We start from the raw sequence: 69,008 nt of genomic DNA, 5'->3' as shown, positions 1-69,008 counted from the left end.
GAGCACCGTCCAGCCACCTCACTTGCCCTTCCCGCTTCGAGGCCAGCCGCTGGCCCGGCTACCTTCTCGGACATCCTGGGGCGCCCCCCGCCCCAATCTCCTTCTTGCAGCCTGGCCCATCTCTGAGTCCCAGCCGAGGTTGGGTACCAAGGCCTCCAGCTTCCGGGCCCCGTGACAGCACCTCAGGGGTGCAGGCTGCTTCTACCTGCTGAAGCACTGGGCCCAGAGAGCCCCCTCAGAAAGGCTGTGGTGGCGTTGTGGGGGTCTGTCTCCAGGCGTGCTGAGGGGCTTTGCCGAGACCCTGTCTCCTGCCCTTGGGCCCCCCACACCCCCCAGGGAGACAGCCTTGGTCTGTCAGTGTCCCGGTTGTCGGAGTGACAGCGCTCGCTGACTCTCCTGAACAGGCCGAGGGAAGCCTGACTGGCCGATGGACAAGGCCGCACTTTTTCACCCAAGTGGACTGTGGGAAGGATTCCTGCGGCCCCTCCACGTGCCCGACCTGCAGGAGACTGTGGCACTATAGGGTAAGGGTGCCCTCTGGTGCTTGGCAGGTGCACGGACCCTCCCCCAAAGGCCTCCGCTCCACGCTTTTCTCTCCCCAGGGATCAGCAGGACCCAGGTTGTTCAGCTGCTTCCCCAGCAGCCCTTGAGCCGCCTGTTTGGAATTTTCCAGGACTGAGAGCAGCCCCAGGAGGGGGCAAGGAGGGGTCATCATCATGGCTGCAGATGCGCGCTGTGCCCACCCCCAACGCCCTGTCCCCAGTCCCAGGCTCCCCTGAGCGTGCCACCCTGCAGTCCCCAGATGGCTCATCCCGTTAAGCTAAACCCTCAGCCTTCCGGGCGGCTTTAGGAAGAAAAGCAGTTCCGGTCCGAGCCAGCTTGAGCTTGTTAGGTGAGGGAGGGGCAGCATCTCCAGCCGAGCTCGCTCGGGGAGCCTTGACTGGCCGCTGGGGAAGACGGGCAGGGTCTCAGGGCTCAGGCTGGGGGCGGGGCCTGGAGCTCAGGGAACCCCCCTTCCCAAGGTGACGAGGGTCCCCTGACTCCTCAGAAGCCCCGATCTGGAGCTCTGGCCCAGCCTCAGAGTGAAGCAGCTTGGGAGACAGACAACTGAGGAATATGGGACCCAAAGATGGCCTGAGGAAGCCAGGGGCCAATCAAGCACAGGCACCCCCAGACACGTTGGAGAGAGCAAGAGTATCTAAGCAAAGCAGGCAGAGGGGAAGGGGCAGAACGCCATTTGCAGGCCGGGTGGGGTGATGCCTCTGAGGGGAGGCGTCAGCTGTGGCGGGGACCTGGGTGACGTGACTGCTGGGACAAGTTCAGGAATGGTGAGGTCCTGGCTGGGGCAAGGAGCCTCCAGAATGTAACAACTTGCTTGTTCTGAGGAGGTTGGCAGGGAGAGGGATCGCAGGGCTGGAGGAGGATACAGTGAACTGCTGGCACTTTCTGAGGAGGACACAGTATGAAAAGAGCAGAGCCAAGAGTGGGGACCCCCTGTGACTTTGCCGGGAGGGCAGGGGACATGTGTCAAGGCCAGTGGCAGGATGGGAGGGAGCTGTCACCTGCCTCGATCATGGTGGGGTCAGAGGCTTCTCAGGGAGAGGTGACTGGGTCCCAGAGAACTCTCAAGGGTGAGCTGGCTGCGAAAAATGGCTCCAGCTCCTTCAGGGACCACCTCCAGCCACTCGGAGCTGGGGTGTCCGCATTCAGGGGCTGCAACAGGCTGGTTCCAGTGGTTCCTGACACCACCTCCCGCCTCCCGGGACCCCACGTGGACCCCTTCTGTGGCCCACACTTCTCTCAGTGGCACAAATCTGACCAGGCCCTCCCCACATGTCCTCTCCTGTGGTTTCCTTGCACCAAAGATCCACCTAACATTCATGGAGCTGGCCCACAGGCCACAACCCAGGGTGCTTCTTCCTTGCCTACCACCTTCTGGTCCTGCAGGGTTCAGGTCAGCTGCTATCTGGCCCAGGAAGCTGGAAAGGAGGCTGAGGGGGGCCTTGACCCACACCCACACCCACACAGCCTTCCACGTCCAACTGAGGTGAACTGGCCTTCGGAGACACATGGAGTTCATGGACTGGTCCTCTGGTGTGTGGACCCCAGCAGCCCATGGGAGTGCCCCAGTGGACAGGGAGGTCTCCAGTGTTTGAACACAGGCAGAGGGGTTTCCAACCCTCGGTGGGGTCTCAGGGCTTTGCCAGCACGTCCCTCTGCTGCAGCAGAACCTCAGCTGAAAGCCAGGAGGCTGTCCTCCACTGGGCTCAGGTATTGATGGCCCTTCCAGTCAGTTCAGTCACTCAGTCGTGTCCAACTTTTTGCGACCCCATGGACTGCAGCACACCAGGCCTCCCTGTCCTCCCTGTTCCCGGAGCCTGCTCAAACTCATGCTCATCAAGTCAGTGATGCCATCCAACCATCTCATCCTCTATCACCCCCTTCTCCACCTGCCTTCAATCTTTCCCAGCATCAAGGTCTTTTCCAGTGAGTCAGTTCTTCACATCAGGTGGCCAAAGTATTGGAGCTTCAGCTTCAGCATCAGTCTTTCCAATGAATATTCAGGACTACTTTCCTTTAAGATTGACTGGTTGGATCTCCTTTCAGTCCAAGGGGCTCTCAAAAGCCTTCTCCAACATCACAGTTTAAAAAGATCAGTTTTTCGGTGCTCAGTCTTCTTTGTGGTCCAACTCTCACATCCGTTTGTGACTACTGGAAAAACCATAGCTTTGACTAGACGGACCTTTGTTGGCGAAGTTATGTCTCTGCTTTTTAATATGCTCTCTAGGTTGGTCATAGCTTTTCTTCCAAGGAGCAAGTGTCTTTTCATTTCATGGCTGCAGTTACCATCTGCAGTGATTTTGGAGCTCCCCAAAATAAAGTCTCTCACTATTTCCATTGTTTCCCCATCTGTTTCCCATGAAGTGATGGGACTGGATGCCATGATCTTTGTTTTTTGAATGTTGAGTTTTAAGCCAGCTTTTTCACTCTCCTCTTTCACCTTCATCAAGAGGCTCTTTAGTTCTTCATCACTTTCTGCCATAAGGTTGGCCCTTCAAGGTGGGTTCCCAATCACTCCTCCCCTGTGAGATGCAAAGCATTCCCCAGGCAGAAGCCACAATTAGACTGTGGGTGAGAGGGAGGAGGTTAAGAGGAAGGGGAGGGGAGGAGGGGAGAACTGGAAAGAGGGAAGGCCAGCCCAGAGGGCTCCCATTGTCCAGGGAGGCCTTGGAATTCGGGCTGGGGATTGGACCCAGTGCTGGTTGCAACTGGGGTCTTCGGAGTAGTGGGTTGAGTGGGAGGGCACCCTGCCCTGGGGTAACTGGTTATACCAAGAGGGTCTCGCAGCTGGAGACAGGGTGGGGGCAGGTTGGGGGCTCCCCATCTTTGGAGGCTGGCAGGCACAGGAAGCTTTGGAGTTAGAATTAGCTGGGAACAAAGGAAAAACTGGAGTCTACCTTGAAGGGCTTTGTGCTTCCAGCCACTGGGAAGGGGAAGAAAGGTGCAGGCTGCCTGGTGGGCTGGGGGGAGGGCCACCCAAAAGGCTGGAAGCCTGCAGAGGCAGATGGTGGACAACCTACCCCTCCCCAGCCCGCACAGCACACTGGTTCAACAGCTGTGCTCATCCACACAGACCTCCCCCAACAGGATTTTTAAAATTGGTTACTGTGTTGTAAATGAACTGTCTTTTTATCAGAAGAGCTTTAGAGGCACAGACCAACAGCGGAGCTAATATTGAGAATTCCCACCCCCACTCCCAGCTTCCTCTGTTACTAACACTCTCCGTTGTGTGCTCCCATTGTTACAATAATCAACCAATGCTCTACATTGTCACCCACTGAGGTCCAGTTTTCCACCTTTGTCCTGGTGCCTGAAGCTGCCGGTACCGAAGACATGATGCCAAGAAACCCAGGGCCCTTTCCCTCTGCCTCTGTACGTTATGCAACCCGGGACCACATGCCCGATCCCTGCCAAGAAAGGGAAGGTTCCAGTCCACGGTCATATTCATATTTCCTCTTGTCTTTTTTCTGCCCCAGGATCCCATACTGCATTGGCGTCCCGTCTTCTTTGGTTCCTCTGGGCTGTGACAGTCCTCATTTTTGGTGTCCTGGAGGAGGTCCTGGAGGACTCCTTGGAGTTTTTCTGGTTTTCATGTCTTGAGATGACAGGGGGATGGTTATTGAGAGGAGGCCTGTGGAAGTAAAGTGCTGTTCTCATCACACCCCAGCAGGACACCATGTTTTCCACATGACTCCCACTGTCAGTGTTGACCTCGGTCACCTGGCTGAGGTCATGGTAGTTCAACAGATGTCCCTGTTTTCATCCTGTCCTCTTGGGAATGAAGTCACTGTGCATGGCCCACCCTTGATGAGTGGTGGTTATGCTCCCGAGATAGGAAGAAAGGGGCCAAGGCACAATCCTTACAGAATGACACACCCATTGAGAAAAGCAGGATATGACAGAAACTGGTTAAAACTGATTATGTCCAAGATGGTAGAAAATTCTACTTTCCGTAGACCTTGAGCCCCAATGTAATGCATTAACATACTAAATGACACACCCACAGGTGACAAGACAGTTCACAGGCTGACCATAAAAGGCCAAAAAGAGGGCGATGGCCTAGTTCTTGTCAGTCTCCACCCCTTCTCCAAAATAGTTGGGATAATCCTCCCCCTAGGTAGCCTATGAAGCTACCCATCCCCTAAAAACTAAGCACCTATATTTCAGGCCCACTGTCGCCTCTGAGACACACTGCATTCTGCCTTTCGAGTGTGTTGTTTGTTGCTTAGTCGCCAAGTTGTGCCCCAGGCTTTGCAACCCCAAGGACTGTAGCCCACCAGGCTCCTCTGTCCATGAGATTGTCCAGACAAGAATAGTGGAGTGGTTTGCCATTCCCTCCTCCAAGGGATCTTCCCAATCCAAGGATCGAACATAGTTTCCTGCATTGGCAGGTGGATTCTTTACCACTGAGCCACCAGGAAAGCTAAGGAGTATGTTTCTCTCTGTAAACCTGCTTTCACTTTACTCTGGCTCACTCTTGGATTCTTTCCTATACAGAGCCAAGGACCCTCACCTGAGAGCTGGGCATGACTATGCTCTTATGGCCCATTTTCCTGCACCATCTTTCCTGATGGTGGGACCTCAAAGGGCATAATCTCAGTCCATCTGTTGGGCTGTGGCTCTCCTCTGTGGAGGGTGGCTGGGACTCATCCCAAGCCAGGTAGATTCAAGTAGCCTCTCAGGTGGTGGCTGACACCACCTGTGGAATCTAGCAGAGACCGGTTCTCTGGCCATGAAGGAACCTGAGGCTTTTGTCCTTTCATCTTTATCATTCTCCCCTATTGCTCTATCTCTTAGGACTTGAAAAGATTCACCAAGAGAACCATGCAGACATCCTAATTACAGGGGCAAATAGGGGGTAAGCTAAAAAGTTCGTTCTTTTTTTCCCTAAGCTAGTTCTAGTAACAGTTGTCTTTAACTTCATTCAAAACGATGCTCTTAGATTCTTTGATGACAGCTGTCATATCAGTGAGCATTTTTTAAAAAGCATCAAAATTGGTAAACGGTTGTGTAACCATTTTAATATTGAAGATGGAAGAAAAACAGCAGAATTTTCAACATATTATGCTGTATTATTTCAACAAAGGTAAAAAGGCAACTGAAATGCAAAAAAAAAAAAAAGATTTGTGCTGTAACTGATTGAATGTGTGGAAAGTGGTTTGTGAAGTTTCATGCTGGAAATTTGTCACTGGACAATGCTCCTTGGTTGGGGAGACCAGCTGAAGTTGATAGTGATCAAACTGAGACCTTAACTGAGAACAATTAACTTTACATTATGCACGAGATAGACGACATATTCAAAATATCCAAATCAAGCATTGAAAATCACCTGCACCAACTTGGTTATGTTAGTCACTTTGATGTTTGGGTTTCACATAAATTAAGGGGGCAGGGGGTTGGGGGGGAACCAAACTGTGACAGGGAATGGAAAGTGGATACTATACAATATTGTGGAATGGAAGAGATTGTGGGCCCCGTGAAATGAACCACCACCAACCACACCAAAAGCTGGTGTTTATCCAGAGAAGATGATGTTGCATATATGGTGGGATTGGAAGGGAGTCCTCTATTATAAGCTCCTCCGGAAAACCAAACAATTAATTCCAAGTACTGCTCCCAATTAGACCAACTGAAGTCAACAGCAAACACAATCTTCCATCAGGAGACTACAAGATCACATGTTTCTTTGATGACCAGGCAAAAACTGTTACAGCCTGGCTGGGAAGTTCTGATTCATCCACTATATTCACCAGACAGCCCACCTTTGGATTTCCATTTATTTCGGTGTTTACAAAATTCTCTTCGTGGAAAATATTTCAATTCCCTGGAAGACTGTAAAAGGAACCAGAAATAGTTCTTTGCTCAAAAAGCCAAACTGTTTTGGCAAGATGGAATTATGAAAGTGCCTGAAAAATGGTGGCTCAGATGGTGAAGCGTCTGTTTACAATGTGGGAGACCCGGGTTCAATCCCTGGGTCAGGAAGATCCACTGGAGAAGGAAATGGTCACCCACTCCAGTATTCTTGGCTGGAAAATCCCATAGACAGAGGAGCCTGGTAGGCTACAGTCCACAGGGTTGCAAAGAGTCAGACACAACTGATTGACTTCACTTTTTCTTTCTTTATTGGGAAAAAATGGTGACTATATTGTTCAATAAAGTTCATGGTGAAAATGAAAAATATGTCTTTTATTTTGACTTTAAAGCCCAAGGAACTTTTTTTGGCCAACCCACTCACTGGTGACTCGGTTCCCCTCTATGGCTCCTTGGGCCTGACTCCAGCTCCATACTGGATAACAGTGTCAGTCTGGTTCTGAGATGCCAGAACTGTGGTGAAGAACAATTTGGGGGACTCTCTGAAGCTTCCTCAAGGTTTGCAGCTTGGCTCCCCATGAGGGCTGTTGGGACTAAGGCCCTCGTAGCCCCTCCAAGCAGAAGTTGCAGGTGAGCACCTCCTTCTTGAGGGTCATAGTCCCTTCCCACTCTAGGAAGTGCACCTTCCTAGTCCCACCCAATCTTCCTCTTGATTTCAACCCCCTCACTGATGGTGTCACCGAAATGAGGGCTGTGTTCCCCACTCACATCTCTTAAGGGAGCCCGGATACCCCTCAGCGGAAGCTGTGAGTGAGCACCTTCTCAGGGGGCTTAGGAATCTCTCCTGGGAATGGTCGTGGTTGGACACCTTCCCTCCTATCTTGGATATTGCTTATGTCCTCCTTGTCTCCTGACTTCTTGGCCTTTCTCCTGATCCTTGAACCTCTTAGCCAGCTTTCCCAGCAGATGGGTGTTGCCTCTTTTACTTCTGAGGAGAGGGAGGCTCTTCTCCATCTCAAGGTCCATATCCTGAGGGGAACTTCAGCCTTGAGTTGTTATCACTGCCTGGTGGGTACAAACCAGCCCTACCCTTCAATTCTATTTGTTTCTCTTTTGTGGCAGTGATAAAGATAATCTCTAGTTGACTCAGAGCCTAGGTCTCCCTCCTCCTTCTCTGAAGGACTTAGGCCCTGGGACTCTGGTGGGTTTCCCCCCCCACACTAATCCAAGAGGCCTCCTCAGGCTAACCAACCTGGAACATTTGGGGTGCTCAACAGGGAACCCATGGTTGCCTTTGCCAAACAGACCCTTTCTCTCATGGCTGGACAGCCACAATCCCAGTTTTCCATGCTTAATTAAACACCTTTTCTGCCAAATCCCCAGAGTCAGGGACTGTCAGGGATCAGGCCAATTATACTGTCCCCTAAATTGCCATCAATGAATAGCAAGGAGACATAAGAAGACCTTCTTAAATGAACAGTGCAAAGAAATAGAGGAAAACAACAGGATGGAAAAGACTAGAGATCTCTTCAAGAAAGTTTGAGATATCAGGGGAGTATTTCCTGCAATAGTGGATACGATAAGGACAGAAATGGCAAGGACCTAACAGAAACGGAAGAGATTAAGACAAAAAAAACCAAAAAGATTAAGAAGAGGTGGCAAGAATACAAAGAAAAGTGAAAGCGAAGTCGCTCAGTTGTGTCCAACTCCTTGAGACCCCACAGACTGTAGCCCTCCAGGCTCCTCTGTCCATGGGATTCTGCAGGCAAGAACACTGGAGTGGGTTGCCATTTCCTTCTCCAGGGGATCTTCCCGACCTAGGGATCAAACCCTGATCTCCAGCATTGCAGGTAGACTCTTTACCATCTGAACCACCAGGGAAGTCCACAGAAGAGCTATACAAAAAAGATCTTAATGACCTAGATAACCACAATGGTGTGGTCACTTACCTAGAGCCAGACATCTTGGAGTGAGAAGTCAAGTGGGCCTTAGGAAGCATTACTACCAACAAAGTTAGTGGAGGTGATGGAATCCCAGCTGAGCTATTTCAAATCTTAAAAGATGATGCTGTTAAAGTGCTGCACTCAATATGCCAGCCAATTTGGAAAACTCAGCAGTGACTACAGGACTGGAAAAGGTCAGCTTTCATTCCAAGCCCAAGGAAGGCAATGTCAAAGATTGTTCAAACTACAGTACGGTTGTGCTCATTTCACATGCTAGCAAGGTAATGCTCAAAATCCTTCAAGCTAGGCTTCAATAACACATGAACCAAGAACTTTCAGATGTACAAGCTGGATTTAGAAAAGGCAGAGAAACCACAGATTAAATTGGCAACATCCGTTGGATCATAGAGAAAGCAAAGCAATTCCAGAAAAACATCTTCTGCTTCATTGACCATGCTAAAGCTTTTGACTGTTTGAGTCACAACAAATTGTGGAAAATTCTTCAAGAAATGGGAATACCAGACCACTTTACCTGTCTCTTGAGAAATCTGTATGCAGGCCAAGAAGCAACAGTTAGAATTGGACATGGAACAATGGACTTTAGTTCAAAATTGGGAAAGGAATACGTCAAGGCTGTATATTGTCACCCTGCTTATTTAACTTATATGCAGAGTACACCACATGAAATGCTGTGGTGGCTGAAGCACAAGCTGGAATCAAGATTGCCTGGAGAAATATCAATAACTTCAGACATGCAGATGACACCACCCTAATGGCAAAAGGCAAAGAGGAACTAAAGAGCTTCTTGATGAAGGTGAAAAGTAGAGACATTACTTTGCCAAAAAAGGTCCGTCTAGTCAAGGCTATGGTTTTTCCTGTGGTCATGTACGGATGTGAGAGTTGGACTGTGAAGAAAGCTGAGCACCAAAGAACTGATGCTTTTAATTGTGGTGTTGGAGAAGACTCTTGAGAGTCCCTTGGACTGCAAGGAGATCCAACCAGTCCATTCTGAAGGAGATCAGCCCTGGGACTTCTTTGGAAGGAATGATGCTAAAGCTGAAACTCCAGTACTTTGGCCACCTGATGTGAAGAGTTGACTCATTGGAAAAGACTCTGATGCTGGGAGGGATTGGGGACAGGAGGAGAAGAGGACGACAGAGGATGAAATGGCTGGATGGCATCACTGACTTGATGGACGTGAGTCTGAGTGAACTCCGGGAGTTGGTGATGGACAGGGAGGCCTGGTGTGCTGCAATTCATGGGGTCGCCAAGAGTCGGACATGACTGAGCAACTGAACTGAACTGAACTGAACTGATGAAGGTGAAAGAGGAGAGTGAAAAAGCTGGCTTAAAACCCAACATTCCAGAAACTAAGATCATGGCAGCCAGTCCCATCACCTCAGGGCAAATAGAAGGGAAGAAAGTGGAAGCAATGACAGATTTAATTTTCTCAGTTCAGTTCAGTTCAGTCGCTCAGTCCTGTCCGACTCTTTGCGACCCCATGAACTGCAGGACACCAGGCTTCTCTGTCTACCACCAACTCCCAGAGCTTGCTCAAAATCATGACCATCAAGTCGGTGATGCCATCCAACCATCTCATCTTCTTTTTTTATTTTTTTTTTTCCATCTCATCTTCTGTCATCCCGTTCTTGGGCTCCAAAAATCACTGCAGACGGTGATTGCAGCCATGAAATTAAAGACCTTTGCTCCTTGGAAGGAAGCTATGACACACCTAGACAGTGTATTAAAAAGCAGAGATATCACTTTGCTGACAAAGGTCTGTCTAGTTAAAGCTATGGTTTTTCCAGTAGTCATGAGATCTGAGAATTGGACCGTAAAGAATGCTGAGCGCCGAAGAATTGATGCTTTCGAACTGTGGTGCTGGAGAAGAGTCTTTAGAGTCCCTTGGACAGCAATGAGATCAAACCGGTCCATCCTAAAGGAAATCAACACTGAATATTCATTGGTACGACTGATGCTAAAGCTGAAGCTCTAATACTTGGGCCACCTGATGTGAATAACTGACTCCTTGGAAAGGACCCTGGTGCTGGGAAAGATTTAAGGCAGGAGGAGAAGGATTCAACAGAAGATGATATGGTTGGATGGCATCAACGACTCGATGGACATGAGTTTGAGCAAATTCTGGGTGGTGGTGAAGGACAGGGAAGCCTGGTGTGCTACATTCCACAGGGTCACAAAGAGTTGGACATGACTTAGTGACTGAACAACAACAACAAAATTGCCATCAAGACTTATCTCTGAAACACTCTCTCGAGTGTTTAACGGGGTCCACCCATTTCACCCATTCAAATCCCTGGCAGCACACTCCCAGGCTTGTGGGATATCTATCAGGGACACTGGCAAAGTGCCAGGATATCTATCAGGGACACTGGCAAAGTGCAGGATGAATAACCAGGATCTGGTCAGAATCCATCAGACCCCTGTGTCATTGTGACACCCTAAACAAAATGGGAGCAACTGTAGACCCTCTGAAAGAGTCTTAGTTAGGATGCATATTAGCTAATTGGGGAAAATTTAGACAGTGTGTTTTAAGAAAAGAATTAATTTTCTTTTGTAATCCTGTATGGCTCCAATACAAACTAGAGGACCAAGAGATCTGGCCAGAAAATTGAGTCATTGAGTTACAACCCTATCTTGCAGCTGGACTTATTTTGTCAAAGGAAAGGGAAATGGAAGGGAGTCCCATATGTTCAAAGGTTCCTGTCCTTAATCTAAGATCCAGGTCTAAAGAACTCCTATCAGATGTGGCTGGCTTCTTCCCTGACAGGAGACTGATGTTTTGGAGATTCCCCTTATGAGTCCAGCTCTGGGAATTCCCACCTCCCCTGATTCTGAGAGGGGACAGTCTTCCAGATCATTCCCCCTAACTCCTCATCTGGGCATCTGGAGACCTCAGGTCCCCATGAATCAGCTCATGGACTTGGCCTTTGGAGTATTCAGTGATAGCGATAAGGTTGAAGAAGCAAACCAGATTCAGGGACAATAAGGATGAAAAGCACAATTACTGGGGGCAGCCCTGACCCCTGCACCACCTCAGAGTTACCCTCCCTCACAAAAGCCCATGGCATGGGCAGAGTTCAAAAAGACAGTATCAGAGCCACTGTCTTGCCAAGAAAGTATCGAAGTGTGGCCAAGAGGAACTTTGCAAGGATGAATGCCTTCTGTATGTGAAAAGCCCACTGGCTCCCTGCCTGATATGAAAACGAGGGCCCCTGGAAGTGGGATTGGCCAGGAACCTCCCTAGCTTGAAAAGGAAACCTGGTCATTTGTCTGGAGGAGCCTCAGGTAACACTTGACGTGGCAGGTAAGACAGTTATTTTCTTATCAGATATGAGGGCCACCTACTCTGTGCTAACTGATTTCCCTGGACCCTGGTCCTTCTGATCGTGTGTGATAATGGGGCTCAATGGATGGCCAAAGCTAAGCAATAAGCCCCCACCACACTCAGCTGCTTGCTAGGAAGTCGTACCTTCACATGTCAGTTTCTGCTCAGGCCTGAGCATGCCTTCCCCTTGCTGGGAAGGGACTTGCTCACTCAATTCGAGACAAGAGTCCAAGTTGGAGAACCTTATGAGGAAGCCACCCTCCAAGAAAAACGAGCGCTCTTGCACGTGTGAGCCTGCCTCAGTCTTAAGCCAGAGGGGGTCTCCCCTCCACCCCAGGTTGATTCTCAAGGGAACCCCACTGTGTGTGATGCTGAGATTTTTGGTGGAGCTACTGCTGTTAGGCTACTTTTAGAAACAGGACCATGTGAGGCTGCTGTTGGCCAGTCTCTTCAGATATGAGGCTGAACTGGGGGCCATCATCAGAGAATTTTTTTTAAACCCACGGAAGATCTTCAAATAAATAGTTTATAGACAAGTTACCAAAATGGGAGGCCACCTGTCTGATTAAACTAACCGTGTGTTAGTCGCTCTGTCGTGTCAGACTCTTTGCAACCCCATGGGCTGTAGCCCACTAGGCTCCTCTGTCCATGAGATTTTCCAGGTAAGAATACTAGAGTGAGTTGCCATTCCCTTCCAGGGGATCTTCCTGACCCAGAGATCGAATGCAGGTTTCCTGCACTGCGGGCAGACTCTTTACCATCCGAGCCACCAGGGAAGCCCTGTAACAACCATAGCTGGTAGGAATCCGCGGGGAGGCTTTCTCCCCTAAGCTAAATGAGGGAAACTGAAACAGGCCAACATATAGGTGAATGGGTGTGTCACTCCTTTAATGTCATTGAGGTGGCCACCCAATTGTTTGATGTTAAAAAAAAAAAAAAAAAACAATGATCTTCTTGTTTTGTAAATGTAGTCTTTACAGGACCAGAGGTGTGGCTCCAGAAATAATCATATGCAGGGGACATGAGTTGGCTCTATCGTCTGGGAAGATCCCACGTGCTGTGGAGCAACTAAGCCCATGTGCCACAACCACTGAGCCTGTGATCACAGAACCGGTGAGCTGCAATTACCGAGCCTACGCCCCCTAGAGCCTGTGCTCAGCAAGAGAAGCCACCGCAATGAGAAGCCTGCACACCGCAACTAGAGAGTAGCCTCCGTTTACTGCAACTACAGAAAAGCCAACACAGTAACAAAGACCCCCCTGCACAGCCAAAAAAAAAATAATAACAATAACATAAAAATGAAACAAAAATGCACATCTTGCAAAAGAGGGTAGGTAACTTGGACCTTAACTGGTCAAGGACAAATAGAAACTCTAAGTGGATCCTTCTAGCCCCTGCCCCTGCTTGTGTGTGTCTTCCCACTGGCTCCCAGCATTTGTCTTCCATGTATTTAATTGACTAATTCCAGCAGGCAGCTAGAGAGTGCTCAGAATTATTAACGTTTACCTTCAGGAGGAGCAATGTTGGCAACTACAGCCAAGGGCTTACATGTAGCTCCTTCTGCTTTTGCTTTTGACAGATGCCACTCATTTCCAAAGTGACGTAGATCAGCTCCTTTCCACCCCACCCCCATTCAGGGATGTGGTTTTGTACATTTCTAATACGTGTCGATTCCTTTTGTCATAGTCTGCATTCCTTCTGAGGCTGAAAGCTCAGCCTTTCTGTACACTGGAGCTGAATCGAGTCTGAGAGAGAGAATTTCATGTAAAGTAGAAAGAAAGGAAGAAAAGTGAAGTCACTCAGTCATGTCTGACTCTTTGTGACCCCATGGATTGTAGCCCACCAGGCTCCTCTATCCATGGAATTTTCTAGGCAAGGGTACTAGAGTGGGTTGCCATTTCTTTCTCCAGGGGATCTTCCCAACCCAGGGATCGAACCCGGCATTGTGGGCAGATGCTTTACCGTCTGAGCCACCAGGGAATCCCAAAGTACAAAAGTAGAAAAGGATAGCTTTATTGCTTTGCCAGGCAAAGGGGGACACAGTAGACTACTGCCCTCAAAATCGTGTGTCCCAGCTTGGAAAAGACAGTAAGGAATTTTATAGGAATTGTTCAAAGAGAGCAGGATCGGCTTGTGGACCTTCTGATGGTGGTGAGGTAAGTAAGCATCAAGATTATCAACCTTCAGGTCCAATTGACCTGGGGTCTACATTTTTTGTGGGCAGTATACCAGGGGGCATTTCCAGAATCTGCAGAACAGCTCAAAGATGTTGTTCTGTGTAGACAGGGAAACAAGACATTGCCCCCGCCTGCTCTGCACAGTTTATTTCTCCCTGGTGTGACATCCCCTCCCTTTCCTAAAGAACAACTGCTTGAATCTGCGCATTGGAACACAGGGAAGGTCACAGAGGCTGAATGAATGCTGTTTCCTGTAATCGAAGACACAGGCGCACAGAAAGGGTTTGGGCCTTGGAGGATCACTTCCTGGGATCTCCCAACCTCCTCCCTCTTTCTGCTGGACGGTTCTCTACAGGGTGTCATGTATCCACCGTGACAGCATCATCACACAGAGTATTTTCATGGCCCTAAACACACCCTGGGCTTCCCCTAGTCAAACCCTACTCCCCTTCTCAAACCCCTGGCAATCCCTGATCTATTACTGCCTGTAGCTTAGCTTTTTCTGAAATATCATATAAAAGTAATCATACAGTATGCAGCCTTTCCCAAACTGGCTTGTTTTGCTTATCAATGTGCATTTAAGATCTGTGCTTTTTTTTTCATGGCTGCATAGCTCTTTCCTCTTTATCACTGAATCATATTTCATTGACTGGATGGGCCACAGTGTGTTGATCCATTCACCTAAGAAAGTACATCTTGCCTGCTTCCAGTTTTTGCTGATTGTGAATACACCTGATGTGAACATTTGTCTGCTGGTTTTTCTGTGCCTGGTTTGTCTCTACTCCTTTGGGTAAAATACAAAGGGGTGTGGTTGCAGGATTGTATGGTATATTTAGTTTGGTAAGACACCACCAAACTGTCCTCCAAAATGGCTGCATCATTTTGCAATCCCTCCAGATTGCAAACTCCAGGAACCAGAGTTCCTATTGCTCTACAGCTTCTACATGCCACTATGGGTGTTGTCCATGGTCCAGATTTTGGCCATTATCATAGGTATGTAGTGGTGTCTTATCGTTTGAATTTGCAATGCATGAATGACCTATGTTAAACATCTTTTCATATGCTTATTTGCCCTCTGTATTTTTTTCCTTGATTAGGTATCTTTGGCCTATCTTTAAATTGGGTTGCTTATGTTCTGTTCAATTCTCAGAATTCCTTATCTATTTTGGTCCTTTCATGGATCACAACCTTTAGATGGTGAAGGGCTTGCATAACTCAATGAGAAAGCAAAGGAATTCCACAAAAACATCTATTTCTGCTTCATTGACTACAGGGAAGCCTTTGACTGTGTGGATCACAACAAACAGTGGAAAATTTTTCCAGGGATGGGAAAACCAGACCACCTAATCTGTCTCCTGAGAAACCTGTATGCAAGTCAAGAAGCAATAGTTAGAACCTTACATGGAACAACAGACTGGTTCCAAATCAAGAAAGGAATATGTCAAGGCTGTATATTGTCACCCTGCTTATTTAAGTTATATGCAGAGTTCATCATGTGAAATGCCTGACTGGATGAAGCACAAGCTGGAATCAAGATTGCTGGGAGAAATATCAACAGCCTCAGATATGCAGATGATACCACCCTTATGGCAGAAAGTGAAAAGGAACTGAAGAACCTCTTGATGAAAGTGAAAGAGGACAGTGAAAAAGCTGGCTTAAAGCTCAACATTCAAAAACGAAGATCAGGGCATCTGGTCCCATCACTTCCTGGGAAATAGATGGGGAAACAATGGAAACAGTGACAGGCTTTATTTTTATTTTCTTGGGCTCCAAAATAACTGCAAATGGTGATGGCAGCCATGAAATTAAAAGATGCTTGCTCCTTGAAGAAAAGCTATGACAAACCTAGACAGCGTATTAAAAAGCAGAGACATTACTTTGCCAACAAAGGTCCATCTAGTCAAAGCTATAGTTTTTACACTAGTCATGTACGGATGTGAGAGTTGGACTATAAAGAAAGCTGAGTGCTGAAGAATGGATGCTTTTGAACTGTGGTGTTGGAGAAGACTCCTGAGAGTCCCTTGGACTGACTGCAAGGAGATCAAACTAGTCAATCTTACAGGAAATCAGTCCTGAATATTCATTGGAAAGACTGATGCTGAAGCTGAAACTCCAATACTTTGGCCACCTGATGTGAAGAACTGACTCATTGGAAAAGACCCTGATGCTGGGAAAGTTTGAAGGCAGGAGGAGAAGGGGACGACAGAGGATGAGATGATTGGATGGCATCACTGACTCAATGGACATGAGTTTGAGCAAACTCCAGGAGATAGAGAAGGGCAAGGAAGCCTGATGTGCTGCAACCCACGGGGACCCAAAGAGTTGAACATGACTTAATGACTGAACAGCAACATCTATTCTGGATAGCAGTCCTATATCAGATATACCTTTTGCAAAGATTTCCCCCCAGGCTGCGGCTTGTCTTCTCCCTCTCTCTTTTTTTTCTCATTGTCTTAACAGTGTTGTCTACAGAGCAAACATGTCACATTTTGATACAGTGCAATGTATCATTTTCTCTTTCATGGACCATGCTTTCCATATTGTATCCCCAAACTCATCATCAAACCCAATGTAAGACAGATTTTTCTCCTATGTTTTCTTCTAGATATTTGCCATTTTACATTTAGGTCTGTAATCCACTTTGGGTTCATTTTTCTGTAAGGGGTCCCCTGAAAAGATTTTGAAAAGCTCTTTACCCACCACCATATAACACACACACGTGTATTGTGAAGTTGACATCTACAGTATTTCAACGGATGTTCCAACAGTCATGAAGGGTATAATTTCCAGTGTATTGTAAATAGTAGATTTCAAACAAAAACTGTGAGATCACTTTTTCCACTTCCACAGGTGATGTTCATGCCACAGGCTCTTTGGAGGTGGTTCTTTTTCTTCCTGCCTCCCCTTTCCATCCGCTGCCCCTCCTTTGCTGTCCTTCTCGCGGGCCATCTTTTATTATTCACACATCCTCGTACTTCTCCAAAACACCAATTATATTTCTTGTTAGGACCTGTGACCACGGGGGCAGTGGATTAGACATGTGGATGTATAATTATGTAACAAGCAAGTAAGACGTGGTTTCTGTGTCAATTAGTCCAAGTGTTCAAGAACAAATAGTACTTCCTGCCAGTATGAGATGGAGTTCACTGTTGGCTCCATTCCTCATTTTTTGCTCTTTTAGGTGGAGACTCTAGGAAACCCTGTGCACAGTCAGAGTAGTTGGGAGGGGAACCCAGGCTGCCAAGTGCTGAGGCCCCTGGAGCCTTCCTAAGGGAACTGAGAGAGGCGGTTGAGAAAGTGAAACTGAGAGGGCATTCCCTGACCCCTAGTTTTTAAAAAGTAGTTTGAATTGGAGGATAATTACTTTACCATATTGTGTGGGTTTCTGCCATATATCAACATGAATCAGCCATAGGTATACATATGTCCCCCTACCTCTTGAACCTCCCTCCCACCTCCCATCCCAGCTTACCCCCTCAGTTGTCACAGAGCACCGAGACCCCCTGATTTCGAACAAAGGATGTGCAGGTGTTGAGGCATGGAGAGACGATTTTGATTTTTTAATTTTATCTTTTGGCCTGCATGGTGTGTGGGATCTTTGTCCCCTGACCAGGGATCGAACCCATGCCCCTGCACTGGAAGAATGGAGTCTTAACCACTGGACCACCAGGAGTCTTGAGAGAGAGTTTTAAAAACCTTTGCCTGCCTCGTAGACCCTCTTGAACACTCTGTGTTAGACTGGGGGCCTACAGACCCCCTAGAGGACAGATTCAGTGGGATACTCACAGACCCTGAGATTCCTTGAAGACCCCACAACACTGGCCTGTGTGGGTACCCTCCTGTCAGCAGCCAGGACACCTGTCGTCCCCATCCTTGGTGGGACCTGGACCCCCTGGGAGGAGTGCCAGAACTGAGATGAGACTGGATGGGCTGAATCCACTTATTGTCAGATGAAGGATTGAATTCAGTCACCCAGCACTTAACTTCCTAAGCGATTCTCCTGGGCCAGGTCGGCAGAGACACTCTCTGGGAATGGATGTTTTGCTGAGACGTATGTTCTTCAGACAAGGCAGGCAAGGTGACGTTCTATAGAACGTGTTGGAGGGGGACAGCTGAGGCCAGTCAGAGGAGGCAACATTCTAGTTGAGACATGATGGAATAAGGTAGCCAGCCAAGCAGATACCTGAGTGAAGAGTATTCCAGGTGTGAGGCTGGCAAGGGCCAGTGCAGAAGCCCTAGGGCACGTGCCTGGGTGGCATGTTTGAGGACCAGTTAAGAAGCTGGTGTGGCTGAAGCTGGCCGCAGCTGCTAGAGCAAGGGGCAGAGTGTGTAGAGAGCGGCCAGAGCATTGATGGGGGAGAGGGACCCATCCTGCAGAACCCTGGGCCTCCCTAAGGATTTCTGCTTTGGTTTGCTGTGACACAGAGTGCCACGGCAGGGTTTGGAACTCAGGGTTGGCCAGATCTCAAGGAAAGGCTTGCTCCAGAGGCTCGAGGTTGGGGGTGGGGGGGAAAAGGGGGCCAGTCGGAGAGGGTAAGGGTGTAATCAGAGGGCAGGGGAGCCCAGCGAGGAGGCTGGTGCTGCTGTCCCCACCTGAGTGCCCAGGTAGGTGGGCTCAGGCCAGGGCTGCCAGAAGCAGCAGTAGCAAGGCTGGGGCAAAGGCGGGAAGCTGTTTTTGGCCAAGCAGCCTGACGGTCTGTTGGCAGAGAGGACAGTAGAGCGGGAGACCTGAAGGCAGGCGGAGAGCCAAGGGCAACATGTAGGTGAAGAAACTTCTGCATGGCTGCCGCCGGTGGTGGTGCAAAGGCCCTGGGGTTGACCCCGTCAGGTTGCCGGCGGGGCCGGGGGAGGTGGTGGTTGCTGGAGCCTGCGGGAACCCGCACAAATGACCAAGGAAGGAGGCGGGGGCGGCCGGCACGGGCCGATTGCCTTACAAGGCGCCCTACAGGGCCGCGGCCGCATGCTCGGCCGCCAGCGGGCCGCGGGGCCAGGCGCGGAGGGGGCGGGACTGCCGGGGCGCGGGCGGGGGGCTCGGCGCGGCGGCCACTGCCCAGGGGCGACGCTGCGGCTTCGCCGGGGCTCCAGGTCCGCAATGGGTGCGCGCGCAGGCGGGGTCGCGCGTAGGCGAGGGGGCACGCGCAGGCGGGGCGCGCGCAGGGGATCGGGCCGTGTCCGGCGCCGCGCACACCTGTCACTCCCAGCGCGCCCCCGGCCGGCACGCGCGCGGCCCACGCAGCTCCGGACTCGGGAGGCCCTGGCTGCGGAGTCCCTCCCGCCGCGAGGCGCCACGGGGCTGGGCTGCGCTGGGCGGCCGCGTGGGTGGCCGTGGCGGGCCGCTGTGCGCGGGGGTCGCAGGTGCATCTCGGGCGGGTCGGAGCCCTCGGGGGAGGGGGGCCGTGGGTGGCAGGTCTAGGCCTGGGGGTGAGCGGGAGCGGTGGTGAGGCGGGAGGCCCGGGGCAGGGGAAGGGGCATGGAGCCTTCTAGAAGGCGGCCGATCACGGCTGACTAGGGGGTGCGGGGGCGGAGAGGGGGTGTCTGGGGGCTAATCGCGTCGGGGGCTGGTCGTGCGCGGGAGCGGGGAAGAAGGTGGGCGTCCAACTGGGAGTGCGGACCCGGACGGTGGGGGAGGGGCAGGCCGGGCCGGGCCGGGGTGGGGGAGGGTGTGCGGGACCGGGGTTCCGGACTGAGGCTGTCTCTGAGGGCGCCCTGGGGTCACCGCTGAGTCTGGGATTGGGGGCCGGGGCTGCCCCTCGCCCCAGGGAGCCTCTCCCCACCTCTCCCTGCACCCCCAGACATGCTGCTGCTCAAGAAACAGACGGAGGATATCAGCAGCGTCTATGAGATCCGCGAGAAGCTCGGCTCGTGAGTGTGTGTGTGTGTCTAAGGGAATTTGTGTGTCTGCGTGGGAGGGGAGGGGGTGCTATGGGACCGAGAGGGCATCCCCATCTCCTTCAGCTCAGGGGATCCTTTCTTGTCCTCTCCCTTCCTGCCTGCCTGCTTCTCTGCCTCAGGGGCGCTTTCTCCGAGGTGGTCCTGGCCCAGGAGCGCGGCTCCTCACACCTTGTCGCTCTCAAGTGCATCCCCAAGAAGGCTCTTCGAGGCAAGGAGGCCTTGGTGGAAAATGAGATCGCGGTGCTCCGTAGGTGTGTGCCCCGCCAGGGCCGGGGAGTATTCTGGGCTGGAGTGCCCCTCCCCCTGCCCAAGAAAGGCCTGGCCTGGGGCTCTGCCTGGCTGGACTGGGCTGGGCTGGGAGGAAGTAAAGAGGCTGTTGGGCTTCCCAGTGGTGGCCCACAGGGGGCTTCTTTGTGCTGTTGCAGGGTCAGCCACCCCAACATTGTGGCTCTGGAAGATGTCCACGAGAGCCCTTCCCACCTCTATCTGGCCATGGAGCTGTGAGGATGGCAGGGTCAGGCGGGGTGGGGTGGGGGGCACTGGGTTTGGGTGGTAAGCTGGGGCTGGCGGGGGGCCTGGGTCCACTGAGTCGCTGCTCTCCTCAGGGTGACAGGGGGTGAGCTGTTCGATCGAATCATGGAGCGTGGCTCCTACACGGAGAAGGATGCTAGCCACCTGGTGGCCCAGGTCCTTGGCGCTGTCTCCTACCTGCACAGCCTGGGCATCGTGCACCGAGACCTCAAGGTGCCTGACCACCTGGGGCTTACCCGATGTCCCTGTGCCAGGGATCTGGGGAACCTGAGGACACCCAGCTCCCAGAAGGTCGCTGGGGCTGACCTGCCGTTCTTTCTGCTATCTGTGCGTCACAGCCTGAAAACCTCCTCTACGCCACCCCCTTCGAGGACTCCAAGATCATGGTCTCTGACTTCGGCCTCTCCAAAATCCAGGCTGGCAACATGCTAGGCACCGCCTGTGGGACCCCAGGCTATGTCGGTGAGTGAGGGGGTGCCCCCAGGCTCCACGGGGAGCCAGGGGAGGGGGCAGGAGAACCTGTGGGCGCTGTGGTGCCAGGGGCAGGGCAGGCGGTGGGTCCATTAGGCCGCACTGAAGGCGCGGTGTGCGTGTGCACGGGTGTGCGTCTGTCTGTCTCTGGCCTCCAGCCCCTGAGCTCTTGGAGCAGAAACCCTACGGGAAGGCCGTAGATGTGTGGGCCCTGGGTGTCATCTCCTACATCCTGTGAGTGACCACTGGGAAGGTTCTTCTTCTGCCTGCCTGCCCCCGGCTGGGTTGGGGAGGTTCGGACAGCTGGCTGATTGATCTGTGGGTGCCAGGCTGTGTGGGTACCCCCCCTTCTACGACGAGAGCGACCCTGAACTCTTCAGCCAGATCCTGAGGGCCAGCTACGAGTTTGACTCTCCCTTTTGGGATGACATCTCAGAATCAGGTGAACTTGAGGCTGATCCAGAGCTCAGGGAGGTGGGTAGGGATGAGGGCCCATGGGGACGTGGGGGGCTGACCCTGGCCTGACGTGGCTTCCCGGCTTCAGCCAAAGACTTCATCCGGCACCTTCTGGAGCGAGACCCTCAGAAGAGATTCACCTGCCAGCAGGCCTTACAGCATCTTTGGTGAGTGGGACCTCTGCTGAACTGTCCAGGGGGAACCTTCAGAACCCCCACTGCCACTGACCTCAGGCCGCCCTCTAGGATCTCTGGGGATACAGCCTTTGACAAGGACATCCTGGGCTCCGTCAGTGAGCAGATCCAGAAGAATTTTGCTCGAAATCACTGGAAGGTTAGTGTGGACAGGGACCTGGGGGAATCAGCTCAAGGCTGGCTGCTCCTTCCGTCAGCCTCAGGAGGATGGTCTGGGTGGCCAGTGACCTTTGTGGGCCTCCAGTCTTGGGCCTGCAAGTCTTGGAGGACCTCTTTATGGGCCTCCAAGTCTTGGGCCTGAGATGTGGTGGCCTGACGCCCCTCTCTCCTGGCAGCGTGCGTTCAATGCTACCTCCTTCCTCCGCCACATCCGCAAGCTGGGGCAGAGCCTGGAGGGTGAGGAGGCCTCTGGACGGAGGGTGATGAGCCGCAGCCACCCGGGCCTCCCGACCGGCCAGCCCCCCGAGTGGTGACAGCCAGGTGCATGCTGGGAGATGGCTCCTTGGCGAACTCCAGAAGTGGCAGGCCGCGGGTGGCCTAGAGCTCAGTGGGCTGACGGCAGAGAGTGCAGACAGGGGCGGCAGGGGAGCCGGGGTCTGCCGAGAAGGGGATGAGAGAGAGGTGGGGGGGCAGGCCATGCTACTGGCCTGGATTCTTGAGGGGCCCAGTGCCAGGCCCCAGTGGGCACCTCTGCTGAGAGCCTAGGCTGGGGGCCGGGGGCACAGGGCATGACATGGGGTGGGGGCTCCTGAGTGTCCGCTTTCCTGTACTTCTCTCTTTCTCTCTCCTCCAGGCAGATGCCCAGGCTGAGCACATGGACCCTCATAATCCCCAGCCCCACACACCCCACCCAGCCAGCCCAGGGCGGGTTGCCATGGGGAGAGTTTGAGTCCTGTTGGGTGGGGTGCATGATGCTGGGGTGGGGCATTTGCAGACTTCCCCTCCCCTGTTGCCACCACACCCCGGCTATGAGCCAAGAGGCCCCAGGGATGTCTGGCCCGCGCATGTTCTGTGCTTCGCTGTGGGTGGTCCTGCTTGTGTCGTGGCCCTCCGGATCCCCCACCCACCCCAGTCTCCCTCAAATCAATAAAGACAGACAGAGCAGTGGGCAGTGGTGAGCTGGAAGGAGGGATGAGGGGTGGCAGGGCAAGGGTGGAAGGGGCTGGGTGTCTTCCATGGGAAGGAAATCAAGGAGGCAGGTCCATGGCCGCGAGACTTGGCCCATCACCGCCCAAACTTCCGCACACAAGCACCCGGCAGGCCAAGGACTTCTTGTCCCCACTCTCCAAAATGCCAGCAAGAGTCAGCCCAGCAGGCCAGCAGGGCCACCACTTGGGGTCGGCCTGCATGTGGCTCTGGGGCCCTGGGAGGGAGAATGGGCGCATCTCCTGCTGGCAGTGGGGGTGGGAGGCAGGGAGGGCTGTCTCCAGGCCTCCAGGGATGGGCTGGGTCGTGCTCAGGGGCAACTAGAGTCCTGGGCGGTTTTCTGCTCTCTCTCCGTTCGTTCCCCTGCTTCCTGGGGCCCTGGATGGACAGTACACGCCCTGTGTTTGCAGGCAAAGGCTCTCCAGCCTCCGTATCCAAGGCTGAGGGAGGAGCCCCTGGCCAGTAGAGGGCGCCACTGGGGCACCCACCGTGTGCTGGGTCGTGGCTTTGGTGCACCTGGGATCCAGGCTCCACAGGGCCTTTGCCCTGTTTGTGCTCCTCACGGGAAGACCCTGAGGACCTTGGCCCCATCCGGGCCAGAGGGAGCACCCTGAGTTCTGGGCGAGCGGGCCACCCCTTCGCCCCACCGGCCCGTGCCAGCCTGAATCGCCCTGAGCAGCACGAGGAAAGGCTCTGGACCCATCAAGGCCGGGCTCTGGAGCTCCGCCCCGTCCAGCCACCGCAGAACCTGATGAAGACGCTTCTCCGTGTTGACATTTGGGCCCTGAAGGGAGGCAGCGAGAAAGCCCAGAACAGGGCTGGCCTGGGGCTCAGGGGTGGGGCTGGAACAGGGCATGCCTGCCTGCTGCTTCCCAAACCCTAAGTGCCTTCTCTGGCTTTCTCCTCTCCCCACTCACTACCTTCCATATACATCTGCCTACCGGCCCCTGAGCCCCAGGGCAAGTCCTGTGGGGGGAGGCAGCTTTGTCCTCTGTCACCATGGGTACTTTTAGGCTGTCGTTTGCTCCAGGCTTCAGGGTCAAACGGAGTCAAACAGTGAGGTCCCACCACACCAGCTGCCAACAGTCCAAGGGACCGTGGCCAGATCTCCAGAGCTTGGCCTCTTAACCTCCAACAACCTGGCCTGCCTGTCACTTGGGGCCTTGTCAAGAACTGTCCTGCCCCCTCGGACGTCCACTTCACTGGCTCTCCTTCCCTCACTTCAGTTGTTCACACTGTCTCCCCAGCACACCCACGCTGTCTCATTTTGCCGTCCAAATTGATGGGGCCTTTAGTGTGTGCCAAGCGCTGGGCCCACGGGTCAAGGGTGCCATACCCTTATGCAGAAGGCCCTGCAGCGGAGGAGTTGGGCTTCCTCGGACACAGGAAAGAGTAGCCGCTGGCTGCTCCTGGAGGCTTGAGCCGGCACACCAGAGCCACCCTTCCAGAAGGAATGGCGCTCCTTCAGAGACACCCAGCCCAGGTTGCCCCCTGGTCCTCACTGAGGAGTCGGAGCCCTGGCTCCGGCCGCAGGGAAGTGAAGTGAAGTCACTCAGTCATGTCCGACTCTTTGTGACCCCATGGACTGTAGCTTACCAGGCTTCTCTGTCCATGGGATTTTCGAGGCAAGAATACTGGAATAGGTTGCCATTTCCTTCTCCAGGAGATCTTCCCGACCCAGGGATTGAAACCAGGTCTCCTGCATTGTAGGCAGACACTTTACCGTCTGAGTCACCAGGGAAGTCAGGCCGCAGGGAGATACAGTGCAATTTGACCTTCAGCCAGCAGGTGGCGGCAAGGTCACGTGTTTGCCCCCACCTCCCTGTTGATCCTTCAGCACCTGGGGCAGCTGCTCAGAACCACGTCTCCCCCAAATCCTGCCTTCTTCCGAGTCAGGCAGAGGTGGCATCTTTCCCTTCATCCCTCCAAGCCCTTCCCATTTGAGGGGCAGTTTGTGAAAAGAAAGCTTTGGGTCACCCAGGCCGTGGGAGCATTTCTGGGTTCAGGCACTGGGGCTGCTACTGGAGGGACCTGTCAGACTGGAGCCTGGCTGGGGGAGTCTCTGGCCAGTGATAAGCCAGCGTTGGGGTGGGAGCCAGACAGCACCATTGTCCACGCTGGGCAGGTGCTGACTTCTGTGAGTTGGGAGTCGGGATCAAAGGACTGGCCAGTCCATCCTAAAAGAAATCAGTCCTGAAAATTCATTGGAAGGACTGATGCTGAAGCTGAAACTCCAATACTTTGGCACCTGATGTGAATAACTGACTCATTGGAAAAGACCCTGATGCTGGGAAAGACTGAAGGCAGGAGGAGAAGGGGACGACAGAGGATGAGATGCTTGGATGGCATCACTGACTTGATGGACATGAGTCTGAACAAGCCCTTGAAGTTGGTGATGGACAGGGGAGCCCCTGTGGGTGAGATGAGATGAAGCTGTCTCCCTTGTTCTGGGCCACCCAGGGTGGGTCTCATGCTCTGTCCTGGAGCAAACCCCTGGGTGTCATAAGTTTCAGGGGTGCTCAACCTGGGGGTCCTCCCTGGGGATCTGGAGACTAGGGCGCTGGTCCTGGGAGCTCTTTAGAAGTCAGTGATGGGTTGAGGGTGGGGAATGAAGGAGAGGAGGTCTGGGGTGGCCCATGGAACCATTCACCAAGAAGGGTTCAGCTGGGGTGGGTTTGGGGGAAAGACAGCGAGATTGGCTTTGAACATGGTGGTTTGGCGCTGCCTGAAGGGACATAGAATTAGAACATAAGAGACATGTTCCTCACCCTTCTCTAATCAGAAGAGTTAGCTCAGTGATGAGTCTTTATTGAGCACTTACTGTGTGCCAGGCACCTGGATTAACTCCAGCCTCAACTATGAGGTAGTCATTCTCATGAGCATCACCCCTACTTTGAATACAGGTGGACCAACACATCAGTTCAGTTCAGTCGCTCAGTCATGTCCAACTCTTTTCGACCCTGTGGACTGCAGCACGCCAGGCCTCCCTGTCCATCAACAACTCCTGGAGCTTGCTCAAACTCATGTCCGTCGAGTCAGTGATGCCATCCAACCAACTCATCCTCTGTTGTTCCCTTCTCCTCCTGCCTTCAATCTTTCCCAGCATCAGGGTCTTTTCCAATGAGTTAGTTCTTCACATCAGGTGGCCAAAGTATTGGAGTGTCAGCTTCAGCATCAGTCCTTCCAATGAATATTCAGGGTTGATTTCCTCTAGGATGGACTGGTTTGATCTCCTTTCAGTCCAAGGGGCTCTCAAAAGCCTTCTCCAACATCACAGTTTAAAAAGATCAGTTTTTCGGTGCTCAGTCTTCTTTGTGGTCCAACTCTCACATCCGTTTGTGACTACTGGAAAAACCATAGCTTTGACTAGACGGACCTTTGTTGGCGAAGTTATGTCTCTGCTTTTTAATATGCTCTCTAGGTTGGTCATAGCTTTTCTTCCAAGGAGCAAGCGTCTTTTCATTTCATGGCTGCAGTCACCATCTGCAGTGATTTTGGAGCCCCCAAATAAAGTCTCTCACTATTTCCATTGTTTCCCCATCTATTTTCTATGAAGTGATGGGACCGGATGCCAGGATTATCATTTTTTGAATGTTGAGTTTTAAGCCAGCTTTTTCACTCTCCTCTTTCACCTTCATCAAGAGGCTCTTTAGCTCTTTTTCGCTTTCTGCCATAAGGGTCGTGTCATCTGCGTATCTGAGGTTATTGATATTTCTACCGGCAATCTTGATTCCAGCTTGTGCTTCATCCAGCCTGGCATTTCACAAGATATACTCTGTATATAAGTTAAATAAGCAGGGTAACAATATACAGCCTTGACGTACTCCTTTCCCAATTTGGACCCAGTCTGTCGTTCCATGTCCATTTCTAACTGTTGCTTCTCGACTGAGGCATAGAGGCCATAAAACTGAGCTAAGATCACACAACCTCGTGCTCGACCTCCTGCTGGCCTCTGGGCAAGGAGGATGGCTCCCTGGGAATAGGAAGGCCATATGGGGACTGAGAAGAAGACGGTGGAGCTCTTCTCTACCTTTCCTTTGGTGAGCTCAAATTGTTGGTGTGAGGACAGAGGAAGAACACTGGGCTAGGGGGGCATCCTGGATCGGAGTCTCAGCCTTGCAAGTGGTTCTCTTGCCTTTAACATCCCTTGGGCCTCTATTTCACTGAGTTAATTCCTTGTGAAATAGAAACCTGGGTAGTGGGGTCAACCCCTGGGGTTCACTGTGAGGGGCTACTGGGAAGTGGGGCAGGGCTGATACTTCTGGGGGACCGTGTCAGCAGGGGAAAGCAAGAAATGGAGGGAGCCTGTGTCAAGGCACCTGAAGAAGGACAGGAAAGATGGAGGTTGGCAGTGGTGGACGGAACAGGGCTCTGTGAGGGAGACTAGGAGAGAAGCAGACCAGTTGAGGAGATGAAGGGGGCAAGCCAGGCCCTCTGTCAGGACTCGAAGCCTAGCTCTTTTCTGTCAGCCACTGGGTGGGCCTATGGCAGCTGTGTTCTCTACCCAACCCCAGCTCTGCCCAGGTATCCTTGTCTCCATCCCTGTCTCCTCAGGTGGGCAAGACATGGAGTATGGAGTGTTTCAGGAAGAAGCAAATAACCTGGTTTGATTTCTTGAAGGTGGTTGTGAAAAGTGGTTCAGAGATTGGCCAGAAAAAGTGAACTTGCTCCAGAGGGCACTGTGGAGCCACTGGAGGGCTGTAGGTAGGATAGTGACAAGATTAGATTTTTGCTTGAAGAGAGTTTTCAGTATTTTTCGACCCTATCTGGACCCTCTTGATAAATATAAAAATCTTATCTCTAGATTCCACCCCCCCCCCACCCAGGCCCCATTGAGAGTTCTATAGTTCCCCTCATGCCAGGGAGCCAAGCTTGCCTCACGTGATGTTCTGAGTAGAGGCCCAGTTGCTTTTTCTTCAGTTGAGGCTTGTTGTTCAGTCGCTCAGTCGTGCCCAACTCTGTGACCCCATGGACTGCAGTGCTCCTGGTTTCCCTATCCTTCACCATCTCCTGGAACTTGCTCGAACTCATATCCATCGAGTCAGTGATGCCATCCAACCATCTCATCCTCTGTTGTCCCTGTCTCCTCCTGCCTTCAATCTTTCCCAGCATCAGGGTCTTTTCAAATGAGTCAGTTCTTCGCATCAGGTGGCCAAAGTATTGGAGTTTCAGCTTCAGCATTAGTTCTTCCAATGAATATTCAGGGTTGATTTCCTTTAAGATTGACTGATTGGATCTCCTTTCAGTCCAAGGGACTCTTAAGAGTCTTCTCCAACACCACAGTTCAAAAACATCAATTGTTCAGCATTCAGCCTTCTTTATGGTCCAGCTCTCACATCCGTACACAACTACTGGAAAAACCATAGCTTTGACTAAACAGGCCTTTTCTCGGCAAAGTAACATCTCTGCTTTTTAATATGTTGTCTAGGTTGGTCATAGCTTTTCTTCCAAAGAGCAAGTGTCTTTTAATTTCGTGGATGCAGTCACCATCTGCAGTGATTTTGGAGCCCAGGCAAATAAAGTCTGTCACTGTTTCCATTGTTTCTCCATCTATTTGCCATGAAGTGATGGGACCGGATGCCATGATCTTTGTTTTTTGAATGTTAAGTTTTAAGCCAGGTTTTTCACTCTCCTCTTTCACTTTTATCAAGAGGTTCTTTAGTTCTTCTTCACTTTCAGACATAAGGGTTGTGTCATACGCATATCTGAGGTTATTGATATTTCTCCCAGCAATCTTGATTCCAGTTTGTGCTTCATCTAGTCAGGCATTTTGCATGATGTACTCTGCATATAAGTTAAATAAGCAGGGTGACAATATGTAGCCTTGACATACTCTTTTCCCAATTTGGAACCAGTCCATTGTTCCACGTCTGATTCTAACTGTTGCTTCTTGACCTGCATACAGTTTTCTCAAGAGGCAGGTCAGGTGGTCTGGTATTCCCATCTCTTGAAGAATTTTCCACAGTTTATTGTGATCCACACAGTCAAAGGCTTTAACGTAGTCAATGAAGCAGAAGTAGATATTTTTCTGGAATTCTCTTGCTTTTTCTATGATCCAATGGATGTTGGCAATTTAACCTCTGGTTCTTCTGCCTTTTCTAAATCCAGCTTGAACATCTGGAAGTTCTCATTTCATGTACTGTTGAAGCCTGGCTTGGAGAATTTTGAGCATTACTTTGCTAACATGTGAGATGAGTTCAACTGTGCAGTAGTTTGAACATTCTTTGGCATTGCCCTTCTTTGGCATTGGACTGAAAATTGACCTTTTCCAGTCCTGTGGCCGCTGGTGAGTTTCCCATATTTGCTGGCATATTGAGTGTAGCACTTTAGCAGCAGCATCTTTTAGGATTTGAAATAGCTCAGCTGGAGGTCTATCACCTCCACTAGCTGTGTTCGTAGTGATGCTTCCTAAGGCCCACTTGACTTCACACTCCAGGATGTCTGGTTCTAGGTGAGTGATCACACCATCATGGTTATCTGGGTCATTAAGACCTTTTTTGTACAGTTCTGTGTGTTCTTGCCACTTCTTCTTAATATCGTCTGCTTCTGTTGTTAGGCCCATACTCTTTCTGTCCTTTTTTCTGCCCATCTTTACATGAAATGTTTCCTTGGTATCTCTGATTTTCTTGGAGAGATCTCTAGTCTTTTCCATTATATTGTTTTCCTCTATTTCTTTTCATTGTTCACTTATACATGAACAGGTATACGTGTACATATAGCCACTCATTTGTAGATTTCCCTCCTGTTTAGTTCACCACAGAGCACTGAGTAGAATTCCCCATGCTATACAGTAGGTTCTCATTAGTCACCTATTTTATACATGGTGGTGTCTCTATGTCAACCCTAGTCTCCCAATTTGTCCCACCTACGCCTTCCCCCCTTAGTGTCTTCTCTCCATCTGTGTGCTTGTGCTTTATAGTCGACTTATACAGTGATAGTAACATAGCAACTGTATCTTTCTTTTGGTGAATACTTGTCTGGCATATCTTGTTCAGTTCTTTTTCTTTCAAACTTAATTTTTTTTTACTGAGATATAATTCACATACCACAAAATCCACCCTTTAAAATGTACAATTTATTGTTTTTTTAGTATACAGATGGTCCCTGACTTAAAATGGTTTGACTTAACGATTTTTTGACTTTTACGCTGGTGCGAAAGCAATACACATTTAGTAGAAACCATGCTTTGAATTTTCAATTTTGATGTTTTTCCAGGCTAGCAATATGTGGTGCAATCCCCTCTCATGATGCTGGGCCATGGCAGTAATCTGAAGCTCCCACTCAGCTACTTGATCATGAGGGTAAACAACCGATAATGCTCATCAAAATTCTGTACCCAGATAGCCATTCTGTTTTTCACTTTCAGTTCAGTATTCACTTATATGAGATATTCAGCACTTTATTATAAAATGAGCTTTGTGTTAGATGACTTTGTCAAATTGTAGGCTAATATTAGTGTTCTGAGCACGTCGAAGCTAAGCTATGATGTTTGGTAGGTTAGGTGTATTAAATGCATTTTTGACTTAGGATATTTTCAGCTTATGATGAGTTTATTGGGATGTAACCCCATTGGAAATTGAGGAAGATCTGTATTTACAGTTTACATCATCTCAATCTAATTCCAGAACATTTTCATCATCCCAGAGGAAAATGCTGTACCCGTTAGTGGTAACTCTCCACTTTCCCTTCCCCAGCCCCTGGCAACAACTGATTTACTTTCTATCCTTTCTGTCTCTGTGGATTTGCTTGCTCAGATATTTTACATAAATGGAATCCTAACATGTGGCTCTTTGTGTCTGGCTTATTTCACTAAGCATAACGATTTCAAAGTTCATCCAGGTTGCAACATGTATCAGTACTTCATTTATTTTTATAGGTGAACAATGTTCCATTGTATGGATAGATCATGTTCTTTTTTTTTTTTTTTGATCATGTTCTATTTATCCATGGGTCCACTGATGGACATTTGAGTTGTTTACACCTTTTAGCTATTGTGAATAATGCTGCTATGATCATTTCTGTGCAAGCTTTTGTGTGGACATACATTTTCAGGTGCCTTATTCGATAGATTTCACCAGTGAAGACTTCTGGAGTTGGATTTTCTTTGTGGGAAGAGTTTCAATATTTCAACTTATTTGCTTGTCATAAGCCTATTGAGATTTTCCATTTCATTTAAAGTCAGTTTTGGTCATTTGTGTCTTTGTCCATTTCATCTGAACTGTCTTAATTTGTTGGCACAACGTTTGCCTTATAATTGTTAACATTTTTTAGTTCAGTAGTAATGTCCCTCTTTTCATTCTAGACCTTTGTAACCTATTTTTTTTTTTTGCTCACTGCGTGGTCTAGGTTCCCCAACCAGGGACTGAACCTGAGCCTATGGCAGTGAAAGCACCGAGTCCTAACCACTGGACTACCAGGGAATTCCGAGGTAATCTTTTTTTCTTGATCAGTCTAGGTAAGATCAACTGTGTTGGTCTTTTTATAAAACCAATTTTTGTTTTCACTGATTTTCTGTAGTTTTCCTATTTTCTAATTCATTTCTGTACTTATCTTACCTCTGCTTGTTTCAGATTTAGTTTGCTTTTTTTTTCTAGTTTATTAAGATTTATCATTTGGCCATTGATTTGAGACTTTTTGTTGTGGTTGGTATAGGCATTTAAAGCTCTAAATTTCTCTTGTAAACAATATATATTCAATAGTTGAATCTTGTTTTTTTGAATCTCTGATTTTTGATTGGGTTGTTTAGACTATGAATATTTAATGTAGTGATTGATATGGCTGAATTTACATTTGCCATTTTGCTATTGGTTTCTCTGTATCTTCTGTCTTTTTGTTGCTCTCTTCCTCCTAGACTGCCTTCGTTTGTGTTAAATGTTTTTTAGTGTACCTTTTTTCTTCTGTTGATTTTTAACTATATGCTTTTGAATTGCAGTTGCAGTACAATATATATCTTAAGTAATTACAATCTACTTCATATTAATACTCATTTAATTTTGGTGAAATGTATAGACTTTTCTCTAACGTAGCTCCATTCCTGCCTTCCTCTTTTGTGTTATTAATGTCATATATATATTACATCTATATAGATTATCATAGAAACTCAACATGACAGTGTTATAGCTATTGCTTTATATCAATACAATCTTACTTTTTTTGAAGAAGTTAGGAGAAGAAATGAGGAAAAAGAAGAGAGACATTTGTATTAACCCAGATATTAATCATTTTGGCTCCTCTTCATTTCTTCTTGTGAATTCAACTTACTAACTGGTGTCAGCCTGAAGGACTTTTTTTAGTATTTCTTGTAAAGAAGTATAGTAGCAATGAATTCTCCCAGTCTTTGTTTATCAGGAAATGTCTTTTTTTAACCTTCAATTTTTTAAGGGATCGTTTTGCTAGATACAGAATTTTTGATGGATACTCTTCTTTCAACTCTTTGATTATGTCAGTTCACTGTCTTTTAGCCTCCATTATTTTTGATGAGTAGTTAACTGTTAATTTTATTATGGTTTTCTTCTACATGGGTCATTTTTCTCCTATTCCTTTCAAAATTGTCTTGGCTTTCAACAGTTTGACTGTAAAGTGTCTATGACTATCTCTTTATATTATTTGGGGTCCATTGAACTTCTTGGATCTGATGAACATTTCTCATAAAATTTTGGAAGTTTTGGTCTTGTTTCTTCAAATACTTATTCTGATCCTGTTCTTCAAAACCCCCCAATACACATATTTTAGAATGTTTGATATTGTTCCAGAGGTGTCTGAAGTGCTATCATTTTTCTCTCCATTCTCCAGATTGTATAGTGTATATTAATATTGTTGATCTATTTTCAAGGTCAGTAGTAATTTCTTATGACATCTTGAACCTACTCTTGAATACTTCTAAAGAAGTTGTCATTTCAGTTATTGCACTCTTTGAAGCTATTTTCATTTAGTTATCATTTCTTAATTTGTGTATCCATATTGAGAATCTCTATTTGTTGATTTGTTGTCGTCATCATACTTTCCTTTAACTCTTTAACCGTGGCTTCTTTTAGTACTTTGAACCTATGTATAATATGTGCTTTGAAGTTTTCATCTGCTAATTCTAACATTTGGAAACACTCAGAGACAGTTTCTGTTGACTTCTTTCCCTAATGTGGATCATACTTTATTGTTTCTTTGCATGTTATACAATTCTTTTGTTGAAAATTGAACTTTTTAACAAATATTTATTTCTTTGGCTGTGCTGGGTCTTAATTGTGGCATGTGGGATCTTTAGTTGTGTGATGTAGTTCTCTGACTAGGGATGGAGCCTGAGACCCCAGCATTGGGAGTGTGGAGACTCAGCCACTGGACAACAAGGGAAGTCCCCCCAAATTGAACATTTTAGACAATAGTTTCCATCAACTCTGGATTATGATATTCCCTTTAGCCCTAGAATTAGTTTCCAGTGTGTGTGTGTGAACTTGTTTCTTTGTTGTGTAGCTTTTTTGCACTGAGTCTGTGAAACTGTACTGTCTCCCACCCCCACCTGCAGTGTGCAGTCAGTGGTGTCTCTGTTGAGTTTAAAAAAAAAAAAACGGTTTAAAATGTAAGCCTGGTTTTCTAGGGCCTGCCGCATATCTGTCCAGCTTAGTGGCCAGTCAATGATTAGTCAGAAACTATGTTGAAAGATCTCAGGCCACTAAGGCTTGTGTGCTTTGATGAATCTGTGTGTGGGAAGGGGAGTTCTTTCAACGTTCAGGTTATTTTCAGGCCTTCCCAGGGTTTTCTTTCCCCTGACGCCTTTGAATCTCCTCCATACATGTGTATAGCCTCAGTGTAGTCAGAAAAGCATGATTAGATCGGGACCTCTCCATTCTCCAACTAGTCAGGAACACACTTGCCCCAACCACATTCACAACCCATCTAGTAGAGCTTTGTTACCCTTCCCTGTTGGTCTGCCCCTGAGAAGTTTATTTCCATTGACAGTGTCCCTGGGTGTGGATATTCCCCACCAAATTGACTTAGCCCCCTTCAAACCTAGGCAGAGAAGCTGCCGGTTTTCATGAGCTGCCTTGTACTGGTAGAACCTCCATGACAAACTGAGCTGGGAAGGATAGGAGCAGCTCTAGGCCAGAATGCCACAGATTCCCAAAGTTCAACTTCTCATTTTACTATATACCTTTGGTTGAGTTCTAGATCATAAAGGTATTTGTCAGCTTTGTCCAGCTTTATTTTTTTTTTTTTGAGGTTATTTGTTGATATCCTCCTTTGGCCATAGCTAGAAGTCCTGACTTTTCAATCTTTTCCTTTTCTGTCCTATCATTTAGATGTACCAGTTTTTTAATTTTTATTTTTGTGTATTCTTCTTCTTATTATTTTTTTTGGCTGGGCTGCATGGCATGGGGGATCTTAGTTCCCCATCCAGGAATTGAGCCTATGCCCCCTGCAGTGGAAGCATGGAGTCTCCACCACTGCACCACCATGGAAGTCTCTAGATGTCCCTCCTACAAACTGCTTATGGGTGGATTTTTAAAAATCTTGTCTTCAATTGAAGAATTTAGTCAATTTTGTTTAGTGATGTTTGGCCTAATTTCTAAAATCTTATTTTATGCTTTCTACTTATTCCAATGTTTCTATTTCTTTATTTTCCTCTTTTGACTTTTGAATTGAGATTTTTCTCCTTGTTATTATATGACATTTTCCTCTACTAGTTTGAAAATAGTATACTCTATTTATATTCTTTTAGTAATTACTCTAGAAAACCTAGCATGCATATTTGTCTTAACGAAGCTTAAAGTTAATACTCATATGGCCATGAAGGAATAACATGGTCCAGAATTTCCCTCCCTCCATACATGACTAGAAAACTTGGTAGATATATGAATCAACCATTTTAAGGTGGTGAAGACCTGGTGGTACCAGAGAGAAAGGAAACAAATGAGGTGAACTCCACCACCAAGACTTTCTGACTGAGAGAGAAGAAGCATAAAAATGTAATCTGTAATGATAAAGAATCAGCCAATCAAAACAGACCCAGGGAATTTCCAGTCTCTTATCTGGCATGTGAGGAGCCTGGGAGTCATCACTTGATGCCAACAACAAGAAAATGTTGAACAAACTGAAAAACCAACAACTGTTTTTAGATCCATTAGAAAACAGAGGTCAAATGGCAAAGTATTGCTCACAAAACTGAAGAAACAGATAGGTGGATACAGAAAATCACAATTTACCAGAGCAGAAACTTGTGAGTGGGTACAGTGTTGGGTTAGGAAAACCTGAGCTTTAACTAATGATTTGCTGGAGGCTAGTGTGGAGAAATCCCATGGAAAATCCCATGGACGCAGGAGCCTGGTGGGCTGCAGTCCATGGGGTCACTAAGAGTTGGACACGACTGAGCGACTTCACTTTCACTTTTCACTTTTCACTTTCATGCATTGGAGAAGGAAATGGCAACTCACTCCAGTGTTCTTGCCCGGAGAATCCCAGGGACAGGGGAGCCTGGTGGGCTGCTGTCTATGGGGTCGCACAGAGTTGGATACGACTGAAGCGACTTAGCAGCAGCAGCAGCAGCAGTGTGGAGAAGTATGAGAGTTAAAAACTGCAGGGAGCCTATTCTTAGGGAGGCTCTCACCTCCTACACTTCTGTGAGTTTTACCTCTAGGAGCCCCATCAGATTCTCACAGTGAATACTGGAGAACAATCTCATGTTTCTGGTTGGGGGAGGGGGGAAAGTTGACACTTTGAAATACAGCATAGCATTTTGTTCTTAACAAAGCCTGCTCTGAAGACAAACCATTATACCAGAATCTGACCTATTGGGGTTTTATTAGAGTCTAAGGGACTTGGGGGAAGGGAAATATCCAACTTCAGCCCCCTCTAGCCATCCTAGCCCACCTTGGAGAGGGGGGAACTGATAAGCACTTGCGAAGGTCACAAACCAGAAGCACAGGCTCACCAAAAGACTGAGAGCTAACCACTGGACTACAGAACGCTTCCCCTCCCACCATACTTTACCACTAGTAAGTAAAGACCTCCTTACTGCAGCTCCTTTACCCAGTACATCATGCCTGACTTTCAACCAAAAAATTGCAAGGCACACTAACGGGCAAAACCCTCCACAGTTTGAAGAGATAGAGCAAGCATCAGAACCAGACTCAGATATGGCAGGGATGTTGGAATTACCAGACCAGTCATTTCAAATACTATGATAAATATGCTAAGGGCTCTGATGGTGAAGCAGATATCATGGAAGAACTTGGGCATAATTAGCTACAAGGGAGGATGGGAGTTTAAGTTTCCGGTTGGGAACCACGATTCCCCATGAACCTTTGGAGATTTACTTCTAAAAGGGGGAAGGTCAGAAATCCAACATAGATTTCACTGAGCTAAAATTGAGGTGTGGGCAGAGTTGCATTCCTTGAAGAGTCTCAAGGAAAGAATCAGTTGTCTTGCCTTTTCCACCTTCTAGAGACCACCCACATTCCTTGCCTGGGGGCCCCTTCATCTTTCTTCAAAGCCAGCAGTGTCGTATCTTGGAATCTCTCTGACTCTGACCTCTTTTCTATCATCGCATCTCATCTCACTCTCCTGTGGCCCTCTTTCCCTTATAAAGATGCATTTAGGGCCAACCTGGGTAATCCAGGACAATCTCCCCATCTCAAGATCCGTGACTTAATCACATCTGCAGAGTCCCTTTTTGCCATATGCACAGGATTCCAGGATTCTTATGAGGCCATCTTGGGGTGGGGGGCAGGATACTGTGCTGAAGACACCTGTTGAGAGCACAGCACCGCCCTTCAAAAGTCCTGGCTTTATGTGTGGGCCCAGGAGGTATCTCCCATCTCATGACTGGTGTCTGGCAGGCCATGGAAAGGTGTCCCAGGAGAAAGGATGGGCTCTGGCTCTTGGGTGTAGATGCCCCTGAGTCAGGTGCTGGCCCCAGAGCTGACTCACTTCTCTGGACTCAAGTATCATTCCTGATCTTGGAGGCTTTCTCTTATTTCCCTACCAGCTCAGCCATTCATGCAAACAGGTTTTTAGGTTCATTCTACATTTTAGAGGTTCTGGACCAGGAGGGTGGCTCTGGACATGTAGGCCACATTGCCCATAAAGTGTCCAGTGCCTTCTCACACTGTGCTTGTTTCTGCCCACCCTCCAGCTCCCTTCCACTTCCTGCCGTGTCTCTGTCACCGGGAATTGTGACTTTAGAATGGGTGCTCCAGCTCCAGTGTGCAGAAGGCCCTGGAGGAGGCCAGAGAGGAGCAAGGCCCTGCTGTTGCTTCAGGTGATCCAGTGGCCTCCACATGCTCCCCCGGCCCCCAGCCCCGGCCTCTGGAGTCCCAACTCCACCCTGTGTCAGCCAAAGGGCTGCACGCTGGGACGGGCAGTCTTCTCACATCCCTCATCAGCTTGGGTCTTCCTGTGGCTCCATCTCCTTGCCCTGGGGGCTTGGGTTTGACTCTGCACTGAGTCTCGGGGCTCAAGTGCCCACCCCTCACGGTCACACCTGGGTCCTTGCTCCCCCCGTCTGTTTGCCACCCCGGGGACCTGACGTCATTTGCTGCATCACCAGATCTCAGTGCCTCCCTCCCACTCTGGGAAGCTGACTGTGAGCAGGAGGCCTCTGAGTTGCAGCTGCATGCTAGTCTGCAGCCTGTGTCCTAGTCCCAAGCCACGGGGCACGGAGTTGGAGTTCAATGACTTGTGAGTACAGGAGGGGTTCAGCCAGAGGCTGGGCAGTGTGGGTGCTGGATGGCACATGACAGTGGTGATGGGGTATGGTGAGAGTCCCCCGTGCACTCCCTTCCCCAGGCCTCCCTCCCCACCTTCCCCCCCAGACTCTCCAAGGTGCTCAGGATCTCAACAGAAACCATTTATTGAGGACCAATTAAAGAAAGCAACCGCGCTGTGGATTCCCCAGGGTGAGATGGCCTTGCCACGGGGACTGCTGGTCCTGGGCTGGGTCTGTGGGCCAGGAGAGTGTGTGCGTGCAAGTGTTGATACATGGACACACAGACATACATGCACACAGGCTGCTCATCAGGGAGTTGTACTGCAATGAATGACCGTGTGTGTGTGTGTGTGTGTGTGTGTGTGTGTGTGTGTGAAGCTTGGCCCTTTCCCCACCCCCCAATGCAAACAGGGCCGCGTGGGACCCACAGCAGCAAATTCCAGGCTGTCTTCTCCCCTTCCCCCACCCAGCTCTTGCTTAAACCCCATCTCCTCTGGCGGCAGTCTGACCACCCTCAGTCACAAAGAGCCCCAGTGATCCTGTCAAGACATCTGGGGGAAGAGGGGAAAAAAAAAAGCATCTTTTCAAATGTCAAGTGGATAAACAGTCAGGGCGCCAGATGTGAGGCTGGGAACCTGCCCAACGGCTCCTGGCGAGGAGCGCACCCAGACGCAGATGGTCCCCGTGGCTGTGGGGTGGCTGCTGAGTCTCCAAGGTCATGTCCCCTGGGTGTTCCCCCACCCGATGCCCCCATCCCAAGAGGCCTCAGGCCCCTGTGGAAGAGCGGCAGGTGACTATGCTGGTGGTGGTGGTGGCCCAGCTGTGTGGCAACAGGGATGGGGCTGGGAGCAGGTCCCTGTGGCCATAAGAGGCCCATGCCCTTCCTGAACGGGAGACCCCAGGGAGGCTCGGGAGTTGGCCGAGCACACATCTCCTGGGCTCTGGGAACTGGCAGCCACCTGGAATCATCCCTCGGAATGGGAATCCACCCCCTAAATCCAACCACCCCCCACAAAAGAAAAGTAACAGTCGTAGAACAGGCAGGTTCTGGAGCGGGCTTCCGCCCCAAAGCGGCACGGGTCAGGCCGGTGGCCCTAGGCCTGGCCCGTAGGCACGTTTAATAGGATTCCTCGTGGATGTTTCCAGTGGGTAGGACAGGGCTGTCCCCACCGCCACCCTGAAGGGGGTCCCCAGCCTCTGCCTCGTCCCACAGCCCCGAATGAGGTATTGTGCTCTCCCCCCACCTCCCCCCCCACCCCCGCTTAGGCCAAGCCCCCTCTGCCCTCCTCCCCAGCACGTGGGTGGCTGGGCTGGGCACACCCGCTGGAGGGTGCCCTGGGGCCCTATGTGCCGTCCAGCTCGAAGACGCCATCGCTGGTCGGGGTGGTGAAGAAAGAGGGGGGATCGGAGGCGGCCGACTCCTGCCCCCCGCTGCCCCTCTCCCGGGCACGGTGCTCTTCCAGCTGCAGGGTGCGCTCGAAATCCAGCAGCTGCCCCATGAAGCTGAAGTTGGGCGAGATGTTGGACTTCTTCCTCTTGACCAGATCGTAGGCATCGTTGAGCGAGAGGTGCAGCTTCTGCATGAGGTAGGCCACGGTGACAGTGACGGACCGGCTGACACCCGCCAGACAGTGAACGAGCACCCCGCAGTTCTGCGACAAGGCCTCGTCTAGTGGGGGCAGATGGGGGCCCCGTGTGAGATGGCCCATCGCAGGGATCGCATCCTCGGAGCCGCCCGGCCCCAACAGGGCCATCCTGGGCTGGGTCCAGGGGGAAGGCCGGCCTGGAGTGGGGCTGAGGAAGGAGTGGGGAGGGCGGAGTGGACTCACCAATGAACGCGATGGCCTCCGGAAAGAATTGGGACAAGTTCTGGCTCCAGTGGTCTGAGATGGGGATCTGCTTGTAGTGAAAGTCGCCATTCTTCTCAAAGAGGTTGGGGAGGTTGGGGGTGACATTGAGGATGTAGCGGATGCCCAGCTTGGCCAAGCTCTCCACGTTCGCTGAATCACGGGCGCTGCCCAGGTAGAGGTTGGGCAAGATCTGGACGGGGAAGGATGGCAGCAGCCCCGCTGGGGGGGGCGTGCTGCCCTCCAACTCCAGGCCGCAGCTCATGGCATCACGGTCAGGCTCGGAATCCGCATCAGAGCAGTCGGAGCCCAGGCACAGGCCCCCCAGCCCCACCACTGGGCTGGGCAGTGGGGCCATGCTCGGGCCCCCCCGGCGGTCGAGGCTGGTCTCACAGAGGTGAGGGCACTCGGCCTGAAATCTGCTGAAGCCACCTGGGAGAGGGGATGAGACGAGGGGCCCATTGAGGTGGCCTCTTGGGCAGCTAAGTGCCCTGGCTGGGGTTAGGGATGCAATCCTAGATCCTTCTGATGCCTGAAGAGGTGTGTGGGCAGATGTACCCAAGGGGCACTCAGGAGTGAGCAGCCTTGACCTACATGGTGTCCCAAGTGGTGTGCTTAGTCCTGGAGCCGGTCCTTTGGACGGCAAGCCAAAGAGGATCTCACATCCCTGGGGCCAAGCCAAGGCAGGCGTGAGGGCTCAGCACATAGTGCCAGCCTTGGGAAGGACAGCAGGCATCAGTTAAAGACGAGGAAAAGTTCAGATGTGAGTTGTCTGCCTGGGTGATTCCCAAGATCAGGGGCCAGGGCACAGACACATCTGTGCGCTCTTCAGAGAGCCCGGGAGAGAGTGTAGCGTGCCACCTGGATGGTCCCAAGGTGCTCAGAAGGGAACATCTCCATCTCCAAATAACTACTATTTTCCCCCGGCTGGGGGGCCAGGGGGCGGCGCTAGAAATCCAACATGTTCTATATTTCTATATCCCTGTGCATTCAGAATTGAGCAAGGGACGACAGTCCAATGACCCTCCTCAATGGGGAGAGGGGTCTAGGTTCCTGGAAATCCTGTCTCTATCCTGGATCTCTGAGGTGGAGGGTGTGTTTGGCTTGGCAAGGAGCCAACACGCCTGTGTCTGTCCATGCCTCCCCCAGCCCTGCGCTGACCATGGCAGGGGGAGGGGAATCGGGGGAGGTCTCTGCCATTGCAATTTCTCTCCCTGTCTCCCCTCCCCCCCCCCCCGTCTTCCCCTCCCCCTTCCAGACCCTTCGGTGAGCTAGGGGGATTTGTCCTGGGGCTCCAGCCTCCTTTATCCATGGCTGAGCAGCTGGGGGAGGGGGCGATAGGGACCTGCTGGGGTTCTCGGAGTGTACTCTGAGCCAGGTCAGATCAGATTCTCCCATTTTCCAGGCTCAAAAACTGGGGCTCCCAAGAGTGAAGGGCTTCCCCAAGGTCATGCTCAGAGGAGGACAGACTCTCATCTCCACTTTGGACCACAGGAGGTCGGATTCGGCTGGCCCTCCGAAGGTGCGGTCCTGCACTCCCTGGGCAGGGGTCCTCCCTAGACGGGTGCCCGCCCGCCGCCCAACACCAGTACCTACCCTGTAGGTAGTAGGCCAGGTAGCCTTCCTCCCGAAGCTTCTGCAGCAGAGTGCCCAGCACTGAGTCGGCTTCCCACTCCTCGGCCTCGGCCTCGGCGCGCCGGTGCCGGCCCCCGCCCTGGTCGTACAGGAGCACCGGGGCGGGGGGTGCTGGCTGCAGTGGCGGCCCCGGTAGTAGCGCTCGCACCGACAGGCTCCCCCGCCGCAGGCGGCGCAGCAGCAGCGCGGGCAGGGCCACGCTCAGCGCCCCGCCGATGCGCGCTGACTCGTAAAGCTCGCGGCTGCGGCAGTCGAGCAGCAGCAGCCGCGGGCGCGGGGGCGACAGCTCCCGGCGCAGCCACAGGCACGAGCGGCCCAGACCCTCCATGGCTTCGCGGCTCCCAGCACGTCGGGCTTCCGGAGCTGCGGAGAGAAGGAAGGCACGAGACGTGAGCCCGCGATCTGCGCGCCCAGAAACAGGGTGCCTAGGGTCTCGCTGGGGAGTCCCTCTATCGCCGAATCTTCTCCTGCCTCTCCCACGGCATGCCCAAAGGCACCCCCGTGCGCACAAAGAAAAACGCCCCAGGCAGCCACTCGAGTGCCCCACTGGAGAAGGGAAATGCGAGAGGTGCCCCAGCCAAGGAAGGCTGAGCATCCGACGGCCCCCTTTGAGAGCCGCTAGGGTCCCTCCTGGCCCCTCGGAGGGGCTCAGGCCCCTTCCTGCGTCTCTCACGCCCGCGATCACTCCCCGCTTTCCAGCTTCCGACTGGAGGGGGGACCGCGTGCGGGGGGGTGGGGAGGCGGCGGGGAGAGGGGCTCTAGGCTGAGATCATCCCCACGGCCCGCCGGGGCCGAGGAGATAAAGGCGGTGCCCAGGCGCTGGCCCTCTGCAGGCGGGACCTCTCGGGGCTGCCCGACTCCACCCGGAGAAAACAAAAGGAGAGACCTGGAGCGTGATCCCGCGGCGAGCAATCGCTCGCCGATGTCCTGGACACAGCCACCGCGGCTCGAGGGGCGTCGTTCCTGGGCTGGGTTGCCCCAGCCCCGGCCACTGGGAAGAGGGAAGGATGGCAGAAAGAGCGCGCCGCACGTGGAGACAAGTCCACCGCCGCCTGCGCGCACCGGCAGCTTCCTGGCACTGCAACCCAGCTTCCCACCTTGGAAGCAAGTTGCCTTTGGACGTGGAGTTGCCTTTGGAGGGGCGGGGCGGCGGGGGCGGGCTCAGGGGGGCCAGCCAGCCAACGGGTGCCCTCGAAAGCCGGTGAGTGGGCCCCCGCAAGTGGCCCGCTGGGCCGGGGCTTCCACCCAAGCGGGACAGGGCCAGGGGCAGAGGCCAAGGGCAGGTCAGGGGCCCAGCAGGGGACCAGCTGCAGCTCCCCTGGCCGGCGCCAGCCAGGCCCCTGGAGGCAGGGGGAGGGGTGTGTACAAGAGCCCTGTGCCACGGCCCCAGAGGCTACCTCCAGCCAGGCTCACTTGGGGTGCCCCTGGACCATCTCGTCCTGGGACTCGACTTTAGTGGCTTCATCCATATAACAGGCTCATCACCACGGCTGCCAGGGAAATGGTGGAGGGGAAAAGGAAGCAGAACCACAAATCCACTGCTGCCTTCTGGCCAGCACTCGGCCCAGGGCTAGCTGGAAGGCTGGGCAGGCAAAGGGCAGCTTTGGGGCACCCCAGTAGCTTCACTGGCATGAGCCAGGCCAAAGACTCCAAGAGCCCTGCCCTACTGATCCTGGGAGTCAGCCTGGCTTCTCGGGCTGCCTCCTCCCTAGTCAAGAGTCAAGGCATTTCTACCTAAACGTCTTTCACTTCTGTACTGTCCCCTCCGCCCCCTGTGCTGGCCCAGGTCGCCATCAGAGCTTTCAAAGCCCTCTCACCATCTCCAGGCCTATTGGCCTCAACTCCCCTCAGCCCTGCCCTGCAGCAAAGGCCCCACGGTGGCCTCCAGAACCTTCTGTGGACACAAGACGATGAACCGTCAGGACACACTTGGGCCCTTGCTTGCAAGGCACTCCCAGGCCAGCAGGACAGGTCAGTAATAAACCGAGGGATGGAATGAGAGAATACCAGGTGTGATAAATGCTGAGACAACGAAATTAGGTGGTGGAGCTTCTGAAAAGTCTGGTCTATGTCCCTGCCACATTTTTTTTTTTCCTTAAAGCCCTAAAGCAAATAGGCCAGTTGAAGGAAGGTGTACAGCAGATAAGAGAAAGCTCATACAAATTAATCAAAAAGTTGAGACTCCTATAGGCACATGGGCAAGGAACCAGAAAAGACTGCCTGAAGGAGCACATGCAACTGGTGCAAGGCATTTGGAGAAAGGTACAACTTCACGCATGGGAAGGAAAAAAAAATTTAAAAGCCCAGCTAACAATGACAGAAAACAAGGTAACACTTCCCGCTTGTTACATTAGTAAAATGTTCTCAGACTGAGAATACCCAGTGCTGGCATGGCTGCTGTGAGATGGGCATGTTGCTCTGTTGCTGATTGCTAGAGGTATGCTGGTGTGACTCTTTTGGAAATTAACTTGGTAATATACATCCAGAGCTGGGAAGAACCCCACACTGGGAATCTACCCCAAAGAACTAAGTAAACAGAGGTAAAGCTATGCACACAGGATGGGTACCATAAGAGGGGTAACTAAGGAGTGAAAGGTGCAAAACTGCTGGAAGGTCACTGATCAGAACATAAAATAGGATGGGAAAAAGCAGGAGGTATTGCTGGGGAGAGGGCAGGTCACAGATAGCCAGGTTGCCTCATAGGGGCCTCCGGTTGCCCCTTCCTACCCTGCCTCCCTTCCCAGCCCAGTGGGCCACCAGGCTGAGACTTGTCTCCAGCCACACTCCACCATGTCTTGGTCTCTGGGATGAGTCCCATCACCTGGCTCCAGGGGCCGTGAGCAGCTGGGCTGGGTCCCCTCGCCCTTAGCCTGGGCTGCCTCTGCAGCCTGTCCTGATTCTATTCCTTCTTCACTCCCCCTCCCCCAGGTTTCTGTCTCCCTCCTCTGTGCTCCAGACCTCAGTTCCCTGAGGTTACCAGCTAGGCAGGAGCCGAGTGTGTGTGTGGGGGTGGTTTGTGTGTGCATTTTGTTTCTCTCACATCCCTGTTCCCATAGGCAGAGGTAGGAAGCCACCAACCCTGGGGGGCTCCCTCCAGGCCTGCTGCAGCTGTGGGCAGGACCCCGGAGTGGGCTGGGGTTGAAGGCACCCAGGGGTTCTGGGATGTGCCAGCCTGGTGTGTCTGGCTTGGCCAAGTCGCCAGAGTGGGGGTGGCTGCCCTGCGTGGGGAGGTAGAGAGAGAATCACACCCTGCTTCTGTCCGGTGCTGTGGTCTCGGGGGTTGGAGAGAGGGTCGCCCTGCGGTGCCAAGGCCTGCTTTCTGGAGAGGGCTCCCTTGGGGAGGGAATCAGCATCAGGCCAGGGAGGCAAATTCTGCCCCTGGGCGGGGGTCGTGCGGGTCTGCCCCTTGCCCAGATCTCTGCTGGTCAGCCGCGCGAGAGTGAGCTTTGAGGGGGGGCGCGTTCAATCACCAAAGTGCTCACTGCCCAGCGCCAGCAGCTCCCGCTGCGCCAGAAGCAGGAAGATATCCTGAAACCTGTTGCCACCTCCGCAGTGCAGGGCTGAGCGCCACCAAGCCCCCCTCCCCCGACCCTCGCCAGGCCCCCCGCAGCGCCGGCTGGGGTGGGGGCTCCGACACTGGGCCCCGCACCCACTCCCCAGGCGCGCGCTCCAGGCGCGCAGTGGCCTCCCCAGGCCCCCTCAAGCGGGCAGAGCTCGGCCACGCACTTCCCGTAGGGTGGGCGCTGCGTCCGCCGCCCGCCCTCCTCTCCTGCCGGGCGCCCCTGGCCTCCGCCCAGCCCAAGCAGTGCCCCTCGGAGGCCGCGGAAACGCCGCTGCCCATAGGCCTCTAGCGCGCTGCCCATGCGCCCCTGGGGCCCGGGAGCCTCCCGAGAGCGGCGCCCCGCCTGCCCCCCACACGCCCGCCCCCACCCCCAAACACTCGGGTTCCCGCCGCCCTGGTGGCGGCAATTGGGCCGTCCGGCCCGATTAGAACTCCCAGACACAGCGCTCCGGGCAAATCCAGTGTCTTTTCCTCCACATCCACTTTCCGCCCGGGATGGCTTTCTGCTTTGCCGGGTCGGCCTCCTGGCGGGACTGGGAGTTCCTCCATGGCAGGAGTGGGTGTGTACCCGGCCTCGAGCTGGCCCCAGCCCCCCAGGGAAGGGCCTGGCACGCGGCGCTCATGGAAGAAATGCTCGTGAACAAAGAAGGCATGAATGAATGAAACCAATTGTTGCACCAGGGAGCCCAGGGGGATGGCTTTCTCTCTCAGCAGGTCACTCACCCAGACACACAGAAGCACACGTGTGCACGTGGTTCCTACCCTCCCCCCACCCGCCCCCCACCACACTGGCAGGCGGACACACACACACACACACACACACACACACACACACACACACACACGGGCACTCCGACTCCTGCCTCCAGGAAAGCCACCTACTATGTGCGTGCCAACACCTGGGGCCCCTTTGGCCGCAGCTGGGTGGCTTCTATCTCAATTGCCTGCCTCTCCCTTGCCCTCCCCCATCTAAGTATGGTACCTTGCACCCCCATTGCCTTCCTTATCTCTTAGGGACCAGGCCAAGTCAGTCGCTGGGGAGACTCAGGGCCTGTTTAGGGAGCCACCTGGGGGGCCTCAGGGTGGTGAACCACTGCTGCAAAGGCGAGCCAGTGGCGCCTGGCAGAGATGCCACCAAATGCTGCAGCCTCCAGAACCCGTGTGCCAGGTGTTGGAGGGAGGGACTGAAATGTGTTAGAGGACGTGCAGGGCTATGTGCCATGGGTGCGGGCCAGGGTGTCCAAGAGCCAGAATCCCGCAGGTGTGCACACATATTGGGGGTGTACGAGGTGCAGGCCTGGGGAGCGAGCTGGGCTTCAGGAGTGTGGCATCGGCCTCTGGGTGGGGGTTCCTGTTGGGGCTTCGTCCAGGGGTGGGTGGATGTCAGCGTCTCTGGGCTGGGAACGTGGGTGGGGTGTCTGTGATGAGCATATGGGGAGTTGGAGATGGTGCAGGCCGGCGAGGGGAGCTGTGTTAGTGCAGATATCCCAAGGATGTGTTGGGTATCTATGTGTGTGTGTGCATCTGTGTGTGTGTGTGTGGGGGGTGTGTGAACGCGCGCGCGCACGCTCTCGCGCGCCTGGGTGTGTACTGAGGCGTGGCAGCGTCTGGGATGGGTGCTGGCCTGAGTTGGGGACAGTAGTCGATGGTGACTTAGCGGCTGCCGGGGCGTGCACTGCAGGGCCCTGGGTCCGCGGTGCACGGTTTGTGCACGCGCGTGTAAGTGTCAGGGGGTGTGCGTGGCCATGGACATGGAAGGTGCACGGGTGGGCGCACTGAGTGGGTCTCCCAGGGGCGCGTGCGTCGGCCTGGCGGGGTGCGCGCTGGCGAGACTTTGGGGGCGCAGGGCGGAGGCGCACACACGGCGGGGGGGCGGCCAGGGGGGGGGGGGGGGGGGTGGGTGCCCGGGCGCCGCGTGCCCCGCTCACCTCCGTTCCGCTCGGCTTCCTGCGCCGGCTCCGCGCGTCGCGGCCGGGAAGTTTCCGAAAGCCGGGCCGGCGGGAAGCGCTACCGCCGCGGCCGCCGCGCGCCACCGTAGCCTCGGGCGGCGGCCTCGCCTGGAGCCGAGGGGCCGCTGCCGCCGCCGCCGCCGCCGCCGCCGCTGCGGAGGGAAACTCCAAATCCCGCCTCCGCCGCCGCCGCCTCCTCCCCTCCCGCCGCCGTCTTCTCCGCCCCCTGCCCAGGAGGGGCAATGTCGCCGGCGGAGGCGCGCGAGGAGGGAGCGGGGAGGGGCCGAGGCCTGCTTGGCGTCTGCTCCCACCTCCCCTGCCCGCCTGCCTCCCACCTGCCGCCCGCAGCCCGCTCTGTCCTCGGCGGCCCATCTCGGCGGGGGCGGGGGGATGCCCCTGCAGCCTCGGCTCCCAGCCGCCACGCCGCGGGGTCTCCGAGCCTGGGCCGCCGGAGTTGGGTGGGAGGTCCTGACCTCGGTCGGGCCTGGGCAGGGCTGCCTGGAACAGTCTGCCCTGGCACTCCTGCGGCCATTGAGGACCAGGCACAGCTTGGCCCCCGGGGCCACCTCCTGATGTCCCAGGGGCTAAGGTGTAAGGTCCGGGTGAGAGCATCCGAAGCGCCCAACCCGCGGTCCTCCGACCCCTGTCTTCTGCCATCCTCCCGTATCAGATTCTGGCTCCTGGAGCTTTGGGGCCTCAGTGCCTGGAAGGGGTGCAGCCAGGACGGTGGGAGTGGGTCAGGGAGGAGGTGCTGTCTGCAGGCCTGGGGTGCTTTCCTCTGGCCCTCGGGCCAGGGTCCCCCCCCATCACGGGCCTCCTTTGGTTTTTACACCCATCTGGGAGTTGGAGGAGATGGTTCCCCTGCTATAGGTAGGGAAACTGAGGCAGTGGCTTCCCGGGGGTCACGCCGCTGTGTGGTGACAGGGCCAGAGTGGAGGGGGACGCAGGGAGGGCTGGGATGCCAGTGGTAGCCTGAATTCCCCGGAGTCATCACCTTTGGGAAAGAGAGGACAGAGGCTGCATGTTTGGAGATGGAGTAGACCTCACCATCTCCAAGGGCCCTCACCAGCTTTGCAGCAGTCTCTCTCCAGGGTGTGGGAGCTGGGGCAGGGTCCAGATGCCACCAGCCTGGCAGGCCCAGCCTGCCCTTTGGCCTCCTTCGGCCCTCAGCACGTGCTTGCCCTTACCACCCTTCCCTCTTGAGCGCCTGGGCCTTTCAGGGCTACCCTTGCTGGCAGGTGCATCTGTGGGCCGGGCTGATCGTTCACCTCCCATTCAGCAGCAAGGCCCCAGGGGCCAGCGTGGAATCAAACTGCCAAGACGATGGCACACAGGTGGGCAAACTAAACCGGTGGTGGTTTGGGTGGGTCCTGCCACTCTACCCCATGCTTCTGTGCCATCCATGCTGCCAGCTGTCCTGGAGTCAGAGGGCCCTTTGCTAAGATAGCAGCCTGTGCTAAAAGGCATGCTGTTCAGCAATGGGATCATTTTGGTCTGTCAAAGGGGCAAAATACACAGAAACCAGAAAAGATGGGGGCCAGCTCCCCTGGGGACCCTCCCATTTGGGGAAGACACACGGCAGCCGTGCTCCTGGCCCTGGGCACTCGGCCCCCTGCAAAGGCTTGGTGAGCTGACTCACAGAGGAGTTTCTGGAAAGGTTGGAGAAGTACCCCCCCGCCAATTCTGTGCTTTAGTGACTCGGCTGAACGGCTGGTGGAGGAACATTTGGACTGGATGATGCCACCCTCACCCCTGCAGAGCTGCTATCCCAGCCCTCCCACAGGGCCTTTTCACTCCAGGCAACAAGACCCACCCAGCGCTGGAAGCAAAGAAAGCTAACCTGAATCGCCAGGCCAGTCCTGGGAACTCCGAGGACACAGACCTGGTCTGCCTGGGCAAATGGGGGCCACCTGCCTCATTCTCAGGGGCTTGGCTAGCCAGGCCTAGCCTGTGGTCCTGTTGAGGGATGAGCTGGAGAACTTTCTCGAAGAGGACTTGAGTGAGAGGCCAGCCATGTCAGAATTGAGGCTGTTTTGAAGGCACAGCTGGGCCTGCCTCTGAGGCAGCCAAGCCTGCATGCTCAGGTCCTAACAGAAACCTCAGGGTGGGTTCTCCTCTGTGGCCTCCTTGCTTCTCCCACTGGGAACCGCCCCCCCTCCAAGCCCTCCACCCGCCCCAGACACGCAGCAGAAATCGCCTGTGCAGGGTGGAGGAGCAGAAAACTGGGCAGTGGCCGGGATGCGCCCCCGTGCACTTGTGGCTGAAGGTGGCCGTACCTGTGAATATGCAGCTTTCCCAGGTCCTGATTCTGGGTCACTTTTCAGACAATCGAAGCTTTGAAGAAAGGCCCGTCTCACTGGGTCCTTGCATGGAGGCCCTGGCGTCCCCAGAGCACTGGCGTTTGGGTGCACGTACACGTGAGCCTTTATTTCTGGGCAACCATTGGGTCCCACCGAGCGCAATATCCTCCGCTGAAGCCATTTGCTCACATGACAACCGCCCCCCCAGGCCGCCGCCGCCCCTCCACCGCTGGGGAACTGGCTTCACTGCCCCTCCCCCATCAGAGGCACGTTAGCCAGCATCTTCTGGACGCATCTCGCGCTACCAGTTGCCATGCCTCCAGGAGCACATCTTAGGCCCTGTTCTGGGGCACCCCACTTGCCCGCCATAGCCCCCCTGGCAGGACCACCTCTGCAGGCATTGGAAACCAAATGACCCAGTGATGGCTCTCAGATTGGCACTTGAAGCCCAGGTGAAAGGGACAGAGAAGACAGGAGGGAGGCAGTGTGTGCAGCGCAGCAGAGATTGATTTCTGAGGGGCCGGGACCTCGGGAGCCATTAACATCCCCATTCCGGGAGGGCTCCGGTTCAGGTTCAATAACCTGGTTATCAACCCCCTCTGGCGAGCCACGCGGGCTCCTGGTACTTGTCTTCCCAAGAAGCCGTGCAGCGTGCCTGTTGGGATGTACGTTTCAGATGATATAATTCTTTTACTGGGAGAGAGCCAGACTCCCATGCCCATTGGCTGGACTGGCAAAGGGAGGAGGGAGGGAACCAGAGGCCAGTGGTGGGAGGGGATGAGAAAGAGGGCTGAATGGGGCCAGGAGAGGGGAACCAGAAAGGTGGAAGGGACAGGCCAGGAGATCTGGCCCCTTTCAGCCCTGTCTCTCATCCCCTGCTGCAGGACCTGTCACCAACTGCTCTGATGATGGCCTCTGTGAGTGAGGCCATCACTGGGTTCTCTGGTCACATCTCCCTGTCCTCCCTCCAGGAACATGGCTCTTGACTCAGGCCATCACCTCACAGGAAGGAATGTGTGAAACAGAACAGTGGGTTCAGGCCCCTGGCTCTGGCTCAGTTGTCTTTGGGGGGCCAGGAGGGGCTCCTGGGGACGCTGTGGGTTTTTCTCATGTCCTCATCCTCAGGGGTCTGCCTCCCTGTATCACAGATCGACCACCTCGCTTCCCAATACGACAAGGCCAGCCTGGGTCCTGGGAGCTCCTTGCACCCAGACCAAGGCCTGCTAGCAGGTTGGCTGGGTCACTGCTGTCCTGGGGTCAGGGGTGCTGAGCACAGCTCTGCACACGTCTCCTCCCATTGTGGGAGCTTTCCACCCCAGTCTGGTCTGGGAACACCTCAGCAGTGACTGGAATCAATTAAGTCAGGAGGGGGCCAAGGCCCAGGTCAGGGACCTGCCCCTTGGCTATGGTGTCAGTGCTTAAGCTGCCAGAGTCAAGGGGAGGGCGTTGCACAGGGCGAGCCTGGAGCCATTTGGCCCCTGGAAGGGAGACTCGGGTGGGCTTTTGCCACGTCAACTCACACTTGCTGCCCTTTGGAGCCTTACTGTCACCAAGTTTGGAGCCAGCCCTCCTTGCTGGCCCAGAAGGCCCCGTCGTGGGACCCTTAAATAATGAGAAGAGTGGCTTTTTCTGGTCACCATGCCAGGAACAAGGGCCACGAAGCTTCCATATGAGGAAACCGAGGCCCTGAGAGATGAGGCTGAGGATCCCAGCCTCTGGTGTTGGGGCTTGGGTCCAAGCCCATCTTTCTCACAGATTTCAAGGTTTCACGGTGTCAGGAGGGGACCCAGTGACACAGCCCCAGCGAGGAAGGATGGAGCTCCAGGTCGCAGAGAAACCATGGAGAGTGGTCCACACGGTCCAAAATGGTGGCAAACAGCCTGTGGAGAGGCCCTGGTCTGCCTGTGAGTTCAGGCCCACCCTGGCCTGGATGAGGACTTCTGTCATTGTCCCTCAGCCTCGTCCCTGTCCCCAAGCACCCCTCCCCACCAACTCCGCTGCGGCCCCCTCCCTACTTTCGTACTCGAGAGGCTTGCCACAAGGAAGGCTCAGGATATCTCTACCAACTCTGTGGGGATTTTTCCCATCTAGATTTAGAGAGTACCTATTACCCTGCTGTACCCGCTTCGCACAAAAAGGAGAGTCAGAAGAAGAGCGAGGGGAAGGCCAAGGCCTGATGGCAGCAGGGCCAGGGGACGGTCACTCTCTCCCCACAGACGCCGCCTCAGGCCCTTGAGGCTGGCCCTCTTGGCAGGAGGCTGTAAGGAGTCGGGGGTTCCTCGCAGGGGTCCTCAGAGCTGTCTCCCTCCAACACGGTGTGTTCACCCCTCCTCATTACCTGCCACCTGCCCCTGCCGCCCCCCACCCCCAGCACCATTTCACTACCACAGAGAGAAAAGCCAAGGCCTGAAGTTGGTTTCCTAGCCGTGGTGGCCTCTCTTCACCGCACCTCCATTTTAGGGACCCATGTTGGGGCTGGTGTGGGCAAGGACCACGAGTATAACCTAGAGCCCAACGTGTCAACCTGCAGGACTTGGCTCTTGGGACCTGTCCAGAGCCACAGGGATTGTGACTGGGACTTTGACCTCCCTATGGCATCCCTGGCCTGAGCTGCCTGTTCTCTGCGGCCCCAGAAGAGAAGAGGGAATCAAAGATGGAGTCCCCACGTCTATAAGCCTGAGAGGCCTCTTCCTAGTCAACAGAACGAAGTCCCCAAGGTCTTGTGCTCTGGCTCTCAGTGACAGCTTGGGACGCTTTCTTTGTCTTAGCCAAAGCTTCCCTCCCCATCTCTGTGTCCTCTCTCCTCACCACTAACCCTGTCCTTCCAGCACCAGCCTTGCCTCCACCCAAGTCTCTAAATTGCTCTCAAAGGTCTTTCCATGATACTTAGTAATAAAGTATCAGGGAAAACAATCTGAAAAAGAGTATATGTATATATATATGCATATATATGTATATATATGTATCTGAATCACTGGGTTATATACGGAAGCTAACATAATATTGTAAATCAACTATACTTCAATAAAATAAGGAAATGCCTTATGAAATTTTTTAAAAAGCTATGGCAAATAACATAAAATGTCTAAAGAAAAGCACTCCTGCATGTTCTTGCTCACTGCACCTCCCAGAGCCCAAGGCCGGTTGGCATCACCTTGTCTCTCAAGGTGATGGCTTCTAGATGTGACTTGTCCATCTTCCCGCCGAATGCCGGGACCTCTGAAGCTCTTCTTCTCAATCAACCCACTCTCACTCCCTGGTTTTGGATTCACTGCTGGGGCCTTGGGTCTGGGCTCCCACCTCTGTCCTGTCCTGTCCATTCGAACCCCTGCATCTCTGGGCTTCTCCCATAACCATGCTCCCTTCTCCACTTGGTATCCTGTGGATCCCTTACTTGCCCCTGGCCATTTTCCTTTCCTACCATCCTCAGTGGCTAATCCAAAGCTCCATTAATCTTCTGGAGCCCAGCTGAGGCCTAACCCTTTCAGTGGGTACCTTTGCCACCCATACGACCTGGCATGTTCAGGCCAATCAGGTGAGAGCTCCCTGGACCTCCTGCCCTTCCTGACTCAAAGCCAGCAGCAGTTGTAGTCCCAGTCTCCTGGCATCCAGGCTCAGAAGAGCTGGGGTCCGCTGTCCCATCCCCTTAGCTACTGTCCCAGATGTCACCTTCAGAGGTGCCTTCCTATGTCCCTCCCACCCCTCTCTGCCCTCCCGGTTTGCTTCCCACCACTCTGGCCATTTCTGTCAAGTTTGTCTCAGGCTCTGAGTCCTCTTCTCCCCCTGCGTATTCCCCTGGGATGGCCTCCGCTACTGTTCTGGGTGGGCTTCCCTGGTGGCTCAGACAGTAACGAATCTGCCTGCAATGCAGGAGACCCAGGTTCCATCCTCGGGTCGGGAAGATCCCCTGGAGGAGGACATGGCAACCCACTCCAGTTTCTTGCCTGGAGGATCCCATGGACAGAGGAACCTGGTGGGCTATAGTCCATGGAGTTGCAAACAGTCAGACACGACTGAGCGACTGACACTTTCACTTCAACATGTTCACCTTTCCCGGGTGATGACTGTGTCATCATAGTCTCCACGGCTCCCTGGATGACACATGGCCCATCAGATGTGTTCTTTGCCACAGGGAACTCACTGTCTCCCCTCAGTTGCCCAGTTCCTGGCCTCAGGGCCATCATTCAGTTCCCTTCTCACCACCCCTCCCACCTCAAGCCACCTCCTGCTGGGTTCCCACCTAAAGAGTGGGCATGTGCTGCCCTCCTGTCCCTGGCCAGACCCTTCCTCAGTCCTGCCCTCATCCCCTCAGGGTGGACATGGTGACTCTCCTAAAGCAGAGGGTCTTGCCACCTAACCCCCCAGCATTGTTCAATGGCCCTAAGTGGCCTTGTGGCCTTGGGGACAAAGTCCAAGCACTTCAGCCGGCTAACATGGTCCTGTGTGACCTCTTGCCTTCCAGCCCCTGTCTCTCAGGAATCTTCTGCAACCCCACTGCAGTTCCAGTGCTTGCCAGAATGTACCAGCTGTCTCGTGTCCACTGGCCTTATTCAAGATAAGCTGACGCTCTGAGGCTCCAGGCACACACGTGTTCTGTAAGGCCACTCTTCAGCCCACTACAGCCAGCCTGATGGCCCCAGTGCATGTTAGCCCATGTGCAAAATACATTCCCCCCACCCTGTCATCTCCCAAAGACTTCACCTGCCATACCACCACCACTTAGTGTTGCAGCTCCTCATCGGCCCAGAAGGGCACATTGTCTTCTTTCCCTTCGCTGGTACAGAACAGTTGGGGACAGAGGCCACATCGTGGTGGTGTCCCTCTCCAGCATGGAGCGCCCAGCCTGGCTCTGGGGTGGGGCTCCTGTAGTGTGTGTTGACCCCAGGAGCGAATGGATCCAAGAACCTGACTACGATTGCTAGACAACTGAACTGGGTCATCAGACTCTGCTGATTAAGAAGCAGGAAGACAAAGCCAGCCACCAAGGAAGGGGCTGGGAGACACGGGCGTCACTGCCGGCCACCTCCATCCTGGCCACAGGGGACCTCAGAGCGTGGGGCTCTGGTCCTCCTGGTTCCCTTTGGAGTCACAGGTCTGAATCCAGGCCGGCTCTGAATGCAGGTGGACGCCACCCAGCCGCTGCAGGCCCTTCTTCCTGATGGGCCTGGGCACTTCCTCTGGCCCCGGACCACGGGGCACTGGGCATCCTGGCACGGCTACATGCTGACACCCACCCTGGACCTACCGGGGTTGAGGCCGGTGGTGGTGGGCTTTGGGCCAAGCCTCTGCGAGACAACCACTGGGCAGCTCATGGTGGTGGGACCAGCCTGACCGCGAATGCTTGGTGCCCTCTGCAAGGACTGGCTGGGGGCTGCTGCCTGGGACCCCAGCCCTGGAGGCCCCCAGTCATGGCTGCGACTCTGGGTGGGAAGGAGGCGGCTTGGCCAGGGCTCCTGGCCTCCCTCTTCCGAGTAGGAGGCAGCACTGTCATCTCATTGCAGGGGGTGCCAGGCCTGTCCTCCCAACTCATTCCCCACCATCCACCAGCCCCTTCCTGGCTCTCAGCCTTAGTGGGCTTCTGGCCAGGAGCAGGCCAGGAGGGAGGAGATTTGGAACCCCGGGGAAAGGCTGGCCTGCGTCCCTGATGGACTGTGTTGCAAGTCTTCCCTGTCTGTTGTCTGCTCCTCTGCCCAGGCAGCTGGTGAGCCCAGAGCCCCCATTGCAGGTACCTCTGGGCTCCACCTCACCTGGCATTGGGCCTGGGCACCACAGGCCCTCCACAGATGTCTCCTGAGTGAATGATGTGTAACCCCACATGGACCTTCCCAGCACCCCCACCCTGGCTCTCAGCTGTCTGACCATGGGGCTGGCTCCTGCGGCTGTGGCCACTTGCCAGGGCCCCTCCCTGCCCCAGGTTGTCCTCCTCCTCCAGGTGAGGACTGTGAATTCCTGGGATTGAGCTCCAGTAACTGTCTTGGCTCCCTCCTCTGTGCCTGGCTGTACCCACAGCCCTCAGGCTCGGTCACGGAGTCTGGACGCTCCCGGTGCCCCCACATCGCCAGACATCTCTCCCAGAACCCTCCAACTGCCCACGCATCCCTCTTCCAGTCCAGGCAGCTGGCCGGGGCCCCGGGGTGGCTCCTACCCACACCTGAGGGCCAAGCGTGTGCTTGCTGAGGATGGGGCCAGTCACCCCTGCCCTGCCCTAAGGCGCTTGCTGGGCATGTAATACAGAGGAAAGGTGAGCAGGGGCTGGAGGGGGGATGAGTTGCCATGCCATCCTGTCTGTATCCCTGGGACACCTCTGCTGCAGGTTCTGTGACCAGTCACCAGCCTTGGTTACTGCGGAAACCGGAGCCTCATGTGAGTGCTTGTCAGCTGTGTGGAAGAGGACACGCAGAGAGCGCCTCTTTCCAAGGGATGAGGGCCAGGGTGCCCACAAGACTGCATGGAACCCCACCGGGTGTCCACCAAGACCCTGGCTGGCTTCCAGGCTGAGAGGGGCCCCGGAGTGGGCTAAGGGAAAAGGTTAGGGGCACCCGAGGCTCCCAGTGTCGGCGCTAAAACTTGCTCCATCAGTGGTGCTATGGTAGCACAAACCTGGAACAAGGACAGTCACATGGTGTCAACACGTGAATGTGCACAAGCCTTTACAGAGCATAAATTCACCTCCCCAGGGAGCCTGCCAAGGTTGAGACACATGCGCACACGCACACACTCATATATATCCAATTAAGATTTAATTGGACCACATAAGGTGTAGCCAACAAAAGGGAGAGTGACACAAAAGACCAAAATGTTCTAATAGGACATTAGTGTAGGGCTTGTTACGGGTTGAATGGCCCCCCTCCCACCACTCATATATTGAGTCCTAACCTCCCTGTGCCTGTGAATATGACTGTCTTTGGAAACAGGGCCATCATCGATGTAATTAACATGAGGTCATACCAGAGTGGGGTGAGCCTCTAATTAAATATCAGGGGACCCCAGCCCCTAGGCCATAAACTGGGCCACACAGGAAGGAGTGATTGTCTTCCACAAAACCGGTCCCTGGTGCCAAAAAGGTTGGGGACAGCTGCACTATGACTGATATCCTTATGAAAGGGGGATATTGATTTATCTGTTGCTGCAGCATGTGGGATCTTAGTTCCTCAACCAGGGATGGAACCCATTCTCCTTGCACTGGAAGCATGGAGTCTTAACCACTGGACAGCTAGGGAAGTCCCAATAGGGGACATTTAGACACAGACACTCCCAGGGAAAATGCCGTGTGGAGCTGTAAAACCAAGGGGCGTCAAAGGCTGCCAGCACACCAGCAGGAGCCAGGGGCGGCCCCTGGGGCAGACCCTTCCCTGCTGCCTTCAGAAGGAGCAGAACGCTACACACAACTCGATCTGAGACCTTCAGCCTCCAGAGCTGTGACACAATAAATGTCTTGTTATTTTAAGCCACCTAGTTTGTGGTGCTTTGTTATGACAGGTGTAGCAGACAAGTGGAGGGCCTTAGAGCTCTTGAAAGGCTTTCTCATCTATTGCATCATTTAAAGCTAAAAGATACCCTGTGAGGACTGCAGCGCACCATGCTTCTCTGTCCTTCACCATCTCCTGGAGTTTGCTAAAATTCATGTCCATTGAGTCGGTGATGCTAGACAGTCTGAATACATGCTAGTTGGTGATGAGGCAAATAGCCTTAGCATTTCTCAGATGAAGAGTTCAAGATTCAGCACACTTGAATGACTTTCCCAGAGTAATTCAGTTGGAAGCAGACCTGGGGCTCAGTGCAACTCTTCTGGTTTAAAATCTAGATCCAGTGATATGTAAAAGCGCTAAAGTCTCCAAGCTTCCTGATATAGTCAGATTTTAATTCTGTTGTAAATGATAAATTTGTGAAGTTTTCAGCCTGACAGATACTGTTGATTGAATGAATCAAGGCAAATCGTCTATCCTTACTCTATGCACTGTCCTACCTCTGATAAATTGATTCCTTTTAAGGGAGAGAAAGAATCTTTCTTCTTCTTCTTCTTCTTTTTTTTTTTTTTTGCTATAAATATCCCTCCTCAGCACTGCTTTAGCTGCCTCTCACAAAATTTGCTACATTGGAATTTTATCTTCTTTCATTTCAGTATATTTAAATTTTTTTCTTTAGACTTCATCTTTGCCCCATGGATTACTTAGATGTGTGTTTAGTTTCTTAGTGTCTGGAGATCCTTTTTTGCTCTCTTTCTGTTACTGATTTCTAGTTTGATTCTATCGTGATTGGGGAATAAACTCTGCATGATCCAATTCTTTTCAGTTTGTTGGGTTGTTCTATGGCCTGGGATATGGTCTGTCTTGGTACATATTTCATGGTGTTTGTAAGGAATGGGGATCTGCTATTATTGGGTAGTGGTGGTGTGGTGGTTGTTTTGTCTCTAAGTTGTGTCTGACTCTTGCGACCCCATGGACAGAGGAGCCTGGTGGGCTACAGGCCATGGGATTTTCTAGGCAAGAATACTGGACTGGATTGCCATTTTCTTCTCCAGGGGATCTTCCCGACCCAGGAATCGAACCCAGGTCTCCCGCATTGCAGGCAGATTCTTTACCAACTGAGCTAGATCCATAAATGTCTATTACATAGGGTTTATTGGTGGTGGTGTTGAGTTCTTCTACATCCTTGTTGATTTTATCTCGTTCTTTTGCCAGTTTTTGAGAGACGAATGTTGACCTCTCCAACTGTAACTGTGGACTTCTCTGTTCCTCCTTTTGGTTCTAACAACTTTTGCCTCACGTATTTTGCAACTCTGTGGTTTGGTGCATGCACATTTAGGAATGCTATGTCTTCTCGGTGGACTGGCCCTTTATCATGATAAGTTTTTATTGTTGTTGAGATGAATTTGTTTATTTTTATGCAGATGGTTTTTTTTTTTTTTACCAGTTACAGTTTTCATGATTTAGGGGATGCAGCAGAATTAGAGGGTCTTGGAAAGCAAGGGAACTCATCTCAGAGGAGGTAGTTTTACTTTGTTTGGCTATTCTAGACTGAAATTATGGAAAAGAAAAGAAAGTCTGCACTCTTTTCTGCCCCTCCCCATGGAAAAGCGAGGTAGCCATGAGTAGACATTGTCACCTGCTTGGGAATTCCAGCATAGCAGAGGTATGGATGAGGCTGGGCATTTTGATCAGAAATCACAAAGAGGTGTTTCCTTATTTTACCTCTGAGACAGACCCAGCTTTAACAAGCAGCAGCAATCATAGTTGACATTGAAACAAGGTTCTTAATTTATTCTTTTTTTTTTAAACTGTGTCCTGTAGCATGCAGGATCTTAGTTCCCCAACCAAGGATCGAACTTCTGCCCTCTGCCGTGGAAGTACAGAGTCTTAATCACTGGCAGGGATGTCTTTTTAGCTTATTCTTAATTAATTGTATTCCTTTAAACCCTGCTCTAAATTATAGCTTTTCCCAAATATGCATCCCAAACTAGTAATTGATAATTAGTTATGTTAGCTAAGAGCTTATCTTTAGGGAGAAGGCATAATTTAGTTGACATTTAACAAATGCCTGTGGAATAAATGAATGAGCTGATTCGATTGGTTTCCAGGGATAATCTAGGTCTGGGCACAGTTACTGACACGGCAGCAGAGAAACCAGGAGGAAGTGGACTGCCTTCAACAAGTGGTCAACAAAATACACAGGCTGGGAAAGAACAGGGAAAGCTCTGTAGAAGGGGGGCCCTGGACCTAGTCTTGCAGTAGGAGTCCACGGGGTGGAGCAGGAAGAAAGTGGTACCAGGCTGGAACAGCATGGGCAAGACAGGGAGGGAGGAAAATGCTGAACCTCTTCAAGGATTCAGAAAGACTCCCTGTGGCACGTATGCGTGTGTGTCTACTTGGGGTAAAGATGAAGCTGGAGGCATAGAAGAATCAAACGTGCAGAGCCACACAGTTGCCACATCAGAGAAGGGGACTATGGGGAAGGCAATGCCCAAGACTGCCCCCTCTCTTTTGTTCAAGAGCCCAAGGCTGCTTCCCAGATGCCAGCTTGTTCCCAGAGCCTCTGGGACACACACACACAGTTTTGGGCCTTGATCACTTCCACCCCTCCCACACACTTTTGCCTGAAGTCACGGTACACACACCCACGTGATGACAGTGTGAGTGCGAGCTCCTGGATACTGCCCCACCTGCCCTGTACAGCTGCCTGCATGCACACATGCATGTGTACACACACACACACACACACACACACACACACACACATACACACATAAAACTCTTGCCTCTGCTGGGCGAAAAGCAGACAGACATACCTATCCTTGGGGCTGGACACTTTAGCTAGTGGCCTCTCGCTGAGCCTTCCTCTTGCTCCCTCTTATGCCAGCTTCTGGTTCTCTATACCCTTCCAGAGGTGGGCAAGGGGAGCCGGGCACCATGCAGCCTGACAGATCCCTACAAGGGAGGCAAGATGTCTTTGCATCCCCTTGAGATGGTGGGCAGGTGGTATGGTCCACGGATCAGTGGGTTGGCTGCCAGACTGGGCCAGGGACAGTGGGTCATTGACAGGGGTGGGCAGAGACCCGGGTGAGCCCGGCTCCCCGGTCTGGCCCACCCCTGAGGCTCAAGCTCCAGTCACACCTGACCTTTGTGCTGAGTTGATGCACATTCTCTCTCTTCTGATGATTCTGCCTCCTTGTGTTGCAAACCCCCAGGGAGATGGCCATCTAGGCCAGCTCCCACCCCAGGACCCTTCTTTCCCCACGTGGCCCTGGCAGCCACCTCGTGCCCTCACCAGCTCTGAGCTGGTCCCCTGGGGGACAAGGGGTTGATCTGTGAACTCAAGGCTGCTGAGTCGCCACCCAGCCCAGCTGAGGACACCCCAGTGGGCTGCTTGCACCCCCTAGCCCCAGCCACAATAAGGGCAGGACACCCCTGTCTGGTGCTGGCTGGTGCATCAGCAGAAACTCTGCCCTCCTTCTTGCCAACAGCCAACGTGGCACCAACATCCACTTCCTGCTCCCAGCAAAATTGGCTCATGGCCTCCTTGGGCCTGGCCTCCACGGCCGGCCCATGCTCTCCTTCTTGAGGGGCTTGCCCATTTCCCACCGATGTCTTAGCTTCACCCTGGACCCTTTCTCTAGGTTCCTTCCCTAGTGGTGTCCCAAGGACCTGCTGCTGAGCTCAGTCAGTGCCCCCAGTGCTCCCTCCCCAGGGCCTCAGCTCCCTTGACTGACCATCCTGGGCTAGCCTCAGACAAGGGGAGATAGGATGGAGATAGGGAGGCCTGGGGCAACCTCCCTCTGCCCCTCCCCTCCAGCTCCTCTTTACCCCTGCTCTTTCCTGTCCCTCCGGACCACCGGCCTGTAACGGTCATGGCCCTTTGGCCTGCGGCCTTCATGTGTCAGTTCAGTTCAGTCGCTCAGTCATGTCCAACTCTTTGCTACCCCATGGACTGCAGCATGCCAGGTCTCCCAGAGTTTACTCAAACTCATGTCCATCGAGTCGGTGATGCCATCCAACCATCTCATCCTCTATCACCCCCTTCTCCTCCTGCCTTCAATCTTTCCCAGCATCAGGGTCTTTTCCAGTGACTCAGTTCTTTGCATCAGATGGCCAAAGTATTGGAGCTTCAGCTTCAGCATCAGTCCTTCCAATGAACATTCAGGATTGATTTCCTTTGGGAGGGACTGGTTGGATCTCCTTGCAGTTCAAAGAACTCTCAAGAGTCTTGTCCAACACCACAGTTCAAAAGTATCAATTTTTTGGTGCTCACCCGGGTTCGATCCCTGGGTCAGGAAGATCCTCTGGAGAAGGAAATGGCAATCCACTCTAGTATTCTTGCCTGGAGAATCCTATGGATGGAGAAGCCCAGTAGGTTACAGTCCATGGGGTCGCAAAGAGTCGGACATGACTGAGTGACTTCACCTCACCTCACCTCACCCAGCTGTCTTTAGGGTCCAACTCTCACATCCACACATGACTACTGGAGAAACCATAGCCTTGACTAGCCAGGCCTCCATGTCTGGTGAGCATTAACTCAGAGGGCAGTGGCCCCAGGCAGGTGGTTCGATATTTGACTGTGGGGAGGAGACCTGGATCCACGGACGGACAGCAAGGACCCAGAAGAGGGCTTTGGCGATGTGTACCCAGGGGCCAGGCTTCATGGTTTTGAACACCCTCTCCTCCCTGCTCTTGTAGGGTGTGATGGGCTTCTTCATTCATTCATTCGTTCAAAAAATAGTGAAGTACCTCTGGCATGTCACATACTGTGCTAGGAGCTGATAGAACAGGCAACAAAGCCAAGCAACTATTGTCGAGGTGCTGATATTCAAGCAGGGCAGGCAGATGGTGACTCAGATGAAAGGCAAGTTTCCCAAAGCTCAGGGGAAACCTGAGCCCAGGCACCCTCCCAGAGCCCCTTGGAGCCAGCATGGCTGTGCCAGGTTCCCTCTAGTGACGGCTGGGCCCTGGGTGGCAGTGGCCTAGCAGCTGTGAGGCTGGGTTCAGGCTAGCACACTGTCCCTTGCAGCCCCCAGCCCCATGGGGGAGCCCCTGGGGCCATCCCCTCCTTGTGTGTCCGGTGTCTCTCTTGACTACATCCTTCACTCCTGCCCACAGTACCGTTTCTGCACTGTTCTCATCTTGGCATGTAAACCCAAGGAGGCCTCAGAGAACTGGCCTGCCTGGCTGCCCTGGGTCTCCACCACTCCCCTGCCCCTCATCAAGGCCAGGGAACACGAAGCTGAGGCTGCAGACAGACAAGCAGACAGGTCGATGGGCCATCAGGCCTGTAGGGAGGAGGGTCATTGTGGAAAGAAAGGAAAGGGTCTAAGTCACTGGCTTTTGTGACATGGAGGGCCTTGGCCAGAGCAGTGTCAGTAGACACTGGGTAGGTGGCCATCAAATGGGCGGAAGGCTTGGGGCTGGGGGGTGATAGCTGGGGGGGTGATGGCTGGCGGGGTTCCCATGTGCTGAGTCCTAGTTGCCCAACCTTCACGGTCGGGGGAATGACCTGGGCACCTTGCTGGGTCCAGCATGCTCACTGAGTGATGGCCGCCAGCCCTTGCCCGTGGTCAGGAGCATCAGCTATCACCCTCTGGTGCTTAGAGGGGCTCTTTCCCACACCCCCGTCTCCCACAGAGGAGTGTCCTGGGGCTGCCCTCAGGGTCCCACGAAGGGGTAACGAATGTTACCAGAATGTTCTCATCTCCAGAGCTTAACCTCATCACATCTTTGTCCAATTGGGCTACATTCATAGGGCCAGGATGTGGACCTGTCTCTCATGGTTGTGGGGGGGGGGCACACCATTCACCCCATCAGACCCACAGCGTGTTACCCCCTCTGCTTCCGAGGGCAGTGATTTGCGTGAGGGTTCCTGGGTCCTCCCAGCCAGGGTGGAGGACGAGGCCTCCTGGCAGCTCTGCGGGGGGGTGGCCACCCTAGCCGCTGTCCAGCACGTAGCCAGATGGGAGTTTCATCCCCAGAGGGGCTGGTGTGTTTGCAGCTGGGCACGTGCTCAGTGCATGACAGAGAGCAGGCCAGTGGGGAGGGGCCCAGGGCCCCTGTGGAGGGGCTGGCCTCACAGGGGAGCAAGGACAGGCCATCTGGAGGGCTTGGGGGTGGGGAGTGAGGGCCATGTGGGTCACGGGGATGGCCAGGGTGGGGGGAAGGAAGAAGCATTTGGGAAGCGGGCCCAACTGTACCTTGAGAACCTTCTTGAAGGCCTCCCTCCATCCTGCCCCCAAACCTTGGCTCACGAGGATCCCCTGACCTCAGCCCTTGCAGCCCCTCACCCCCCTACCCCATGCTTCCAGGCTTCTCTGTAGGACAAGGGTTCAGCTCTCCACCCCCACTCCTATCCCCCCAGCCTTGAAAATTATGCAGCCACGTAAATGCCATTCACCGTTAAGCCAAGCAAGCCATGGTTACTTTTCTCCTCTGCACAGCATTTTGTTTTCCCAGGAGTTAATAATTGTCCTCTAGCTGACTGTTTGCTTAGCTTCCCATGCACTTATCACTAATTCAACCCGAGACTCGTCCCGGTGTGTAAATGTTCTCTCAAGACATTCAAACACACCAGGCATTCAAGTGATTTCATCTTGAAGAAAACCTCTCATGGCAGAGCCCTCTGACTGGCCATCTGGCTGCCCGTGGCCCTGTCCCTGGGCACAGTGGGCACCCTGGGTCTCTCTTTGCCATCTCCCAGGGAAGCCCCCCATGCTGCAGCCCTCAGTTTATGGTCAATTTCCCCCTCCTTTAAAAAAAAAACAAACCAAAAACAAACAAAAAAAACAAGCATGTGCTTACATACTGCTTATGTAAAGTTTAAAAATATATATATATTTTAAGAGAATGCAATTGGAGATCAGAAGGACTGTGATTCCATGTGGCCTTGAGAAGGCCTCCCTGGGTCTTGCTTCCATGATCTATAGAACCACAGGTTTTGACTGTGGTTATTCATTAATCCTTCAAGTATTCATTCAACAGACATTGGTTTAGCAGTGACTCTTAAGAAAACTGTTTATTGCGGAAAATATCAGCCATTAAGCAAAGGTGGAGAGAATCGTTAATGAGGCCCTGGGGACTGACCAGCCAGTGTCAACAGTTATCAACAACTGGCTTGGATTTTTCCTTTTGACCCTTATTTTTCTTTTCCTGGAGTATTTTTTGGAGTTTATTATTTAAAAATAATTAGATTCACAGGAAGTTGCAAAAAAACAGGCAGGAGGCCAAGGTCCCCTTCCCTAGTTCTGTGTTAATTTCTTCTATAGAGCAAACTGACTCAGTTATAAATACACACACATATATTCTTTTTCATGCTCTTTTCCATTCTGGTTTATCACAGGATGCTGAATATAGTTCCCTGGGCTGTACAGTGGAAACTTGTTGTTTATCCATCCTAGGTGTACTAGTTTGCATCTGGTAATCCCATACCCCATTCCATTCCTTCCCCATTGCTCTCCTCCTTGGCAACCAACAGTCTGTTCTCTATGTCTGTGACTCTGTTTCTGTTTCATAGATAAGTTCATTTCTGTCATATTGTAGATTCCACACATAAGTGGATATCATATGGGATTTGTCTTTGTCTTTCTGACTTACTTTACTTGGTATGATCATCTCTAGTTGCATCTGTCTTACTGCAAATGGCATTATTTCTTTCTTTTTTATGGCTCAGTAATGTTTCATTGGATACATGTGCCACGTCTTCCTTATGCATTCATCTGTTGATGGACATTTAGCTTGCTTTCATGTCTTGGCTATTGTGAATAGTGGTGCTATGAACATAGGGGTACATATATATTTTTGAATTATAATTTTCTCTGGATATATGTGCAAGGGTGAGATTGCTGGATCATACGGCAGCTCTATTTTTAGTTTTTCAAGGAATCTCCCTACTGTTTTACATAGGGACTGCACCAACTTACATTTTTACCTACAGTGTAGGAGGGTCTTCACAAAGTGAGCTTTTGACTGTGAAATAATTTTGTTGTTGTTTAGTTGCCAAGTTGAGTCCAACTCTCTTGCAACTCCATGGACTGTAGCCCACCAATCTCCTCTGTCCATGGAATTTTCCAGGCAAGAATACTGGAGTGGGTTGCCATTTCCTTCTCCAGGGGGATCTTCCAGACTCAGGGATCAAATTTGCATCTCTTGCTTGGCAGGCGGATTCTATACCACTGAACCACCTGGGATAATTTTACACGAAGTTGCAAAGATAGAACAGAAGCTTCTGGGTTCCCCTCACCTACCTAGCTTCCCCTAACGTTAATACCTGGCCTTCCCAAGATACATTTGTCAAAACCAAGAAATGAACATTTACAATACCAGTAACTAAGCTTCAAACTTCATGTATATTTCATCAGTTTTTCTACTCATGTTCTTTTCTGTTCCAAGATCTCACATCGTTTCTAGTTTGGATCATTTGAAAATAAATGGTAGACTTCACATCATTTCACACATAAAGACATACCTATGGATTTCTAACAGATCCTGGCTTCTAAAAACAGATACTGGCTTCTAAAAACAACCCTACAAATCATGATCACACCTAATGATCAATATTAGAAATAGTCCTTAATGTTGCTTAATATACACTTTCTTTGTCTGAAAGATGGCTTCTTATAACTGGTTTGTTTAGATATGAGCACCAGCAAGGTGATTACCTAACAGAGAGTTGATTCACCTCTCATGTCTTATAAGATCTTGAAAAAACCAAGTCCATCCTCAAGCATTCCTCACAGCCTAGATGTGGCTGATGATGGCATCCTTGTGTCTACTGTGTTGTTTGTCTCCTGTATTTCCTATAAACTGGTAGGTAGAGCAAGATGTGTGATCAGATTCAGGTTAAATTTTGTTGGTAAGATGACACATCAGGTTGGGCTGAGCACTTCACATCCTATGCCAGGAGACACATCTTGTCTAGTTGACCACTTTCAATGTCAAGATGGACTGGTAGGTGCAGGTGGGGTCAACCTGATACAGCAAATGTCCACCCAGCAGTTTCAGGCATTGATGATCTCCATCTAGGGCCATTATTTTGAGTTATGAATGGTGATTTCCTGATTCTATAATTCTTCTTGCACCTCCTAGTTGGCTTTTTGGATGTAGCAATTACGGTAGAGACTTCTGGTTGCTTCTGTGGTGACTGATCTTTAGCTGGGCCCATGACTGTCTGAGGATAAGACTACACTTCTGAGCCTCTTTTACAATTGAGTGTTCTGAGCCTCTTTTACAATGAGGTTAATTAATTAATTAGCTTTCCTTCTGGGAAATTCTTTTCAAAGGTACTGGTGTTCTCCTTGTTCACCCTTTTCTATATTTTCTTCCTTATCTCTGTCTGGTGTTATGGCTGGTGCTCTGGTTGCCATCTTGGATAAAGTCAATGAAGGCCACACTTTAGGGGGTTGGAATGATCTTGAAGGATTCTTGATTGTTAGTGATTTTGTGAAATATCCATACTAGTCATGAGTATTTTACCTCTGGACTTCATTAATGCACAAGACAAATAAATGTCTCCCTTTGTTAAGCAATTAAGTTTTTTTCTCATGTGTGTAACTGAACCTAAATGCTAACTGATGTGGTCTCTGTTATTACCTAGTGTGGAGACAGCCATTTGATGACATTGTTATTATCATCTTTATTATTACTGCAAAACTATTAAAGAAAAACACAAGGCTATTCCTTAAGTATTCTTGCCTGGAGAATCCCATGGACAGAGGAGCCTGGCGGGCTGCTGTTCATGGCATCTCAAGAGCTGGACACAACTTAGTGACGAAACTACTACTGCTACCCCTTAACAAAAAATCAAGAATGAGAGAAAGAGAAATTCATCTTAGATGAATTTATCCAGATTTTTGCAATCAGAATACCAAGAAGGAAGCCATTTTTATGACAGAGTACATGCAAGGTTTGTGATCTTTAAAAAGGTGTAAGTTGATTTCTGTTTTTTTTTTCAGCATTATAAACTAGATGCTCTGTGTGATCTTTCTGACAAAAATAACTAAAGTCACTGAATAAAAGATCTAAAAAATTATCCTTTCAAATGAACCAATTAGATGGTAAAAGAGTAAGGAATCACAGAGTCCAAAAATTCAATCAAGGCAGAAATTCAGAGACAGAAACAGAATGCTGAGGCCAGTCTTGAGAACATTTGTGGATCCTGGTGACCTTGAGCTTCAGTTTTCATGGCGGCATGGATTGTGACTCCAGATATTCAAATGATCAAATATAAACTTGAAAATAGCTAAGCATGCACTGTTCAAAGATATAATTACCAATATTGATAATTATAGCACGGAACTGGAGCTATAAAAAGAGCTACTTAAAAATTCTAGAACTAAAAATGACAGTAACCAAAAGTAATAAACAAATGGATGGGCAAAAGAGCAGACTGTGTATAGCTAAAGAGAGTATCAGTGGACTGAAAGGTAAGTCAGAAGGAACTATGCAGAATAAACTGGGGAGAGACAAAGAGATGGAAACTAAAAAAAGAGGGAAAGAGAGACAGGATACAGAGCTAAACAAATGGATAATTAGAAGAGGAGAGAAGGAAGGGGACACGACCAGCACTAAAAGACCTAGTGGCTGAGAACTTTCCAAAAACTGGTGGGGGGTACCTCAAACTACAAATTAAAGAGGGCTTAGAAACTACTTGCAGAATAAATGAGCACCTAGAGATATATGGGTAAAACAGCTAAAAACCAAATTACTGAATTGTGAAATGTTGAAAGCATTACATTTGAAGTCAGATGCAAGATAACGCTACTGGCTAATTCCATTTGACATTGTACTTGAGTTCCTGGCCAGTGCCGTAGGGCAATCCAAATTAAAAAAGAAGATTTAGAAATTCTTTGCAGATGCTATGATAGTTTATGTAAAAAGCTTGAAGATTCTGCAGATAAATTATTCAAATTAATAAGAAAATTTAGCACAGTTTCTGGATATAAATAAGTAAAAATAAGCAAGGACAGAATTTATAAATAAAAGAAAGATAATGTTTAAAATAGCAGAAAATATCTATGTAGGAGTAAATACAAAAAATGACATGTAAGACCATTATTTAGAAATTTGCAATCACTTGAGAAGACATTGAAGGAAAGATAAAAATAACAATAGAAATATATGCTATGTTCATGGATTGGAACACATACATATTTTTTTGCTTTAACTTTTTTAAACATAATTTCAAATATGTGAAAGATTACAAGAATAGTAGAAATAAATGGTGGAGGGGGAACATCTTCAATGTGAAACAAGGCATGTAGGAAAAAACACAGATAACATCATACTTTGGCATAGTCAATAAAGCAGAAATAGATGTTTTTCAGGAACTATCTTGCTTTTTCCATGATTCAATGGATGTTGGCAATTTGATCTCTGGTTACTCTGCCTTTTCTAAAACCAGCTTGAACATCTGGAAGTTCACGGTTCACGTATTGCTGAAGCCTGGCTTAGAGAATTTTGAGCGTTACTTTACTAGCATGTGAGATGGGTGCAATTGTGCTGTAGTTTGAGCATTCTTTGGCATTGCCTTTCTTTGGGATTGGAATGAAGACTGACCTTTTCCAGTCCTGTGGCCACTGCTGAGTTTTCCAAATTTGCTGCCATATTGAGTGCAGCACTTTCACAGCATCATCTTCCAGGATTTGAAATAGCTCAACTGGAATTCCATCACCTCCACTAGTTTTGTTTGTAGTGATGCTTCCTAAGGCCCACTTGACTTCACATTCCAGGATGTCTGGCTTTAGGTGAGTGATCACACCATCGTGATTATCTGGGTCGTGAAAATCTTTTTTGTACAGCCTTTGACTGTGTGGATCACAATGAACTGTGGAAAATTCTGAAAGAGATGGGAATACCAGACCACCTGACCTGCCTCTTGAGAAACCTATATGCAAGTCAGGAAGCAACAGTTAGAACTGGACATGGAACAACAGACTGGTTCCAAATAGGAAAAGGAGTACGTCAAGGCTGTATATTGTCACCCTGCTTATTTAACTTATATGCAGAGTACATCATGAGAAATGCTGGGCTGGAAGAAGCACAAGCTGGAGTCAAGATTGCCAGGAGAAATATCAATAACTTCAGATATGAGGATGACACCACCCTTATGGCAGAAAGTGAAGAGGAACTAAAAAGCCTCTTGATGAAAGTGAAAGAGGAGAGTGAAAAAGTTGGCATAAAGCTCAACATTCAGAAAACGAAGATCATGGCATCTGGTCCCATCACTTCATGACAAATAGATGGAGAAACGGTGGAAACAGTGTCAGACTTTATTTTTTGGGGCTCCAAAATCACTGCAGATGGTGATTGCAGCCATGAAATTAAAAGATGCTTACTCCTTGGAAGGAAAGTTATGACCAACCTAGATAGCCTATTCAAAAGCAGAGATATTACTTTGCCAACAAAGTCCGTCTAGTCAAGGCTATGGTTTTTCCACTGGTCATGTATGGATGTGAAAGTTGGACTGTGAAGAAAGCTGAGTGCCAAAGAATTGATGCTTTTGAACTGTGGTGTTGGAGAAGACTCTTGAGAGTCCCTTGGACTGCAAGGAGATCCAACCAGTCCATTCTGAAGGAGATCAGCCCTGGGATTTCTTTGGAAGGAGTGATGCCGAAGCTGAAACTCCAGTACTTTGGCCACCTCATAAGAAGAGTTGACTCACTGGAAAAGACTCTGATGCTGGGAGGGATTGGGGGCAGGAGGAGAAGGGGACAACAGAGGATGAGATGGCTGGATGGCATCACCGACTCGATGGATAAGAGTTTGGGTGAACTCTGGGAGTTGGTGATGGACAGGGAGGCCTGGCGTGCTGCAATTCATGGGGTCACAAAGAGTTGGACACGACTGAGCGATTGAACTGAACTGAACTGAACGTTATACTTTATGGTGAAAGACTGAAAACTTTCCCCCTAAGATAAGGAACAAGACAAAGTTGTCTGCTCTTGTCACTTTCAGGTAACATTGTGCTGGAGCTTCCAGCCAGGGCGATTAGGCAAGAAAAAGAAATGCAAGGCATCC

General features: G+C 51.7%; 2 protein-coding genes, 1 long non-coding RNA gene and 1 other non-coding gene across 9 annotated transcripts; 1 reads left to right on the top strand and 3 right to left on the bottom strand.

The window, feature by feature from the left end:
• Nucleotides 1-3,857: 3,857 nt before the first annotated feature.
• Nucleotides 3,858-3,985, bottom strand: LOC120882689. Its single transcript, XR_005725550.1, has one exon. It is a non-coding gene; the product is annotated as a small nucleolar RNA SNORA57 (small nucleolar RNA).
• A 12,624-nt stretch (nucleotides 3,986-16,609) lies between these two features.
• LOC120881884 lies at nucleotides 16,610-18,730 on the bottom strand. Of its 2 annotated transcripts, XR_005725349.1 has the most exons (3): nucleotides 18,567-18,730; nucleotides 17,625-18,021; nucleotides 16,610-16,848 (listed from the first exon to the last, which is right to left on the bottom strand). It is a non-coding gene; the product is annotated as an uncharacterized LOC120881884 (long non-coding RNA). The 2 variants fall into 2 exon arrangements; XR_005725348.1 differs by lacking the exon at nucleotides 17,625-18,021.
• Nucleotides 18,731-18,804: 74 nt separating this feature from the next.
• Nucleotides 18,805-22,489, top strand: PNCK (pregnancy up-regulated nonubiquitous CaM kinase). Of its 5 annotated transcripts, none has more exons than XM_040265543.1 (12): nucleotides 18,805-18,923; nucleotides 19,631-19,700; nucleotides 19,850-19,981; nucleotides 20,156-20,230; nucleotides 20,336-20,474; nucleotides 20,600-20,723; nucleotides 20,891-20,966; nucleotides 21,062-21,174; nucleotides 21,277-21,355; nucleotides 21,434-21,521; nucleotides 21,718-21,862; nucleotides 22,176-22,489. In XM_040265543.1, the coding sequence occupies exons 2-11, from the start codon at nucleotides 19,633-19,635 to the stop codon at nucleotides 21,853-21,855; spliced, it is 1,032 nt and encodes a 343-aa protein (XP_040121477.1). In that variant the 5' UTR covers nucleotides 18,805-18,923; nucleotides 19,631-19,632; the 3' UTR covers nucleotides 21,856-21,862; nucleotides 22,176-22,489. The 5 variants fall into 5 exon arrangements, with proteins under 5 accessions (XP_040121477.1, XP_040121476.1, XP_040121478.1 ...); XM_040265542.1 differs by lacking the exon at nucleotides 18,805-18,923 and adding an exon at nucleotides 18,985-19,193; XM_040265544.1 differs by lacking the exon at nucleotides 18,805-18,923 and adding an exon at nucleotides 19,044-19,259.
• Nucleotides 22,490-37,351: 14,862 nt separating this feature from the next.
• Nucleotides 37,352-41,033, bottom strand: DUSP9 (dual specificity phosphatase 9). The gene is made up of 3 exons (XM_040265527.1): nucleotides 40,667-41,033; nucleotides 39,053-39,502; nucleotides 37,352-38,892 (listed from the first exon to the last, which is right to left on the bottom strand). The coding sequence occupies exons 1-3, from the start codon at nucleotides 41,031-41,033 to the stop codon at nucleotides 38,567-38,569; spliced, it is 1,143 nt and encodes a 380-aa protein (XP_040121461.1). The 3' UTR covers nucleotides 37,352-38,566.
• Between the last annotated feature and the right edge of the window lie 27,975 nt (nucleotides 41,034-69,008).

The sequence above is a fragment of the Oryx dammah genome, unplaced genomic scaffold, assembly GCF_014754425.2.
Source record: "Oryx dammah isolate SB20612 unplaced genomic scaffold, SCBI_Odam_1.1 HiC_scaffold_23, whole genome shotgun sequence".
Classification (NCBI taxonomy): Eukaryota; Metazoa; Chordata; class Mammalia; order Artiodactyla; family Bovidae; genus Oryx; species Oryx dammah.
The sequence above is the reverse complement of the archived record's forward strand: the minus strand, read 5'-3'. Positions and strand labels throughout refer to the sequence as shown.

Coding starts and splice junctions, on each gene's coding strand:
- DUSP9 (XM_040265527.1), bottom strand. CDS start 41,033: ATGGAGGGTCTGGGCCGCTCGTGCCTGTGGCTGCGCCGGGAGCTGTCG. Junction 39,503..40,666: donor CCTGGCCTACTACCTACAGG/GTAGGTACTGGT, acceptor CCCCTCTCCCAG/GTGGCTTCAGCAGATTTCAG. Junction 38,893..39,052: donor GGAGGCCATCGCGTTCATTG/GTGAGTCCACTC, acceptor TGCCCCCACTAG/ACGAGGCCTTGTCGCAGAAC.
- PNCK (XM_040265543.1), top strand. CDS start 19,633: ATGCTGCTGCTCAAGAAACAGACGGAGGATATCAGCAGCGTCTATGAG. Junction 20,724..20,890: donor TGGGACCCCAGGCTATGTCG/GTGAGTGAGGGG, acceptor TCTGGCCTCCAG/CCCCTGAGCTCTTGGAGCAG. Junction 21,175..21,276: donor GGATGACATCTCAGAATCAG/GTGAACTTGAGG, acceptor TCCCGGCTTCAG/CCAAAGACTTCATCCGGCAC.